This window comes from Cavia porcellus, unplaced genomic scaffold (assembly GCF_034190915.1).
Source record: "Cavia porcellus strain 051 isolate PalLab524CR breed Dunkin Hartley unplaced genomic scaffold, mCavPor4.1 scaffold_32, whole genome shotgun sequence".
Classification (NCBI taxonomy): Eukaryota; Metazoa; Chordata; class Mammalia; order Rodentia; family Caviidae; genus Cavia; species Cavia porcellus.
Genome location: NW_026947515.1, coordinates 39,003,749 through 39,074,416, shown reverse-complemented (window position 1 = coordinate 39,074,416; position 70,668 = coordinate 39,003,749). Strand labels below are relative to the sequence as shown.

The following is a 70,668-nucleotide window of genomic DNA, read 5'->3' as shown; positions in this document are numbered from 1 at the left end:
ACTGGTGTCTGTCTTCCTGGGAGCCCATGATTTGCCAAAATTAGTATTATTAATGCTTGGGTACTTGTGTACATCTTCTATATAACATAAGGGCATCATTGTGTTATTGTATTTTTATTTTTTATTTTTTTTGAGAAGGGTCTCACTCTGTAGTCCAGGCTGGACCTGAAGTCACTATGTAGCCCAGGCTGGCCTCAAACTCACGCAATCCTCTTGCCTCGGCCTCCCAATTGCTGGGATTACAGGTGTGTAACACTATACCCAGCTATTCTTGGCTTTCTAAAATCAAATTTTATTTTATTTTTGATGGGAATATAATAACTGTACATTTATGGGAAATAATGTGATACCTCAATGTATGTATATATACTATAGATTATATCTGCTGTTTCATCAAGTATTTGCTTTATATTTCATATATATACTGCCAATAATTTTGATCATAAAAATGAATTAAGCAGTTCTATTTCTAGGTATATGCTCAAGAAATAAAAAGATGTTTATACAAAACTTATACATGAATTTCATAGAAACATTATCCACTAAGTAAAAAGGTAGAAACATTTCAATGTTCATTATCTTTCAGGTGGATGAAGAAAATCTGGGCCATGTGCATAGCGGAACATAGTTACTGGGCCATAAGAGGGCATGGCGTGCTTCACTGATGGTACAATACAGGCGGATGTCAAAGATAAGCCAAGTGAGGAAGCTGTACACCAGGGTCTCTAGCTAATGTTTCTGCCTGTCTATCTCAAATAGGCAAATCCATGGAGACGGAAAGTAGGTTAGTGATTGCCAAGTGGTATGGAAAGAGGATCACGGAGACTGAATGCAGTGGGCACTGTTGGGTTTTAGGAGATTTAAGATGTTCTAGAAGCAGTCATCATAGTGCACATTGAATGCCAGCTGCTCAAAAGGCTGAGGCTGGAGGATCATGAGTTTGAGCCCAGCCTGGGCAATTTAGAGACCATGTCTCAAAAGTTAAGAAAAAAATTAAAGGGCTAGGTATGAAGCTCAGTGTACAGTGCCTGGCTTCAATCCCCAATACAAAAATATAATAATATGGAAAAAGTAATGATGGCTACCTAATTTGGTTAATCTACTGAAAATCACTGAATTGTATACCTTAAATGGTGAATTTTATGATAAATTAATTGTATTTTTAGCAGTGTTTTTCCAGCAGCTACTAGAATTGCTGTATCTTTCTCCTTTGTCTACTATTAATATAGTAAATATATTATAGATTTTTCTTACTTTTGCTATCCTGGTATTCATGAAATAAAATATACTAATTTATTGTTAATTCCATGTTGCTTTCAGGTTACTAAAATATCTGTTGGGATTTTTCTATGTCAGTTCTTGCATTAGTATGTCAAAATTTGTCTATGCTATCATTTTATGATTTTGATATAGTATCTTGTTAATTTCATAAAATAAATAAAGTTGCTTCTGATTTATTTGTTTTCTACAGAAATTTGAAATGTGAATTATTATGTCCCAGAAAATTTGGTAAAGTTCTTCCATGGAATTCTCTTTGCCTGTAGTCGTTTTGAATGATAAATCTTTTGTTTTAGAGTTTCTGCATGGCTTTTGACTCAGTTAAGAAATTTATGCTTCCCTAGAAAATTAATTTCATGTGAGTTTTAAAATTTTTAAGTTATGCATATGTTTATAATAAAAATTCCTAGTCATCTAGTCCTTTTTATTCTTTATATTAGTAAATTTCATTTTATTCCTTGTAGAGTTTAATTTTCTTCTTTTCATTTTAAATCATATTGGATAAAATTTTGTTTTCTTAATTTTACTGAAATAATTTTTATCCTATGATTTAGGTTTTCTGCTGTTCAATTATTTTATTTCACTGAATCACTTTTATTTATAATTAATTTAAAAGTTTGATTTTTATTTCAGCCACCAAATTATTTAAAACGTATTTAGTTTTTAAAGTTCCAGATATGAAAAACAAGTTCCAGATGTATAAATCTGAGTGTTGGGAGCATAGGTCTATTTTAACTGTTAAATCTTTTTTGCATTCTGTGTGTATATGTGTGTGCATATGTGGGTATGTATGTGTGTGTTATTCAGTCCTTACTCTAGCAAGCCAAGTAAAAATGAGGAATATGATCTCTGTGTCTCTATTTGTACATCTATTAAAGTAATGCAACCGTTTGGACAGTAGTGGATCAGCACAGTATCAGCAATGTACAAACCTCTCATGATTGTAGTTATTATAATTCTTGTTCCCTTCACTCTAAAGGTAACTGGAAATGATTATGATTTCTTGCTTTTCCATAGTTTTAATATTTGCATTTGCATCCCTAACCAATATAGTTAAGTTTTGCCTATTTCAGACCTTAATTTATCTGTAAGCATCTGACTTCTTTAACCTTAAATTGTTATGAGATTTTTCCCAAAATTTTGCACATAACTATATTTTATTTTCATTGCTATATAGAATTGTGTGATAATATGACAATTTTTAAATTCTGTAATAGAGATTATAGTGAGTATAAAGTGGTATTTTGCTATAGTTCTGATTTGTATTTCATTAATGAATAATAATCATGAATAGTTTTTCATGACCTTATTTCTCATTCATATATTTTGATACAGTATCTATCCATATCTTTGGTCTTTTTAGAGCAGTTGGATCATGGGTTTTTTTTTTTTTTTTGCAAAGAGTACTGTATATGTATTCTAGATACAAATCCTCTATCTGATGCATGATCACAAAACATTTTCTTCCAATCTGTGGCTTATCTTTTCATTTTCTTAATGAAGAACAAAACAGTTTTAATTTTGATGGAGCTCAGCTTATTGGTATATTTTTATGTGCCATATTTTAAGTGTTATATGCTTAAAATCATAAAAGTTTTTCTTTAAGATATTTTATGTTTACAGTTTTCAAATGTAGTTTTGTGTGTAATATGAGCAGGCTTGCTTTATTTTAACCCATAGGTATCTGTTTCAGTGTTGAATTATCTTGGTAACTGCTGGAATCTTTAGTAAATTTTCTCTTTTAAAATGGAAATTATCTGGTTTTTAAATACTTAATATATTTGCTTACTTCAAAATTTCTAAAGCACAAAAGAATATACCTTTTCTTACGTCTGCATGCTCAGCTATTCAGCTTTCTCCATGATCAACAACAGTTAACCAGATTTTGGGTCTTTTAAGGAGTATTTTATTCTTATATGAACAAATATGTATTTTCTTTTTCCTCATTGACCTGCCTCAATTTTTGTGAATATTTTAGATTGGTGATTTTAAACTGTTTTTCACTATTGCTTACTGAAGAGAAAAATATAAGTCAAATCAATTAGAAAACAAAATCAGTTGAAAGTAAGTTTAATTTCTCTACACAAAGAATTCGAATGCTAAGGACTGGGATTAAGTTAACTTGAGTTTGATTTATCTTTTAAGGAAGAAATTAAATGAACTGTAATAAGATTTTTCAGGAAAATTTGAACTTTGGGCATGAGCACACGGCATAAACTACAGCAATAACTGAATTTTTGCCACTCTAAGGCAATTTTTCACTTATTTAGGGACAGTGTGACTTCTACTGGGAAAATACACATTAGCTATATAAAAAATTATATTTCCTTATTGTTAGTCACAAAGTTTTATATTTCTCTTTACAGGTGAGCATGTTACTTGTGTTATTCAAAAAGTACATATTTTTATTTTTGTCTACTTGATTTTTCTGGTAGGTATAGGTTAAAATTTGTCCACTATGATTGTTTGCAGATATATTAGATTTTGATCTATATAGCTCAGAGATATTTGCTCACTCCATAGAAATGTATGACTGTTTTATCTTTCTGGTGGATTGTAGCTTTTTAAAAAAGATACGAACTATCCCTGATTATTTTAGTACTGTTGTGGCTTTAATTTTATTTCATCTGATGTCAATAATTGCTTTTCTTTTTTGGTAGCATATATATGAGTTATCTTTACTTTTATTTTACCCTCTCTGAGTGACTTTATTTTGCATCTAACTTTTTTTTTTTTTTTTTTTTTTTTTGCATCTAGCTTTTAAAAACTAAGTGGCTATTTGAAAAATCCTTAATGTCAACTACATTTACTGAATGGCTATGTTTTAGAGCAGCAAACTGTCTGGTGTTTTAAATATCAGTTTTGCCAACCAGATGCTATTTTGTATAATTTTTGGAAAGCTGCTTTGTTTGTTCAGGATTCAATTTGTTCATCAGCTAAAGGCAGAATCATCATCATTTTCCACCGTCTCACAGGATTGGTGAGTTAGTGAGTAATATGTGTAAAGCAGTTAGCATGGTACCTCGGAATGGGTAATATCACTGTGTTTGAAATAATAGAAAAACTTTATCCTGCTAGGGATAGGATATCGCTGGAGTGCTCAGCATAACAAGTTGACCTTAAGATCTGCTGTAAGTGTAATTGGGTTGGCAGCATGGAAGATAAATTGCGAGGGTGAAACAGAGATAAAGAACCTTCTTACACAGTTGTTGTGCTATTTTAAGAAGAATTGAGGACCTGAACTAAGCCAGTAGCTTTTGCAAGAAGAAAGAGAGGGATTAAATCAAGAGAGATTTAGGTTTTAGAACTGACTGCCCTTACTTTTCTAAAATAAAACTAATTTTAGACATTCAGGGACTACCTCATTTGGTTCCACAGCAAGATAATTGGAAATAAAGGGAATTTACTGAGGTTTGGAGTAAAATTTATCATGGAAAGAGAAACAGAATTGGGAAGACATAGACAAAACATAAAGATATTTCTTCTGAATGGAGAAGTGCAATAGAAGGGTACCTAGTAAAAGGAAGCAAATTTTCAGGAACAAAAGGAACAAAATTAAGGAAAACAAATAAATCACTAGAACAATATAAGGTCCAGAAATGGGCTTTTGTATATATGACAAGTTAGTGTGTGATAAAGGTTGCATCTCAAGCCGCTAAGGGAAAGGCAGACAATGCATTGGATGAGATTGGGCTTTACAATCTGAAAATAAAAATTACTTCCTCGCCTGACACCACTTGTAAAAGTAAGTTACAGATGAATTAAAGTCTTGGACAGGAAAACAAGCAAATCATAAAAGTAACTGATGAGAATGCAGGAGAATATATTTATCTCCTCGGGGTTGCAAAGATCTTTAATAAGGCCATATATTAATTGAATACATCACAATTTAAGACTTCTCCATAAGTTAGAAACAAGCTCCATAAACAATTTAAAGATAAATGGAAGACTAGGGAGAATTAGTAGCTACATATATCACAAAGAAAGTATATGCAGTTACATTCAGAAGTGAATTAAAAGAAAGGGAGATATATGCAAATAGTAAAAATAGCTAACAGATACATAACTCATGGAAGAGACGGTACAAATGGGCAGTAAATATATGAATATACACTCAACCCCAGAGGTGCAAGATCAAATAAGACAGAAAGGTAGTGTATTTTATCCATCAAGTTGGCAAAAGAAGTTGATAGGGAGAAATCAGTTGGTGGGAGAAAGTAGATACCGTCATATGCTATGTGCAAATGTCTAAATTTTCCAGGGCAATTCTTTGGGCTTCTTTTAGATTTAAAATTGCAATAATGTCACTTCTTACAGAAGCTCATGAAATAGGAAAATACATTGAAGATTGTGTGTTTAGTATTTCTTCTAATAGCACGATTTTGGAAACTGACTGTCCTTTCTGTTACCTTGTAGTTTAATTCGGTGACCACCTGTTAAACAGTGGCGATGTGGTCAATGGTTGGAACCTGACCCTTTAATCTGAGATTTGGATCAGCTTAATGCATTTTCCACTGATTCTCTTTGAGATACAATACTGAAAACTGAAAGCCTCGTTTTAAATAGCAATAAGCAATTGAAGTAAGCTTTCACTAGTAATATTAAGATAATTATTGTGAGATATTTGTTAATGCCTAATTATTGCTGTAGTTCTAACCTATGTCCCATCTGCAGATATTTCTTAGGTGAGTTGTGTAACAGCTCACTTTTTTCAAGTTAAAGCCTCCTCTGAGACCTGGCATACATCCCTTCTGGTTGCTCGTCTTGCTAATATCCACTTACTGCTAAGCCCAGAGCAAGAATCAAGTTTCTGTCTCTAATGATCCTTCTGCTCTAACAGTGGCTCTAACAGTGCTCTAAAGTGGCTTGTAATTCCTGAGATTCCCTCTGCCCTGAGTTCCTGTTTTCTTCCTCCAGTGAGTAAAGCAGATGAATTGAGTCACTTTAGACATCTCTACCTTTTCTAATGTGAAACCTTGTAATTGTCTTTAGCCAAAGGGAAAAACCTTCCTTTCATGCAATTTGTGTCAAAGAGAAGCGATGTTTAGATCCGTCTATGTTCTCACATGCATCAGTAATTGATTTCTTTTTACTGCTGAGAATTTCCATATTGAGACTATGCCGTATTTTGTTCATCTGTTGTACAGCAGATGAGTATTTTTCTTATCTTTTTATGGAAATATTTCATTTGCTTTGGTTAAATAACAAGTAGTGGAATCATTAGATAAAGAGGTAAGTATATATTTAACTTGTGAGAAGTGACCAATATTTTTAAAAATTAGTTGTACTATTTTACATTGACATCAGCAATATATCATTATCTTTTATGACATCTGTCTTGTGTAGTCTTTATAAATTTGGTCATTCTTGTGGATTTGTAGTAGAATTTCTTTGTGGTTTTAATCTGTATTTCCTTAGCTCAGTAATTTTGAACATCTTTTAATGTGATTATTAGACTTTCAAATATCTGCCATATGAATTGATTTTGCTCGTTTTTATTGAATTGTTTTCTGCTGTATGTGTTCTTTATATACAGTCATTCGTTGAATACCTCTGTTGCATATATTTTTCCAGCCCAAAGCTTACTATTTTGTGTTCTTAACAGTAACTTTAATTTTTAAAGTATTATTACTGTATTATTTATTATTTTATTATACTTCATTATTTATTATTATGCTTACTGTAGTATTTTTCTTCCATATTCAATGCTTGTTGTGTTCTGTTCACATTTTTGCCTGAGATCACAATAGTATTCTGTTTTGCTCTAGGATGCTTATAATTTTAGGATTTACATTTAAGTCTTTTATCCATCTTGCAGTAGCTATGGTATACTATCCAAGTCATTATTTTCCCCTATGTGAACTTTTCTCCTTTAGTTGCATTAGCAAATATATATATTTCAATTCCCAATTCTGTTCTATCGATGTATTTTTCCTTTACATTAATAACACATTATCATATACTTACTGTAACTTTAAAATAAGCTTTGAATTTCACTGAATCAATTCTTCAATTTTGTACTATTTTTAAAAAATTACTTTGGTTACTGTGGGTTCTTTGTATTCTGATCTGCATTTTAACATCAGCTTGCCAGTTTCTGTGCACCCTCACTGGGATTTTGATTGGAGTACATTAAATCTAAAGATCAGTTGTAGAGAATATTAAGTCCCCCAATCCAAGAACATGGTCTCTCTCTCTCTCCCTCATTATCTTTGTAATATGTTAGACCTACTAATAGACCTATTATCTTTCAGCAGTGATGTATAATTTTCAATGTAAAGATATCTTTTACTTTTTCAGTAGGTGTTTTAAATCATAATTAATTAATCAATTATTTTGATGAATCACTTGAAATTTTGCAGTTTCTGTGATGATATTGTGATTGTGCTTCAAATTTTTATTTTCTACTTGCTTGCCATTAGTATAAAATATAATTAAATTTTATTTATTGATCTTGTACATTGAGACATGCCATATTAGGTTTGTATTTCTTAGATAAATAATTCTTTATAGATTTAAGTGTTTCTCTCTTCAGATACATAGTTTACTTCTTTTCTCAATCTTTATGCCTTTTATTTCCTTTTCCTGGCTTATTGCGTTGGCTAGGACCTCCAGTGCAGGTACTACATGGTGAAAATAGATGTCTTGGCTTAGTTGCTTAGTCCTAATTTTAAGCAGGAAGTACTTCTTGTGTTGTCATTAAACAAGATATTTATTTTAGTTGTACTATTTTTTGGTAGCTGCCTCTTATTGGATTGGAAAAGTTCTCTTTTATCACTAGTGTGCTGAAAGTTTTATTTATTTTAATGAATGCTGGATATAGTTACATACTTTTTTGCATTCTATTGAGATAATCACATAACTTTATCTTGGGGTTTCTAAAATTAGTTTTTATTTGAATATTAATAATCATGTAACCTTATCTTAGGTTTTCTAAAATTACTTGTTATGTGAATATTAAACCTACTTTGCATTGGTGCAATAAATCCCACTTGGTCATACTTTATTATTTGTTGGAGAGCATTGAAGCTGAATACACTTGCAGGGCTGTGGCATGGCCTGGACATGACTGAGCTGAGAATGTGGAGACACCTCAGGGTGCAAGACAGGCCACAGCTAAGGCCACCTGGAGGCTTTCAGGAGAGTTTTCCTTAGTTAGCATCATTTGTTGCTCTGAGGGGTCCTGAACCCCTCCCCGTATCCTGCTCAGGTTTCCTCCATTGTCCACTCAACTCCTTGCTTGTTCTGATTAAATATGGGCTGCCCAGTTGGTCGGCTGCCTAGCAGAGTTACGAGATCTGCTGTAGATTTCAGTCCTCCCGCAGCCCTAAAGATCATGCCACTTGTCTCATTCTTTTGGGCCTTTGCTGTATACCCATTTGGGGGATTGAGGACCTAGCCACAGGCCCTAACAATTATTAGTATTTTCATTGTGGTTATTTTAATATATTGTTAGATATCATTAAATTTTATTGCCAAAATTTTATTAAGAATGTTTATGTCCCCAGAGACATCCTTTACTTTCTGCATTTTCCAAGGGTGCTGGGGTCAAATCTAAAGACTCATTCAAAGCAGACAAATGGTCCACCACTGAGATACATTTCTAGCTCAATCCTTTAACTTTCAACTTGTTTGTATATTTCGTTCCTCTAAACAGTGTAATTTGATCATGTTTTTTAAATGCAATCTGACATTCTGCCTTTTAATTGAATTGTTCAACTTAGTCATATTTAATATTATTATTTACTCAAAATTATTTTCTAAATGTCTTATACTCCTTTTTGTACCTCTATTCTTCCTTCAATACTTTGTCATTATTTTATGATACACTATTTTAATTTAGTAATTTTTTCACATTTTTGAGTTATTTTAATTGGTTGCTCTAGTTTATCATGTGTACCTTAACTTATAAGAATCAGTTTCAGGCCAGGGATATAGATCAGCAGCATAAGCAGCTGCCTGGCAGATGCAAGGTCCTGAGTTCTATTTCTGGTACCACAAAAAGAATCAATTTCAGCTATATAATAGTTTAATTCCAGTAATATATGAAAATATTATTTGCATGTGACTTTATTCTGTTTTTCCTATTTTATCACTTTATTTTTAAAAATAGTATATTTCTTACTGTTATAAACATAACACATTGTTAAAATTATTATTTTACTATCTGTGATCATTTCCTTAGCCCAATACAGTTTTGCTTTCAAATGCCTTTTGTGTTATAGTTATATTGCACATAGTATAAAGTACTTATGTTATAGGTCAAATACAGTAGAATATACAGGTATGTGTTATTTCATACTACTTTAAAAAGCAGATACAAAAGGTGAAATATATATTTATGTAGTATTTTACAATTACATAATCGTTTTTACTATGGTTTTCTCTCTTTCTTTGAGGAATATATGGATATGAATTATCTTTTCTCCATTTAGTGTGAGATTTTATTGGTATATGGAGAGATTCCAATTGAAACCAAGGCATTTTGCATTTGTCCTGGGGCTCTGGATCTTATGTAATCTCTTTAACTGGACTTTTTAAATACTTCTCTGGTGAGAAGAGGGTGTAGTGCCACCTTCTGCTTTTAAGTCCAAGTTTCCTTCTGTTGACACCTGTGGGTGGGCTTATGATTCCCAGATGGGAACTTTTTTCACCAGTGGGATTGTGCAAGCGATCACTTTCCTGTAGATGTCTTTTGACAGTGGTGAGGACAAGCGGTTACTGCTAGGTAAATGGAAGTCAAGGATTCCCTTGTTCTCATCACTAGCAACACTGTTAGAGGCACAGTATTGACCAGTACTGATGGACATTTCATGTCATACTCCCTTGACACCTGTTCACTGAGGTGTTGGGACAACTTCTTAAAACTTCAAGAAGGTGGAAGTATAGGCTTTTCATTAGGTTTTCTCTGCAGATAGTGTAGGGCCACGGTTTTGTTGTGTTTTCTGTGTTATTCGAATTGGGCAGTTATTGTCTGAATGTTTTCTTTCTTACTGGACTGCCCACTTTGTTTTCTCTCTGGAGAGAGAATTTTTCTTTCCTTTGGTCTGTACCATTCTGTTCCCAAATTGTTTACCTTTTCAACTCCAAATCTGGTGTATTTGTTGCAAAAGAAAAGCTCCAAAAACATACTACTGGGGCTGGGGATTTAGCTCAGCGGCATAAGCGCCTGCCTTGCAAGCAGGCAGTCTTGAGTTCGATCCCCGGTACCGATAAAAAGGAAAAAGACAAAAAAAAAAAAAAAAAAAACATACTACTGCCACATCGGTCCTGGCGTCCCGAAACCGGCAGCTAATCCCCTTCCTTCCCTCCATCTTTAAAAGGCTCTTATGCTGGGTTTTTGTATAAAAGCTTCGGTTTTCAGTTGTGCTTAGTGGGAGGAATAAGTAAAAATAAAACTGCTTCATCTTCCTAGAAGCGAAGGATTTGTTATTAAATTTTTGCAGTTGTATTAACTACTAAAAAAGGACTGTGTAAATATACTTTAAATTAGGACTTATTTGGCACTGGGCATGACACAGATTATGTTCTTATTAAACTTTTTGTTCATTCTGCAAATATTTCTTAAACATCCGTTTGTGCCAGGCAATGTCTACTCCTCAGATATTCGAAGTGAACAAAACAACTTCTGCAATTGTAGAATTTACCTGCCATGACAGATATTAGCAATTAGTTGATTAATAGCAAAGTAAAGATAAAGGCAATCATGAGAAATAAAACAAATGAAGAAGAATTGGCAAGGAAGGGTGGAAATGTTGCCTTTAGCTCCTGGGTAACCAGGGTGGTGTTCTCTGAGAAGATGTAATTTGCTAGATTTCTGCAGATGTTAAGGAGAAAACCATACGGGTACCAGGTGAAGAGAAACAATCTTTCTTCTGTTTTGGCAAAATGACCAATTATTGACCTTATTTCTTTGGAACCAGCGTCATAAGATGTTTTCATTGGTCAGAGTAAGGAGGAAATCTGAACAGTGGGTTACTTGCAGGATGAAGAATTAGAAGACCTTGCTCAAATTTGGCTTTGTTGTTTATTAGTCATGCAACTTTTGACACATCACTATTGTTTTTGTAAATTTCCAAAAGGATTCTATTTCACAGGATTGGGACACTCTAATGACTGATAAATTGCACGTGAAAGTGTTTTGCCAATAAAAGAAACTGTCTTATAGAGGTAAAACATTACTATTATGTTGCTATTATTGATAATACTTGGAATAAAAACCATATAAGTAAGAGTTTACACATTATTTAACCCAACTTCCTAATTTTTAACGATCACAAAATAGAGGCCTAGAGCAGTTGTGGTTTGATGTATGAGGGTAAATACACGACGATAGAATATAGCTTGTAATTTGTTTGTAAAAGATTTAGTGACTGGTATAAAGCCAAGGTTTTCAGAGTGTAGGCTATAAGATAGAGATCATTATCAGCTGGAGGCTTAAAAGAAGTGTAAATTTTTTGGCCCTGATCTAGATCCACTGGGTCAGAAATCTGTGTCTTAACTCTCCCTGATTTCTGATATATGTTAAATTTGAGAACCACAGATGTGGAAGTTCATATAGCCCTTGACCGTTGAGGAGTAACAATGGAAGGTTTAATAATCAGGTTCAACCTTCCAGAAAACTATGAGTAGTTGACCTATGTATGGGCATTTTGTTTGCTTTACTTTTTTCTGTAGGGGGTGCCTCGCCCTCAGGCACATCTCAAAGGACTTCTTTCTAGAGGCTTGCATAGTTGGAGATCCACTCTCTCCTGTTAGGGTGTTAATTAAAATTAGTGTCTTTCAACTCAGTAAGAGATTACATAGAGTGAACTCCCTCCAGGATCCCAGGAATTCAGCCTCTAATCACAGGAGATTTCAACATAAGGTAAAAAGGAGAAATTAGTAATGTTTTGGAGTTCTGAGATTTTTTTTTTCTGTCCTTACAAAGGTTTGGTTATTTGAATGTTTATGAATAGAGTCTGAAAAAAAAATTCGTATTTCCAAGTATCACTATGGCAATGGTCTCAGAATTTGGTGCCAGGAACTATGGTCTTTAATTCATCAGAACACAGAAAGCAAAGAAACTGATCTCATTATGAACTCAGGTGCTTGTTAGTGGCTTGACGTCTTACTGGTTACCAAAAAGACCAGGACGTAATCATCCCTGTCTAGTACCCTATATGCACGTTTTATTTTTTGTTTATTTGTTTTTGTCTTTTTGAGACAAGGTCTCGCTATGCAGGTCAGGCTGGCCTGGAGCTCACTTTGTAGCCCAGGCTGGTCTCAAACTCGCAATGATCCTCCTGCCTCAGCCTCCCAAGTGCTGAGCCACCACACCCAACCTCTATGTGCACATTTTAAATAAGTTAGAGAAAAGCCCCTTATTTTCTGTTTTGATTTGTCTTTTTGAGACAGGGTCTCACTATGCACTTCAAGTTGGCCACGAACTCTCTTTCCAGCCCAGGCTGGCTTTGAACTCACAGCAATCCTGCCTCAGCCTCCCCAGTTCTGGGATCCCACTGTGTACCACTAAGCCCAGGTTCTCTCCCTTTCCATTACATTTCACAATCTTCCTGTCTTCAATTACAGTTTTAGTGCTGTGATCAGGTAGGAATCAGACCTAAACTGTCTCTCGCGTTCCCAGTTCAAATGTGTTCATTCTTAGACACAGCTCCCAGCTTTCTCCTTGCGTGGATCCTGTTAGCATTCAAATATCCAGCATCAGTGCATCAGAAACATTTCCCAAAGCTCAGTGAGGCTTCACATCAGTTTTAAACAGGCAAAGAGTGTTAAAATCAGTCTGCAATTGTCCTGTGTGGCTTTGTTCTAGTAGATGAGGACATAATTGTATAAATCAACCAATCTGTGAAGAAGATAAGCAAGAATGTTAACCAGAACAAATGTGACAGAGTATTCTCACTGCTCCAATCAGGGTACCCAGAGTCACTGACCCCTACATAATGGAATTCACTCTCACCTCCCCACATAAGCAATGATTTAAATAGTTAAGAGACAGAATAATAAAGCAGTTGCTCATTGCTTTTGAGGTCATTAGGTTAGCTCTAGAGAGCTTAATTAGATTTGACAATAAATGCCTCCTCTAAGCAGGAGGTCTTCCTCATGGCTTAAGTGAAATATTCCTTATAATTATTTTCTATCCCCTTCAAATTCTTTTCTCTTGAAGCAAGCTTCTCATTACTAATCAGGATTCCACACTAGGGAAAGGAATCTCTCAAACAGCCTCATTAGACAAGAATATTCACAACTGTAAAAGAACAAATCAGTATTCATCTGTCATTCCCTGTCTGATGTTACTTTAAAATACATGAAGTAGTGAACAGAGTCAAATTCCTTAAAGTAGCAGGCAGGGAAAAAGTTCAGAGGAAAATATTTTTTCCCAAAAGGAAGTGAAATCTGTGGCCACACAGTAAAGCAGATATTTCAGTGCTATGAAACACTTTAACCCCTTCCGTGCTTTCCACGCCCCTTCCCTGCATGGTGTGAGAACCTGTATTCCTTCTGCATTTTTGTTCATTTTCATATTGGACCAGGCTTCTCTCTTGGATCGAGCTTCTAAGCTGTCTTCACAGCCCCTGTTCTTTTCCCTGCTGCTCTGAGAGCTGTGTCAGTTCTCATAAAATTTGATCAGCTTGTTTTAAGTCCTAATTCTTCAGCCCCGCATGGGAGGCCACAGCTTCCAGGTCCACCAATCAGGCCTTGGTTTCCATAGCCACCTTCGTCTTTGATGACATCTTTGGTGTCTTTGATTCTGAAGCCTCCACTTAAGCTACAACTGAGGCTGCATTTATCACCGATCCACCCCTCTGAGCACTTTGTATCACTGGTGTTCTATTAAATTTGGTTTATTGCCCTCATTCATTTTCATAGTCTGTGCACAGTAGGAGCCCAACAAATGGTGAACAAATGAATTAATTCTAATGGCACGATCGCGCTGATAATTAATAGACAAATACATTTTTGATTGCAAAACTCTGCAGATTTTATTTCCTTGATATACAGGACAGTGACAAAGAACGTCACATTTTGTGCATTTCTTTGGTCACGTTGCAGCAGTAGATGGAGTTACTCCTCGCTGACGACTTTCGTGTGAACCTCCCGGCTCTTCACCCGGAGTTTGTTGACCTGGGACTCAGCGATGTCGGCCCGCTCCTCGGCTTCCTCCAGCTCGTGCTGGATCTTGCGGAACTTGGCAAGGTTGACATTGGATTGTTCCTCCTGAGGACAGAAGCGCGTTTGTGCATTTATTTGAGAGACTAGGAAAATTTGACATAATCTGTTTTTGCCTTTGTTAGTAAAAGCAGCTATAGGATTTACTTCATGAATTCCAATGCGAAATGTTTTGTTACTTGGTGACATACTTATTTGAGGGCAGGGCATCCTACAGATGCACCTATGCAAGTAAAAATTCACAACCCCCCTCAGCCTTTTTCACTTGGCTCTTTTTCTTGGTAAAATAAAGATGCTACAGTGATAACAGAAATCAAAAGAACAAAGATCAGATTTAACCTTATTTCTGTAAAGCAAAATTTTAAAAAATAGAAGCTGTGGTGGTATTGGGTACAGAGAACCTTAAAGAAGATTGCAAAATTCACAATATGAGATAGATAGCTGAAAAGAAACAAAAAGTCTAGAGGTGGATTCATCATGAATATTAAAGAAGGCTTAGAATTTACACCTTCATTTTCATAAGTTCCTATGATTATAGTTTAGCGTGTTCTAGGGAGGGAAAGGCGTTGTAGTCGGTATTTGTATGTTAAAATGCACTTGTATATTAAAATATTTGGAAAATTCCGTAAAGGGGTCTCAGAAGGAATGAACCACAACCCCTAAAGCTCCAGTAATTTGTGGCAAGTTTTCTCATTCCAAACAAATATTTAATTTGCTACCTAAATTTTGTGTTTGCTGCTAAAGAGAACTCCTTACATTCTAGAAAACTCAGTGTCCCGCAAAACCTAGATGTGCTCCAAATCTTGTCTTTTTCACTGAAGGGATACTCACGGCCTCTTCAGCCTGTCTCTTGTAAGCTTTCACTTTGCTCTGTAATTTGTCCACCAAGTCCTGCAGCCTGAGAACATTCTTGCGGTCCTCCTCAGTCTGCAAGAGGCAGGGAATAGATGCACGATTGAAAATGTCTTCTTTGTTATATTTTGCTGAAAACTGACAGTCTGGGAAACGCAAAGGCCCGTCACCTGGTAAGTGAGTTCCTTCACTCTTCTCTCATGCTTACGAAGACCTTTGACGGCCTCCACATTGCGCTTCTGCTCATTTTCAACTTCGTTTTCAAGTTCCCTCACCTGGAAAAAAGCAAGTGTTTAACAGCTGGGCTTTAAATGGCCTCGTGAAGAGGATGCAAATCCAGGGAAAGCTGGGACACGCACCCTGGCCTCCAGCTTCTGGATCTGCTTCTTGCCGCCCTTCAGCGCCAGCTGCTCGGCCTCGTCCAGCCGGTGCTGCAGGTCCTTGACCGTCTGCTCCAGGTTCTTCTTCATGCGCTCCAGGTGGGCGCTGGTGTCCTGCTCCTTCTTCAGCTCCTCGGCCATCATGGCGGCCTGGGGAGCAGAAAACAGAGCCGGTCAGGGGCTGAGAGGGCCCCGCAGGGATCGGGCTTGCCCGGCACTGCGTCCCCTGCTCACATCAGTGATGGCCTTCTTGGCCTTCTCTTCCGCGTTGCGGGCTTCCTGGACGATGTCCTCCATCTCGCCCTGGATCTGGGAAATGTCTGTCTCCAGCTTCTTCTTGGTGTTGATCAGGCTGGTGTTCTGTTGGCAAATAACAAAAAAGAGGAAAGTCACATTTAATTATACCTGTTCACACTGTTATTTGAACTAGCATATATGGGCATTTAATTCGATTGTAAGAGATTGTTAGGATAAATCCATATCAAAAGTTAATTTTACATTTATGCCTTTTCTTCTTATTACTGTATCTGTTGATAAAAATTCTCCTAGATTACTGCAGATAAAATTTAATTTCTAATACTAAATGTATTCAACCATTATCTGTGGTTATTTGTGAACTCACAGCAAAACCACTGAAATTTAAAGGGATATAGTATAAGTACTACACAGTGGATGGAAAAATAGATTAACTTTTAGCTTTTTCTCATATTGTTTAAATCCATAACATAAATGGTAAGCAACGTCATTACTGGTATGAAAATGAACCAAGAATCCTGTTTTTGCAAGGCAGACAGTATCTGAAATACGTAGTCAATTTTACCTACTCAAATGAATAAGAAAAATGATGTATATTAATTTAATTTTAAAGTTATTTATAGTTTATCATTTGTAGTATATCATTTTCATAATGGCTGCTTCTATATATTGTAATGCTAATACAGATTGTTTGTAAAAAATGCAGGTTAGCAAAAAAGAGACTCTCACCAACCAGAGATAATCATTTATAACACTCTTAATTATCCTTTTGGATAATACCTGTACACTTCTAACAAAAATCATGCATCCTATGCTATTTTAAAGTTGTTTCTGAACTTATACATTGCAAACAGTTTTTCATGACAATAAATATATGCTACAATTCTACATATTAGCCATTGCAAGGATTTGCTTAACAAATCCACTTTAAACAACAATTGCTAACTAGCAGTAATGATGGTCTCCATGCATTTGACTCCAAGAGCTTCTATTTTTGTATTCTATTTGGTTAGCTTTATGTGGATCTGTAATACGTAAATATTATACGGTGGCTTATTGTAATTCTCTACTTTATTTCCCTGTTTACAATTTAGTGTTTCAAAGACAAGATGGCTACCAGTGTTACATGCATGTTATTCCTGGGTGGTCTTCTGTGCTTCACTGTATATGTTTAAAATTCCAGATTATTTCAAATAAACATGAATATACCAACCTATATAGCACTTGTAAACCAGCTATGTGTTAGGGCATATGTATGTTACTCCACATTTTCCAGAATGCCAGGAAAAAATATGTGTTGAGATCATTCCCTATTTTGTAATCATGCTTAGCCACTCACATTGTCTTCCACCTCAGAGAACGCTTGTGCCAAACCTGAGCCTCACCTGGGTGTGCAGGAGTTGCACACGCTCACTGGCATCCAGAAGCTCTTGTTCTGCCACTCGTCTGCTCCTCTCAGTCTGTTCGAGCGATGCCCTGAGCTCTTCAATCTCAGCCTGCATCAGGTTAGCTCTGCGCTCCACCATGGCCAGTTGCTCTTTAAGGTCATCTTGACCTCTGATGGCATCGTCCAAATGAAGCTGAGTGTCCTACATAGAAAGAGAAGCAGACTTGCTCATGTTCCAAAGTGGATACAAGTCGAGGGTCTTGGACACATTTTCACCTTGGTAACTTATAGCCTCGTTAGACAGGCACAATCTGCACGGACCTTTAATGATAAATTTTTGGAAATTTAGGGTAGCGCTTGTGCTCAGAAGAACACAATGTTTTATATTTTTACATCTTGCATTATAAAAAACAGTATGGCTAAATTTATAAAACTTGAAACCAGCAAATATCCTTAGAGATCAGCTGGACCAGTAGTGTTATTTTATGTATCAAATGAAGTTCAGGAGAATGCAGTTAAACTCTCTCTTCCCTCTGTGTCCCCATCTGTCATCACTTTGTCCTCTCTGGACATAACAAAGGAAGTTCTATTCTGGGTCTTCTAGACAGAAGTATGCTAATTTTCGGCAATGGACATAAAATTTGTCACTGTTATATTACATAACTTATGACCTATAATCATCGTGAATATGGAAACTTGAGTTCTGCAGTGGCATTCAGACTGACGCCATGTGTGTTGACCCCAGTGTACCTTGAGTACTCCTTGAGTGTTTCTGAGATTCTTTATCGCCTCAGCAGCCTGGCGGTTGGCGTGGTTCAGCTGGATTTCCATCTCATTGAGGTCCCCCTCCATCTTCTTCTTGATCCTAAGAGCATCGTTCCTGCTCCTGATCTCAGCGTCCAGCGTGCTCTGCATGGACTCCACCACTCTGAGATGATTTCTCTTTAGCTGGTCAATTTCTTCATCTTTCTCAGCAATTTTTCGGTCAATCTCAGATTTCACTTGATTCAACTCAAGCTGGATGCGAAGGATTTTACCTTCTTCGTGCTCAAGAGACGCCTTAATAAAAGGAACATGTAGGTTACTTAAAGAACCTTTTCCCTCCTGTGTTATGATGCTTTCTCTAAGAATGCATTTTTAAAACACAAAACTTTATAATCTTAATTTAGGGGTGTTAGTTTTGCATTCCCCAAGAATAACTGAACACTATTCATAGAATTTTATGCACCACTCAGCCCTTGAAAGCTAACAGATCTCAGGTGCTGTGATTTTTTCAGTCTATTTGTAATGTATAGGTGAACAAACAAAAATCTATACCTCGGCTTCCTCTAGGGCAGCCTGCAATTCACTCTTTTCCTGTTCAATTTGTTTCTTTACTTTCTCCAGTTCATGGATATGCTTTCCACCTTCTGCAATTTGCTCAGTCAGGTCAGAAATCTCCTCTGGAATTTAAAAATAAAATGCCAAAGTTCAGTGGAGGAGAATGAAGCATTGAAAAGATCTTTCCCTACAAGTTTTGAAGTGGAAGGATTCTAAGGACTCACGCTGCAAGTTCTTGTTTTCTCTCTTGAGTGTTTCAAGCTGATCCAGGGACTCCTCATAAGCGTTCTTCACCTTGAACAGCTCAGTGCTGAGAGAGCGGGACTCCTTCTGGGCGGCCTCAAGTTCGGCCTGGGTTTCCTCATATTTCTGCTTCCACTCTGCCAGAATCTGCAAGCCCACCAATAGTTAGCCTGGCAATGAAAATGCTGCTGGTTTCCCTTTGGGGTGCTGGTCCTGGGGAGTCACCTTGTCAAAGTTCCTCTGCTTCTTATCAAGAGCGGCACAGGCTGCGTTGGATCTCTCCACGTCAATCATGAGGTCCTCCACCTCGTTCTGCAGTCTCTGCTTCGTCTTCTCAAGAGAAGCACACTTGGAATTCACGGCTTCTACGTGCTCCTCTGCATCCTGCAGACGCTGCGCCAGTTTCTTCCTAAAAACATTGGTCAGCGTGAGTGGCCAAGAATAGAATCCAAGTTGCCACAATAAAATCCAAAATCTGCTTACGAGGAAACCATATTTTCCCCAAGAACGTTTACCCTTATATCTCAGATGCTGTTAAACGTAAGTATGGGGGAGCAGACAGGAGTAAGCATTTAAGCCGAGAGAGCAAATTGAAAATGCAAACCATGAACAGGAGGTTGTATAGCTAGTCAGTAACGCTCTGGATTAGATGTCCCCAGAAAATAATTATTATGCCAGTAATGCATTTTCCTAATAGCCTCTACCGTCTTATTTACTGTTTTCTTCCCCAGCCCACCAGCCTGAGCCCTTCTCCCAGCCCATACCCTTATTTAGAATGCTTCTTCTGCGACACTTGCCAAATCTTCTTGTTTGGTTTAAACCTAACCACTGAGATTAAAGGAAGACTTCCTTCACTAAAAGTATAGAGTTAGTTTCCCTATGTGTAACTCCGAAGAGTTTTATCCTGCAAACTTCCTGTGTAATGTGTATAACTGATACTCATGTATGATAGTTTTTTCAAACATTCAACACTGTAGCTAAGAAAGGATTGCTTATTGTTGATTATAATATTAATAATAATATATCAGATAATCTTAGGATCTCTATTTTTTCCTTCTGTTAAAGGGAATTGGTCTAAATTAATTTATGAAGGTAGCCTGAATACCACATTTGGATGGAAAGACATGCAAATGTTTCTGTATTAGAGGGGGAAAGTCCTGTTCTCTCGGGGACCCTCTCTGAGATATAGGGAGAATATGGTGGAATTCACCACCCGCAATAAAACAGACTGCAATTCCTCATCTATCCTCACGCCTGAAAAATCTCTGTCTCTACTTTTTCTTTACTGTTTTTACTCTGTTTCTTTCTGCTCTATCATGGAAACCCCATACTTGGCCTCCTCCAGCTCCTCCGTGCGCTGGATGGCGTCCGTCTCGTATTTGGTCCTCCACTGGGAAACCTCACTGTTGGCCTTGGACATGGCCCTCTGCAGCTCGGCCTTGGCTTCCTGCTCCTCCTCGTACTGTTCCCTCAAGAGGTCACAGTCGTGGCGGGCAGACTGCAGGGCGTGCGCCAGGGCATTCTTAGCCTAGATCATCAAAAAGCATGTCATGTAAGTTGATGTCCCGATCGTGCATGGTCTGTGTGAAATCCAGTACATGTCACGTCACCCGCGTCAAGTGATGGGAAGTGTCGAATGGCGATGTCTCACCTTTGACTCTTCCTCCAGCTGCCTCTTTAACTCCTCAATCTGTTGTGTAAAAGCTTGCTTGCCTCGGGATAACTGAGAAACCAGAGCCTCTTTCTCATCAAGCTGTCTTGAAAACTCACCTGTGGAACAAAAACACGAGTGATTCAGTTCTACTGTCTAGATGGAGAAAAATTTGAAGGACAGAATAATGAAAACACCCTTCTTTCACATAGTGGAAGGCAGATCCAGTGCATAGAGAGGCTTATTATTGCTACCCTAAAGTATATGATCTTCTTTCTTCCTTTTTTAAAAATTTTCTTCTTTGAGACAGGCTTTCACTATGTGGTTCAGGCTGGCCTGAATTCACCATGAGCCGGGGCTGGCCTGGAACTCACAGCAATCCTCCTGCCACAGCTTCCTATCTGCTAGGATGACCTACTGTGTGCGTGTGTGCGTGTGTGTGTGTGTGTGTGTGTGTGTGTGTGTGTGTGTGCGTGCGTGTGTGTGTGTGTGTGTGTTAGTAATGCCAAGCCAACAAAAATCTCCAGAGTTCAGAGAGCTTATTTTTTTCCTATGATTATAAATTTATAATCAATGCTTCTTACCATTTCATAGGAAAAAGAGTAACTAAGAAACAATAAACTGGTGTGTGATGCCTGTGCTTTGTGCATGGAGGCTCGACTTTCATTCCGATCTCTCCGAAGACTGCAGACGCCCAGCACTGACCTGACTCTGTGTGCAAACGCGCCTTCTGGGCTGACAACTCATTTATTAAGCGCTGATGCTCCTCTTCTTTGGTTTTAACTTCGCTAAGCTGGTCCTCCAGGGTGCGGCACATTTTCTCAAGGTTCCCCTGTGGGGGGAGGCGGAAAACAGGAAGAGATGATACATTTCTACATGGAAGGCTGCGATTTGGAGATCTGTAACTACACGTAGAAAGAAACTAAATTATACTTGCTTTTTTAAAAAAAAAATCAAAACCTTGGATAGTGCCTAGAAATAGTTTTAAGGCACAATTTTGGCTAACTAAATGAGGTCAAAATTAGATTATTTTCCTTTGGAAAGCATGACTATCATTTATATCCTTCACTATACAGAATATAGCTTTTAGATAAGTTTTGTAGTTGCATTCTTTTATGGAAGTAAGGACATTATTTAAAGTGATTTCTACAAACAAGATACACAATTTAGGTGATTCAGTTCAATACAGTGCTATTAGGAAAAATGTAACCAACATCTAATTCGGCCATGACTTTTATATCATAAAAAAATTTATTTTCAATTATTGCAAATAAAGTTTTAAAAAGGGACAAGTTAAGGAAGACCTTGGCTTTGGAGACAGTCTCCATGTTACTGGCAAGGTCGTCAATCTCCATCTTCAGCTCGCTCTTCTCCTTCTCCAGCTTCTGCTTGACCCGCTGCAGGTTGTCAATCTGCTCCCCCAGCTCGGCCACACTGTCCGCGTGCTTCTTCCGAAGAGCAGCAGCCGTGGCTTCGTGCTGCAGGGTGGCCTCCTCCAGGTCCCTGCGCATTTTCTGGAACTCGGCCTCCCGCTTCTTGTTCATCTCAATCTGGGCAGAGGTGGCCCCACCGGCTTCCTCCAGCCTCTCGCTGATCTCCTCCAGTTCCCGGGAGAGGTCAGAGCGCTGCTTCTCTGCTTTGGCCCGAGAGGCTCTCTCTGCCTCGATTTCCTCTTCCAGTTCCTCGATGCGGGCCTGGGAGTAAAATGTCAACATTCATGTGAATTCCTGGCAGTTTCCTTCCCTACGGTGCACAGAGAAGGTGGAGTTTGTGTCTCACCTGTAACTCCTTGATCTTCTTCTGTAGTTGCATTCCAAGAGCCTGCTCATCCTCTATCTTGCTTTGCAGATTGCTCATTTCGAATTCTTTCCTAATAGAGAGAAACACGTTAGCTCATGCTCAGTTCTCTTACAATCTTCCTCACTGTGTGTAACTGAACTTCCTTATCCTGGGGCTGTTGAGCAAATGAGAGGTGCATATTCCCAAATCAATACTGTTCCCTTTTCATTACACTAAAGTCAAAGATAATCATCACTCATTTTCCCCACATGCCATGAAGCAACCTTTGGAGACACTTCATTCCACCTGCACTGACACACAGCAAGCAGGTTAGAGCGGAATTAGCTCATACTTACTTTTTGAGTTTCTCATCGAGTTGCTGTTTGTCATTTTCTACATCCATTGTGGATTCTTGAGCCAATTTGAGGTCACCTTCCAGTTTCCTCTTGGCTCTTTCTAGGTCCATGCGAAGTTTCTTTTCTTGTTCCAGAGACCCTTCGAGCTAAATTTATAATGGATTTTATTTAGCTTCTTAAGCGCTGACCCCTTTGCCATTAGCCAGATACTCGGGGTAATTTTAAAAGACAGTATCTGAGAACTTTATTATTTTCAAGGTCTTATTGTCATCACTGAAAGATTTATGTCACAATTGTTTATTTCGCCCATCTGGGAGGAGGGTGACATTTTCTTTTCCACACTTACATCGTCCACTTGCTGTTCGAGCTTGGTTTTCGCTTTGGTCAGAGTGTTGACTTTGTCCTCCTCTGCCTGCAGGTCATCCAGGGTCTGCTGGTGGGCCTCCTGGAGGGCTTTCTTCTCCTTGGTCAGCTTAGCGATGTTTTCATCCAGGCCTGCCATCTCCTCCGTCAGGTTTTTCACCTTTAGATTTGAATAAATAACAAGCATGCTAATGTTGATGACAGTACGTTTTCTTGATGGAAAATAGTAATATCTTAGAACTATGTCAGCCTGAGATAGAAAAGATAAACCAGAAGTCCACTTAGCCCCGCGTGATTGAACAAATAAGAGCTGAAGGGAAGGACAAGTAGACGGAGCTGGTGATGACCACAGACATGGCATAAGTGTTTTTCTTTCGTGTTCAGTAAATTACGAGGAAGCTTTTGATTTAAATGCTTCAATGACATAATAATATTTCAAATACTCTAAACTGGAACATAATTTGCACCTTGTTCTCCGTGGCGTGCTTCTCCTTCTCCACCTTGGCCAGCGTCAGCTCCAGGTCGTCTATGTCTTTCTTCAGCTCTGAGCACTCGTCCTCCAGCTTCCTCTTCTTGGCCGTCAGCTCCGCGTTGATCTCCTCCTCGTCCTCCGCTCTCTCGGTCACCTCCTTGATCTTGGCCTCAAGCTGGATTTTGGTTTTGATCAACTGGTCACATCTTTCCTCTGCATCAGCCAAGCCATCTGCTTCCTAAAGGGAGAATTTAAACATTTTAATTCGTCTCTACTCTTCCTGCAAACGCACAATACTTTATTAAACAGTGGGAACTTAAACGGCTATCAGATTTGTCCACAGACATACCAAAGAGATTGCTAACTTTAAAAAGCAGAGTAGACAAAAAATGTCAATTATTTTGGTCTAGTGATTAACTATAGTAACATATAGTAAATAGCCATGTTTGGAAAGTCAAATCAGGAAAAGTAGGCTTTTGGCAACAATCTACAGTTTAATAGCCTTTGCTGCTTTTGGAAAAGTCACTCATTTTGGGACACTGTTCTCTGACATCCAAAGGTGAATTAACCCCTTTCTTGCCCTGGTAAAAAAAAAAATAATGTAACTTTTATTTCATGCACAAAATATTAACTATAGAGAGGATAACTTAAGAGACTATTCCATCAAGAAAGGGAAACATCAAGGGATATTTTATGACCACCCACTGGTGACCTAAACAGTGTGAGTGTACACACTGGAGGTGTGACCGCATGTGTTACTGTCCGTGTATTGCTTCTTTAGATCTGAATCTTAGCATTTTTGAAAGGTGACCAAATGCAAAAGTGTTTCACTAAAAAACCTTTCATGTTTAAGCCTTAAAGTATGAAGGTTTTATTTTGAAACCCGAAATTAAGAAAAAATCCTTATACTCGGTCAGTGATAAGGGGTAAACCAAGGCCGGACTGTGCCGCGTGGAACACTCACAGCTTGCACCTGCAGCTGCAGGTCATTTTTCTCCTGCATCAGAGCAACCATCTTCTCCTCTAGCTCTTTCCTTTTCGCCTCTGACTTAGCCAGTTCCTCCTTGGTCTTCTCAAAGTCCTCCTTCATGTTGGCCATCTCCTTCTCTGTCTCTGCGCTCTTCAGCAGGGGCTTGATCTTGAAATACAGCTTCATCCAGGGCCAGTGCTTCACGTTCATGAAGGCGCGGACATTGTACTGGATGCAGAAGATGGACTCTCTGTCGGGAAAGGGAAGCAGATGCAAATGGAGGAGAATGTGGAAAGCGACCATCACAACGGTAGCAGTGAACACACTGACTTCACGCCTCAAAGAACGCGGAGCAAGACTTGGCTTTGGCCCTCACCTCCTCTCCATCATCTTTCTGAACTCCACCCTCATCAGGTACCCTCTGCATATGGCTTGCGTGCGTGTGATGAGCTGAGCCAGCTTCTCGTCTCGCATTTCCTCTAGAGTCCCCAAGAGGCCGGCTTTAAAGAAGACCTGGCAAAGAACAAGGTAAATGGGTTATTTCCACTCATGAGAAGCTTCAACAGTGACCAAGTCATGATAGAAATTTGGCCCCGGTACCTTCGTGTGACCGAATTTGTACTGGGTGTGGTCAATATCAATAGATCCCAGAAGTTTCTCAGACGCCTTCTTGCTGTCAATAAATTGACCCTCTGGAATAGCACTAGCATTGAGAACTTTGTATCTGCCAAATTAAAAGGACAGTGAAACGATGATAAATGAAATTTTGGAGAGCGAATACCATCAAAAATCAAAGATCAAATACTGCTTAAGGTAAAACATGAGAGGACAGAAGACACAAACCTCTGTTTGAAGTCTGCGTAGAGGATTCTGCTGGGGAAGCCCTTCCTGCAGATGCGGATGCCTTCCAGCACACCGTTACACCGCAGCTGGTGCAGGACCAGTTCGTGCTCCATGGCGCCTGGAAGAAGGAATGCCAGTGCCATATTGCCTGGTCTATAACAAACACACTGTAGCCTGTCTAGGTGAACATCAGAAGCGTCTTACCAGGAGTTTTAGTTTCATTGGGGATGATACAGCGTACAAAGTGGGGGTGAGTGCTCCTCAGATTGGTCATCAGCTTATTTAAATTCTCCTATAAAACCATATAAAATGCTTTAAAGCAATCTGTAGGTACATCTACCTGAGCATTCTTGTCTTTTACCTATAATTAATTTTGCTCAATTTCACATTCTAGTGAGGTGTTTCTACGAAATCATGGTGTCCAAGAGGAACTATACATATAGCATACAGGTAGGAAATTACTAGTTACACAAAATCAAGTAGTTTTATTAATTTCAAGTACTTCTAGTCAGAAAAAGTTTGTATCAAGACTTTGAGAGTATGAAGTTGATGTAGTTAAAAATACAGTGGGTTCTTTTTACTTTTAAAATTTAAAATATTTTTAATTTTATCCTAAATATTTGCAGCATATTGGTGCACTCTTTAGAGGAACTGGTACACGTACAGGGCACATCTAATTTCTTTCTTCCCCTTCCATGTATGGGTATTTTTTTAGAAGGGGATTTGATTTTCTGTGAAATTTAATGTTAGATTAGTTAGATTACGGTGGGGCTCAGGGAAAAGGACTCTTTTATTATAGTGTTTGATGTGAAGAGATATACTGTACCTTTTTTTTGGTAAATTTTTATCCAAATATTTTTCAGATTTTTTTGATATGTCATTTTTCATATGTCACTTTTACCTTAGGGAGCTTTAAAAATTGTGATTTTTTTTTTTTTTACTAAAAGTGGAATTCAAGATTATACTGTACCCTGAAGAGAGCAGAGACGGTCTGGAAAGAGGACCCCTTCTTCTTGCCACCTTTCTTTCCACCACCACCACCCTCTGAAAATAAAAAAATAGAAAATTAAAATTATTTTCAATAACCTACTGCCCACTGACATAAAGATTTCCAAAAACCTTTTGGAATTTAAATTTGCATTCAGTCATTTTTTTCCTGGATCTTTCTTCCCTCATCTGTAGAATAAGGAAATATAAGCTTTGGTTCACAGAACAACAAAACACTGTGAGAGAAAGGGGAGAGCTGGGGAGGGGACGGATCCCCGACTCCAGATGAGCGACGCCTATTTCCTGGAGGACGGCCTGCATGGTGTGCCCATTCTGCAGAACAGGCAAAGCTGAGCGCTTGGTCCCGAGTAGGTGAGTCTCTCCCCTGAAGGGAGACCCTGCTTTGTATTTGCCAGCTTCCACTTCTCTTAGCATAGTTAATAAAATAAAGCCTCTGTTCTCCAGGTACACAGGCGCTGAGAGAGGGTTTTATCTCTGACTCAGCTGTGTCTCTGAAGGAAGCGGTACTATCAACGGTCCAAATGAGTCGTGTCATCCTGAGCAAGTCACTTAATCTCTGTTTTCTCACGGATAAAATCAGAGTGGACAGAATGACCCATAGTGCTAATTTCAGCTCTGAAAGTCCTCAGCCAGCGTGCTAGAGTTATTAGGAATACTCCCTTTCATTAGACTCACGTTGGTCAGTATTTTAATTTTAAACTTTGCAATAGCTGTTTTGGTGTCTGATGAATGTATATTTTTTTCTACATTGCCTTTGTCAGAACATATCGATGCTGTTAAAACTTACCTTCAGCAGCTTGTCCCCCCGCAAAGAGGAAAGCCAGAGTCTTCAACGCAGACTTCTGGTACAGCCCCACCACGGTCTCATTCAGGGGGTCCTTGTTCTTGTCCAGCCAGCCAATTATGTTGTAGTCCACGGTGCCAGCGTAGTGCACCAGGGAGAAGTGGGCCTCGGCCTTGCCTTTGGCGGGCTTGGGCTTCTGGAAGTTGTTGGACTTTCCAAGATGTTGCTCATACAGCTTGTTCTTGAAGGAGGTGTCCGTTGCCTTGGGAAACATGCACTCCTCTTCCAGGATGGAGAAGATGCCCATCGGCTAAGAATGGGAGAAAGAAATGCTAATGATGAATCACTCAGGCAACTGTGCTTCAGTAGTTTACGTATTTGGTACAAACCTGAGCATGCCACATTTTGATAGAAAACTTGGAATTATATATTAAATAAGCATGATCCTATTGTGTGGCCTGTTCTGTACTATAGCACTAGAATGTACAAGAATTGTGTATCAAGGACATACATGATATGTTTTTTAGGAAGACCCAGTTGAAAAAAGTCCACCCATGCCATTTGGCAAATTTCTTATTCAGTGTATAAAATTAAATTCTAAAAGTATCATCCCACAACTAAATTCTTATCCCATAAATGTATATGCATGAATACTTTCCTTTCTGCTGATAACATAACTTTTTTCACCCCAAATCTAGCTATGACACAATTACGAGAAGGAAAGATTATGTCAAAAGACTAAAATGAACAATTTCAAGAGAAAAATACATCTCATGTTATATCATTAAAGTTCTTGTGTCACTTAAGTGAAATCCCCCAACACTACAGAGTTAGTTAAATAATGGTAATTTGGTTTTGCTTTCTAAGCAGACTGATTTCTTTCAGTAGCAAATTTGATATAATTGTGCAAATTTCACAAATTATTTTCCAAAAACTATTTTGATGAGCCAGAAATTGAAATATTAGAGAAGAAAATTAGTATCTTTCTTGGGGCGCTACAATTTTCATGTATAGTAGGGATATCATATTGAGTTAATATTTAAAAATATGCTAATTTTCTCCATTTGTGTGTACCTTGTCTGATTTTAATATTCTTTCATATTTTTGTGAATTTTGACTTATTTGAAGTTTACTTAGATAGAAATGGCATTTATTTCTTTCTTCCCACTGCTTAGGGTAGAGTTCACACATGTGCTTTAATGATATAAGTAGGAACCCACTGAGATCTAGTAATTTTGAGTGTGGTTAATATTTACTGAAGGGCTATTGTCCAACCGATAAGACATCTTGATATCTTCTGCCTTGTTATACATGAGGATGATACACGCTCAGTATGGTTACTGCTCCTACGTTTCAATACTCAGAGAACTATCTGTAATTTCATTCATTTCTTCCATACTCACAAAATCATGTAGGAATAAAAGTAAGTTAAAAATGTGGATCCATCTGTATGTGCTATCATTTTCTACAAACTAGTGTACTTTATTCTTTAATAACATCACTTAGGATGTACTTCACAATTGATCTGAGTGCACAAATATGTCAACAGATACCACTGTATGTTCTTCAAGAACTGGGGCTGGTATCTGACACAGGACGGTGGGTGACTTGTCTTCCCTATCTTGAAGGATTACAAGGTCAAACAAACCTTCTCGATGAGCTCGATGCAGGCGGCCAGGTCCATGCCGAAGTCAATGAACTCCCACTCGATGCCCTCCTTCTTGTACTCCTCCTGCTCCAGCACGAACATGTGGTGGTTGAAAAACTGTTGCAGTTTCTCGTTGGTGAAGTTGATGCACAGCTGCTCCAGGGTGTTGAACTATGGGAAGGAACAGACAGGGAAAATCAATCATAACTGTTAAGTATTTGCGTTGTAGGGACTAATATTTAGTAGTTTCATTGCAAGTACTGATATTTTCTTACAAATTTAAAGCATTTTGGTTTATCATATCATGCACCTTTAGACTTTTTCTTAAGGTATAATTCTAAACAAAGTACTGACTCCTCCTCAGATTCTAAGTAATTTCATGAAATCATGTATTTTAGACAAAATGCTATTAAATGGAAACTGTTAGACATTCCTGTAGAGTAACTTAGGAAAGTGTTTCTATACTTATGTGATTGGATCCAGGATGATTGTGAATTACTTTAACCTTTCCCGGGCCATTCTTTGAGACTTCTAGTCTTAAACAATAAAATTCTCTGTTTTCTATTTATACGTATTTATTCATGTCTCTTCAAAGACATGTTTCAGAAGGAATTATAGTTTGTATTTTTTATAAAGTCTATTTTACGAAGATTAAGTGCTCTAGGCAGATTCATCAGATGATCAGTGATTTGAATTTGTCAGTTTCCTACTCACATCAAAGATCTCAAAGCCAGCGATGTCCAAGACCCCGATGAAGTACTGCCGGGGCTGCTTGGTGTCCAGCTGCTGGTTGATGCGGGTGACCATCCACAGGAACATCTTCTCGTAGACGGCCTTGGCCAGCGCGCCCACTGCGTTGTACACCTTCACAGATACAGTGTATTAAGGACCCCGATGTCACAAAGACTGGGATGCTCGTGTAACCCATCAAAGCCGCGTGCTCACCTGCTGCACAGTCTGGCCTTTGGTGACATACTCATTGCCGACCTTGACCCTGGGGTAGCAGAGGGCCTTGAGCAGGTCAGCAGAGTTCAGACTCTGGAGATACGCAGCCTTGTCCGCCACTGCATGAGCAAAGTGACAAAGATGAAACTAACTGTAGCTTATACGATTTTAGAGTGAACGATGACGATGAAGGAAAGGTTTTGCTCAAATAGCAATGTGTACAAATACTGTGAAATGTATTTATTTATTTGTTCTTCCTACTCAGTCAATGCCATTGTTCACCCTAAGTTTAACCTTCTCATAAGAGTACAAATCTCATATTAAACTGGAACTTGTAGAATCAGTGCTGGGTATTTTTTTTTTTTTTGAGACAGTGTCTTGCTTTGTAGTTCAGGCTGGCCCTGAACTCACTAAGTAGCCCAGGCTGGCCTTGGCAGGTGACCCACCTGCCTCAGTTTCCCAAGTGCTGAGATTAGAGGCTGTGTGCGATATTACACAAGTAGACGAAAGAGAATAGTAACTTTGGAAACCCTAACCTAGGAATCATAAGGAAATTTGATTTCTAGATTTTTTTTCTCTAAGGCAAGTGAATACCCAATCTATACTTATGTGATTAGACTAGACTAGAAGATCTTTTAATCAAGCAGTGACTACTGGCTTGCAAAAATTCAAGTAATTATAGAATGGACAACCATCACAGATCTCCACAAATCCTTGGTCCTCCATGAGATAGATCAAAGAAAGTAAACACAGGATCCTTGCCTCTGAAAAACTCAGGTGGTCTGTTCTGTCAAATGAGAGAGAGCAGTAAAGACAGATACCTTCCGTGCCGTCCGGCTCTGCCTGCTCCTCACGTTGCTTTTGCTTGAATTTCATGTTCCCGTAGTGCATCACAGCCCCGGTGAGCTTGTAAATGGCCACCTTTTCATCAGCAGTGAAACCCAGGATGTCCACAGCACTCTGTCAAAAGAGAAGCATTTACTCACCTCCCCATGGCTCAGGACGTGGGGGATCTGCCTCTCCACTTTTTATGGTTCCTCGCCTTCTGTTTGGCTAACACATTGCCAGCTGAAGGCCCTCATTGTGTTCGCTTCCCTGATCCATGTAGTAAACTGAGGCACACATTAGTTTTCCTAGCTGAGTCGTGTGGACGGTGAGAACCTCATGTGACTTGGCTACACTTCCTCAACCAAGACTGAGCAGCACCATAAGGCTTCCCCATCTCTCTATTTCAGCCTGCTGTCCTCAAAATGTGCTACTTCTGGTCTCTTGATTGCCTTTGTTTCTTGTCTTCACTCTGTCAAATTTTCCCTTTGCTTTTTCTTCTCCTGTTTTCCTAACTAAAACATAATCACAGTCTGTCTTCCCCCACTAATGGGCATGAATGATCCGGTCCGACGAAGAACACAACAGCAGTAGCTCCAAGTATTTTTTCCCTCTCTGATATCAACTCACAGCTCAGCTGACTGGGATGCCTGTGGGTCGGCATGGATCTGGTCATTCAGAGCTCATACAGGGGAGAGATGTTTGTGGAAAAAAACTTTCTCATGTCAGCATTTCAGTGGAATAGTTTTGGGTTTTCTCTTTATCAGATTTTTATTAACTTTTTGTTAACCATGCTAAGCTTTGCAAAGGCTTCTAAATAAGGCAGGCATCAGAGAAGACAGAAGATACGTGTACCTGCCACTCTGTCTCCTAAGACTCACTTCCCAGTTCACTAGCTACCTGTTCACAGAACCTACAGGTTACTGCAGAGACCCTGGAGGGAAGTTGCTCTTTTTTAAACCTCCTGGACCAGGGGTTATTTCTCATCTTCATATCATTTTTTTTTTTTTTTTGTCTTTTTCCTTTTTATTGGTACCAGGGATCGAACTCACGACTGGCTGCTTGCAAGGCAGGCACTTATGCCGCTGAGCTAAATCCTCAGCCCCCATATCATTTTTGACATGGATATTTTAATAAGTTATAGTAAATAAAAACTGAGACTTAAAAAAAATAAAGCGTGCAAATAGATTATAAACTTTTTGAAAGAAAAAAGATATTTTTGTGAGTAACTTTCCATCCTAGCTTGGGATATTGGGGTATTACAGTTAAAAATGTTAAAAATAATAAAAGATCACTCAGAAATTCTAAATCAGGTATGTAATATATATAAAGCTTATGTGAAAGAAAATAAACCAAAAAGTAATAATCTTTTTTAAAAAGGAAGCGGAGAAGGAAAGAACCTGTAGTTTCAAAAATAAAAATCAAGGCCTTGAGGTTCCCAGAAAGGTTTTTTGAGGTAGATGACCCAGTTCTTCTAATACTGCATAGGAGGAGAAAGCTATGCCATTAGCCTACATTCATTAAAACAAAGTTTGTGTTTACTTCTGAATATAGGGAACTGTGATTTATGAATTTATTTATTGAACTGCTATTTATGAATGCAAGTGTTTCCTAGATTCTTAGATGTAGGATGTGACATACAACAGAAAGGAAAGAAATAGTGGTATACAAATATTGACCAAAAATGACCAATAAAATAAGAAAAAAAAAGGATTGAATTAGGTAAAGAATGCCAAAGACCTAGCATTTACTAAATACTTTCAATGCTTTTAATATACGTATGTAGGAGAATGTTAAAATAGTCTGTAATTTTTTTCCAGGGTTTAGAAAACCTCAAAGATACTAGTGACTATTTTTATAGTCTTTCTGCAAATGCTTGTCGCTCCATTAGAAGCAAATGTTTTGCTTTCTGCATATTACTTACATCTGTGGCTATCAGCTCCTCCTGATCGTCAATGCTGGGCACAGTAATTTCCCCTTGACTGACATAGGCAAAGTCATATGGGTTGGTGGTGATCAGAAGCATTTCTGAACACATGGAAAAGAACAGGATACACAGTTATCTTAGTCAGAAGAACATTCCAGAGGGGCCTCATAGGCTGACACGGATAAAATCAAGATGCCTCTTACCAATGAGCTCTGGTTTTTTGTTGGACATGATCTGATAAAATATGTGATAGCTTCTTTCAGCCTTTAGCTGGAAAGTGACCCGAGACTTCTCCAGCAGATCTGAAAAGTCAGATTAAGCACATTTAAGCAAAAGAAAGAGCTACATTAAGCATTTGAAAATTTCACATGACACAGATGAAAATAAGAGAGTCCAATATGTACCCCACAGAGAAGGACTCCGAGTCTCCACCATTTGCTAACTTACATGTTTCAATATCTGCAGAAGCCAGTTTGCCTGTGGTGCCAAAGTGGATCCTGATGAATTTACCCTTGGAAAGGCAATAAAAGGCTGATTAAAAGCCAGTAACCGTGTTCTTAGCTATGATCCAAATGGATGCGAAAGATACTGCTGATTCTCGCATGAAAAGGGAGACCAGAGACTCACGAAGCGGGAGGAGTTGTCGTTCCTCACGGTCTTGGCGTTGCCAAAGGCCTCCAGCAGCGGGTTGGCGCTGATGATCTGATCTTCAAGGGTCCCCTTAAGAGAAATGATAAAATAGATAAAAATATGTCAGCAAAACTGAACTGAATGTATTAAAAGAACTTTTCACTGACTCGTTTCCCTTCACTCTGTGTGTTGGTAGCCTTCCGTAACTTTGGATAAGTCTTTATAAGATGAGCTCCCTCCCTGGGCAGTGGGACACGCAGGGAGGTGGCCTTGACTTTCCTGGACATAGGTCCAGTTTTTGTTTCTAATAAGTGATTGTGGAAACTCTTGCTTGTTAAACTTTACCCCATTCTCACAAGCTCTTCCAAGATTTTCTTTCTAAATTCTGCGGTCGTATGTAATTGATTGCCTTGGTTTTGGGGTACCGTGATCTCCTCTTTAAAAGCCTGCTATTTTTTCCTTTCTTTGACGACCATCAGACCCACCTGCATTTTGCCAGAAGGGGCTTCCTCCTTCTTCTTCTCCCCAGTAATTGCAATTGTTGCAAAGTATTGGATGACACGTTTCGTGTTCACAGTCTTCCCTGCCCCGGATTCTCCGCTGGCAAAATGAATCAGAGTTAAAAAACCAGACAGGAAGGCAGTAGGAGCCACTACAGGAATCAAAATTTAACAAAGAAAGTCACGACATCTACGTACGTAATCAGGATCGACTGGTTTTCACGATCTGTGAAAGAGAAACGAAAAATAATGTACAATAACATGCCAAACGCACTCAGCACATACATAAACTCAGTACTTGTAAACTTGAGATTGTCTTTTAAAATTCCCCACTCACAGAAAATAAGAATAATATAAATTGTGTTTTTGCTTTTGGCAAGAAACTTAAAAATAATCAGGAAGAGGTGTGCTGATTGATCTGTGCATTACACTCCCATAGAATATGGAATGCACTGTTTCACCATTTTATCTATGAGAATAAGAACCAAACACAGATAAATACAGTTTCATATCCTGTTCAGTCATTTGTTGCATAGTTCAAAATTTTATCAAATTATTAACGTCCAGTCCAGTTTCCTATCGTGCGTGATAACTTGTCACTGTGAAATTTTAAACTTAAACATCAGAATTAATGCCTAAATTTTACTATTTTTGAGCTGGACTTAGCATAATTAATATGAATTTTAACTTAGGAATCTAAGCAAAATTACAATTCCTTTGTAACTTTGAAAGTGAAGCCTGTTATTTCATGTCCATTACTGTTTACCATTACTGTTCTCAGGTTTGTGCAGAACGTTTTATTCTTGAGGTACACAAATATTTTACAGAGCTTGTAAGAATTCTAATTGTGGGTTCACTCACCAGTCAGCATGAACTGGTAGGCGTTGTCAGAGATGGAGAAGATGTGGGGCGGGGCCTCCTGACGCTTCTTGCCTCTGTAGGCAGCCACCACCTCGGGGTTGTACACCGGCAGCCACTTGTAGGGGTTGACGGTGACGCAGAAGAGGCCCGAGTAGGTCTGTGGAAAAGTCCCAGATTGCTCACTCAGAAACCACCTCATTATGCTACCTTGGAAGTCCTGTGCTGAGGGCGGGGTGAGAGGGACCTAAGAGCTGCATTAGCTTCCATGAAGCGTGGTGGTCTCATTGATCCGTGGTCTTCCTCTGTCATCTGATATGCACAAAATGTTGCACCTTTTCATCTATTGAGTTAAGCGGACAGCTTTCCACATACATATATTCCAGTATATCAGAATTTGCAACACTAACCAAATAAATGTTCTTAAGAGGGACTTATAATAGCAAAATCTGATAAGGAGATCCTTAATTTGTTTCCTCAAACACAAGAAGTTCGCAGAGTTTGGGAAACACCATGCCACAGGGGACACTCACGTAGATCATCCAGGCTGCGTAACGCTCTTTGAGGTTGTACAGCACGGCAGGCTCGTGCAGGTGGGTCATCATGGCCATGTCCTCGATCTTGTCATATTTGGGAGGGTTCATGGAAAAGACTTGGTCTTCCTTAACTGTGACAGTCTGTGGAAAAGGAAAAGAAGGAGCCAGTGGCTACCAAGTAAGTAGCAGACAAGGATCAACGACAGGGCCCTCTGGCCTCCTTTCTGTCACTTACAGCTCCGCCTTCTGTCTTGGCTGTCACCTTCCCCCCTTCCCTGCTCTGTACGGTCGCCTTCACGTAGGACTCTTTGGCGTCCACCACAAAGACAGAGGACTTGGCATCAAAAGGCTTGTTCTGAGCTTCGATTCGCTCCTTTTCAGACTTTCGGAGGTAAGGAGCAGCCTCCCCAAAAACGGCCATCTCAGAGTCGGAACTCATGGCTGCAGGTTAGGTGTACCTAGAGGAAGAAGCAGAGGCAGGTGACACTTGCGGGCTGGGTGGAGACTGTCCTGCTGGCTTCATCTACCTGCTCCCTCTCTGACTGTAGGGCTCACGTACCCGTGTCAAGATGCTGAAAGATAACTCACGGCCATGCACTGGTAGCGTAATTGTTGTGATATTTTAAACCTTCAGTGGCTTTGCAATCTAAATGAACCTATGTTTAAAACAAATACCTAGGAATAGTTTCCCAAATTATTAAAATTGGATGCAGAAAAATATTAAATTTGGCTATGGATTAAATTTGGATATTATATTTGGATATGAAATATTAAATTTTTTTACATGGATTCACTGGACAAAAGTTCATGCTGAAAACATCTAATAAATACAAATAAATTCCTAGTTACTGATGTATTTACCTGGTAAGTAAAGGGTAGAATCAGTACAATAAAAGATAAAAATCCAACAATGATCCTGTCTTGTGACAAAAATTAGTTTCTTTTATCATTTTTACATTGTTAAAAGTCAGCAATATTTTCTATGTAAAAATAACGTTAAATTTTCCTTGGAGAAAAGCAGCATCTGTATTTTTAATAAAGCTTCACAATTTTGGATTTTCAGTGCAAATTTCTCTGAGTGTCATTGAATTCCAGCATATCACTTGTTTTATTTTTATCTTATCCTTAATGTTTTTGATTCATAAAGTTGTGTTTTTTTCTGCTCTTTTTTTAAAAAAAATTAATCTTCTAAATAGGTCTTTTGAAATTGATAGTCAGTATAAAGTTTCAAGCTAAATTGAAGTTAGTCCCCCCCCCAACTGACAAGTTAATTGTGAGCAAATAAAAAATAAGCCTGTCAGCTCTGGTCCGAATAAAAGAAGCTGACTTATATGGAGTGAAAGACAAGATAGTTTGTAGAAAACTGTCTTGAGGCAGGTGTGGGGTGAATGCCCACAATTCCTGCATCCTGGGAGACTGGAGCAGGAGGTCACTAGTTCGAGCCCAGCCTGGGTAACTCAACAAGGTCTTAGCCCAAGAAATAAAAAGGGCTGGGGGTGGAGCTTGGTGTGAAGGGTCCATGATCAGTCCCCATTGCTGGAGGAAAAAAACCCCTCAGTGTCTTGGTTATCAACAGCCTTAACAATGACAATAACAGCTTTAGCTTTCTGTAGACTTTCTGGAAAGCATCTTGGTTTTTCATTGTATTAAACTGCCTCTCAATTTAACATGCTGGATATGAAATTTGCCATGTACTGTAGCTCAAAATCAGCTTCTAAAAAAAGTCTCTTGATGATACAGTGAAATTTAGATAGATTCTCAAGGGATAGATAATGGAACATGAACGTTAGGATTTGTTTCTGTGTGAAGCAGTGTTGAATTAACCACCTAGTGATGGTCATAACATGCAGTGTGTCGCCCAGTGTCTCTCTAATGTCTTAGGTCAGTTGTTCCCCACCTTGTGGGTCACAAGCCTCCAGTGAAGCTCAGATTTTTTGCAGAGGAGCTGAATCAGCCCACAAAGTTATAATTGCTTCAAGTTTGAATGAGCAACATTTCCAAGTAAATAATGTTTTCTTTTTTCTAAATGAATATAAGGATTGTATTAAATATAAACTCATTTAAAATAATCATAAATGCCTAGTGAGTCTCTCTGTCTCTGTCTCTCTCTCTCTCTCTCTCTCTCTCTCTCTTTCTCTCTCTCTCTCTCTCTGGGGGTAAGCTTTTAAGTGCTTTGATTCTATGGATGGGTGTGGAAAACCAGTAACTTAGATTACAGACAGAAAAAACTGGGAGGATCATAGCAGTCATCTAGAATCCCACCTCCTCATTTTACTGGTGAAGACTCAAAAGGTCCAAAAGGTGAGGAGTCATCACTGCCACAGAGGTGGTGAGAGGCAGCGATGAGACACAGTCCTGTACTCCTAAATCCAGGTTCAGTGTTCATTCCACTGTGCACAGTGTGTTTGAGGATACAAAACCATTGATGGCTCGACTCAGGGAAGCAGATTTGGGTAAAGCCTACACTGGCACCTACAAGGTTTGACTTCCAGTTCAAATACTATTGATTTACTACATGGTCTCTTTTACTGGTTTAACCTGACTATTAAGTCAGTTACAAACTGTGATGATTATATTCTTTTTGACGTTGGAACAGCATGTGAGAGACAAGTGTCATTAGATTTTTGTTTGATTAAATGGCCTGAAAAGTCAAATCTTAAGTCATGTTTAAAGAGCAACTGTTCTTCCTACCCTATACCCCGTGCTAACCAAGAAATTAAATGATAGGTACTTATTAAGACATAGCAGTATAGAGATGTCTCTGCTCTTTAGAGTGTAATAATAAGTTCCTCTTACCTCTTATGTGACCAGATGAAGCAGGTGGCAGGCTCAAAGCAGGCAATTACTGTTGAAAGAAAAAAAATACCAGAAAATGCAGGATTGTTTTTCTTCATTTAATCACAAAATACTATCAACAATGTTGTGTACAATGTCATCCTTAGGAATGTTAAAAAGGAAATTAAAGTTGGGGAGATAATCATCTCCCCTAAATGAACAATCACTGTCTTTGGGACTGTAGTCTTAACCAAGTGTTCCTCCACGGTACATACCTGTAAGAATTTTGAGGAAGGACGGGACAGAGGCATCTGGGCTCTACTTTTATAGAGACCATTCTGCAAACACAGCAGCCACCTCAGCTGTCCAGCTTGGGAACCTACTTGGCAAAATCTTTTCTGGCAATCTCTTTGCACAATATTCACTGACTGTGGCTGTGAATGGATATAATTAGAAATATTTCTTGCCACCTATAAATAATTTGACAGAGGATGATCTAGGGTTCTTTATAGGCATTTGATAGGGGAGGATTCAGGGCTTCTGAGGCTGTTTCTCCAGCTCGGCTGTAGTATCATTCATCACAGAACTCAAAGCCAGGTTCTTCTCCGATGAAGTTGGTCAGACAGAGTGAGCCTGATATGAGGAGTTCAGGACTAATGGATTTGTTAGTGCTTTGGGTCATTAGGAGTGTAGAATGAATTTTAGATCTAAAAGTAGAAATGGAAGCAATGAAGGATAGATACTAAGACAGAAAATTCCTGGCCAACGACTGCTGATAGACTCTTTTAAAGTTTAAAAGTCTGAAACACAAAGAAGAAAGTGAATTTTAAAATTAGGCACTATTGGTGGGGCAGTGAGGGATGGCTAAGAGTTTTAGAATAGATGCAAACACTTCTGGTCCTGTTCCTGAGGACTTACAGTGGCTCTCTTCAGCTTGCATGTCTTCACTGAGGGAACAACAGGCTGCCGGTGAAGTCCCATGTTTGTTTCATGGAGGGAGACCCAAACATGCATTCCGAGGCCCCGGGCAAACTCTCCTGACTACTTGTAACTATACTGGGGTGGATACCATATATTTTTATTTAAGCTGATTTTATGCTGCCCACAAAACTTCGCCTGTGAACTAGCAAGATGGGTGAGCTATCACAAACCCGTGATACTCATAAATTCCATCTGCCAGCTCTGTCATATACATAGCTGTTATAACAGGAAATAGCTGAATATAACAGGAAATAGACCTACCCTAAGTGGGCCCCTAAGATCTGGCATGATATTTTCAAATATCATCTGTTGGCTTAAACTTAATGAGGTCACTGTTTTTATAATCCTGCTGACTGATGCTGCAACTTGGGGGACCAACTAATGAATCAACTAGACAGCCTTCCTCGTAAGGAAGGCTGTGTGTGTGTTCCAGGGAGAGAAAAGTCAGATAGCACCCCATGTTAGCCTACTGGACCCCCTCCCTCCATAAGCAACGCACTGGTTTGGAGCACAGGCTGAGTTGATAGCAACTAAGACACATAAAGCATCTAAATGCCTGTATTGTTTGGTTGATGATGCTGATCTGGGGGCAGCAGTCTGAGCATCTCTTGGGAGGATGACAGTATGTGTTATAGCAACTATGGGGGCTTTCCTCGTATCTTCTCTTTGAAATCAAATATTGTTTTCATGGTTTTGCTTTGTTCTGGTTGTTCTGCTTTATTCAAATGTTCTGTTTTGATTGGTTTTATTGTGTTTTGCTTTCGGTTTGATTTTACTGTACCTGATGGAATGGACAACTACTGGGAAGATAATGAGATAAACCACGGTACTATTGTTATTTTCCTGGTGTCCTGCTTTGAAGTTCTGTACCAATTTTGCTGCATTGTTTTGATTGGCTTTGTTCTGTCTTGTTTTCTTGAATTTTACTATCTTTAAAATAAATAAATAAATAATATTTTTGACTTAGAATTTCTCTTTAACACAGTGACAGATGGAATATTTTATGTTTTTAAAAATTTCTTTTGATGTAATGCTATGAAATTAGTGTTAGCCCTTTGGTTATTTTTTTTTTTAATCTGCATGGAAATGATTCAGAGTCTAGCAGTTTACCCCAAGTGTTAGGTGCTAAATCAGAAAGCAACTTGCTCTGATTTTTTTTTCTTTTTAGAATTCATTTATTTATATATCTCTCTTGGAGCTTGGTATTTAAATGACAAATGTAATAACTGTTCAGGAGGCACATTCACTATGTTTGGAACTGAAAGCTAAATAAAAAGATGTGAATGAGACTAGGATATACAATGACTTACAGGGACGTAATTAATGAGGACTCTCCACCTAACATTAGAACCTGGATCACTCACAGGTGGACTGGTCATCTAGATCTTCAAAGCTCGGTGACAATAACATTCTAATGGCAACTATCACAGACCACAGGAATAGATGAGAGAACTTTGCACAGTGTTGCTAGGAAGAGAGAAGCCATGCTGAATGAGGGAGGGGTTATTTCCCTTAGACATACTTCCCTAAATATTGTCTAACTAGAAAAACACAGACAATGAACACTAAGCCTTCTTGTAGTTGTGTGATTATTTATGCTCAGGTATGGGTGGGAAGCATGACTTCAGTCTAAATTAGGAGGGTTTGTTTTGTTTTGTTTTGTTTTGTTTTTGTTTTACAAGGCAGCATTTAATCTTCACACCAGTGGCCTGCTGAATCTTCATGGCAGAGACTGTTGTGGGATAGTTCCTCAAAGGCACAGTGCTGAATTTAAGAAACGTTTAGTTTATATAGAATTTAGAAGTAGGAGGTGCAAAGCAAGTGACAAAACATTACATAATTGGTTACACAAATTGAGTCCTATATCTACAGGCAGGCTAGTTTAGAAACAAAGGAACTGTTTATTGTAATACAGAAACACTCAGGGAACAAGGGGAGGGCGCCCTTCCACGGTGAGCACAGTTAAGGGCATTACCATAGGAGAGGACACTGGGGATGGGCCCTTGAATTAGCAGGGTGCCTTAAGTTATAGACAAGTACTTTGACTTAGTGCTCCTCAGAGGGGTGCAGCTGGGCTACAGACACCGTCAAGGTTGAATTCAGCAGCAGCAGGAGACCAGAAACTTGGTCAGAGACTTCTAATTGATCATGAAGTATCTATAAGTTTGATATCTTATAAATGTGTTCCTACATTATAATTGTGCCTCAATATTCCCCCTATTTTGATTATAGAGGAGAATCTTCTCCCTCAGTTTCCCCAGTTTCTTCAGTAGCAAGGAGCTGATAAGAGAGAGTGGCTTGTAACAGAAGTTGGTGATGAATAGCTTAACAACTGAATTTCCGTATATTCCTGGAATTCTAATACATATATCATGTGGTGAAGCATGTTTTATAAAATGGATACATTCTGAAATGGCTGGTTAATATGTATAATATCTCACTTTGTTGTCATTTTTTGCCATAAGAGCACTCAAAATTTAGGATTTTTAAAGCATATAATAAGGTATTATTAATTTAACATATTCATTATGTATTACAATAGATATCTTGAATTTATTTTGTAAGGATATTTTTGTAGTCTGAGTAACTACTTTGAAGATAGCAATACACAGTGTAGTGGATACTGCTATTCTCTTATTTGATTATGAAATTTTGTTTTATTTTTTCATAAAATAAAAAGAAAAAAGTGGGTTATTGAAATTTCAGTTATTGTGTTGTTGCCTATATATCTCTTCAGTTATTATTCTTGGCTTTATATATTTAGGTACTTTCATGTTGGGTGCCTGTATTTGTACAATTCTTGAATTTTATTTTTAAGAGAATAAAACCAAGCAAAATAAAACAGAATAAAGCCATTCGAAACAAAGCAGTGAATGTGATAAAGAATTTCAAAACCAGATAATAGAAAATTAACAATGACTATTGTAATGCCTCTTGTTGTCTTCAAAATAGCTGCCCATATAACCAAACATAATAAAATCAAAAAAAGACAACAGAATGCAACCACTCAAAACAAAGCAATGAAAGCAATACAGGACTTCAAAACAAGATAATAGGAAATAAAAAATGGCTACCATAATGTATTTTGTTATCTTTGAAACAGCTGCCAATGTCATCACATATAATAAAATCAAACAAAACAAAACAGAATAAAACCAGACCAAACAAAACAATGAAAATGATATAGCACTTTAAGATAAGATATAGGATTACTGTTATCCTGGTATCCTGCTCTGAAGTTCTGTATAAATTTCACTGCTTTGTCTCGATTGGCTTTGTTCTGTCTTGTTTTGTTGTATTTTACTATCTTCAAAAAAAAAAAAAAAAGACATGATAATCGGAAATTAACAATGGTTGCCACTTGCAGAAGGAGATTCTCCATAGTTGTTCTGTTGCATATTGTTAGCTTCTAAATAGATGATCAGACTACCGGTTTTAAGCATGCAAAGTCAGTCAAAAACTAAGCACTTCAAGCATTAAGTTCTTTTCTTTTACTTCCAAACTATTATCCTAGTCTGTGTTCCTTCAAATTATCAGCTTTCTTTAGGGACGTTGGGGGGACTTTGTCTCCTCTTGTCTCCAAGCCCGCATACTGGCCAGCTCACAGGAAGGGGTTGGCTCCTTGTTCTCCTCCCCATGCCTGGTGGTAACTCACAGGAGGGGGTGGGCTTCTTATTCCAATTCTTGTATTTTCTTTATAAAGTGACCTTCTTGTCACTTGTAACCTTGGTAGCTTGCCTCAATTTTTCCAGAAAGTGGGACCACAAGTTTGTGTCACTGTGTCCAGACAGTCCATCTTCCAGACACCTTCAGTCTCACCTTCTGCAACCCTTCCTTGATGCAAAAGTGAGTCTCTTGCCAGCAACGAATTGTTAGCCTTTTTAAAACTCCATTTAACTTTCCTTTTCTTTTACTTGGAGAAGTTAGTCAACTTATGTTTGTAGCAGTTGTTAAGAAATAAGGGCTTATTTCCATTTTGTTGATTGTTTTCTGGTTGTTTTGTAACCCCTTTATTCCTTCATCCTTTGGTGCCTTCCTGTATTGGCATGCTTTGACTGCATTTAATATCTTCTGCTCATCTATTAAAGATTTCTTTGTTGTTACCATGGGCTTTATACAAAACATTTTATAATTACAAGTTTATACCTTTTTCCTTTTGGGGAGGTGCAGGGTGGTCAGGGTGTTACTGTGTAGGTCAGTCTAACCTTGAACTCTTTGTGTAGCCCAGCTAGCCTTGAACTTGCAGTGATGCACCCGCCTTACCTTATTGAGTGCTGGCATTACAACCATGCATTAATGTGGCTGGCTACCACTTTCTTCTTTCAATAGATAAGAACTTAATTTAAATCACTTAAAACTGTATTCTTAAATATCCCTGTCCTAATGTTATGCTATTGATTCAATACTACGTATTTCATATTATGTATTCATTAACAAATTGTTGTACTTATAGTTATTTTAGTACATTTGTAATCTAGCCAATGCCTGAATTAAAATAATTTATATGCCACAATCACAATATCTGAGCATTCAGACTCTGATTATACATTTAACTTTACCAGTGATTTTGTATTTCTGTATATTTTCTTGTTACTCAGAGTCCTTTCATTTCAACCTGCAGTATTCTCTTTAGCATTTCTTAAAGGCAGCTTTTGTTTGTTTGGAAATGTTTTCATCTTCTTTTCATTCCTGAAGGACAGCATTGCTTGCTATAGTATTTTTGCTTGGCAAGATGTTTCCTCAGCCCTCTGAATTGTCATTGTGCTCCTTTCTGGCTTGCAAGCTTTCTGCCGAGAAGTTCACTTTTAGCCTTATGTAAGTTCCCTTGTATGTGATGAGTCGCTTTTTTCTTTCTTCCAAGATTTTTGCTTTGTTTTAACCTTTTGAAAACCTGACTATAATGTGTTTTGGAAAATTGTTCTTTGGGCTTATCTTTCTTCAATCTTTATTAATTTTGATGTCCATATTCTTCCTAATATTTGGGAAATTTTCTGTTTGTAGTTCTTAAATATATTTTTCATACTCCTTTTCTTCGTCTGGCACTCCCATGATTCATACATTTGTATGTCTGATGATATGCCATAGCCCTCATCTGTACTTTGCTCTTTTGTCCTTTTAGTGTCTCTGTTAGGATACTTTTAAAAGGCATATCTTTGAATTCACTATTTTTTCTCTTTTGCATGATTGAATTTGCTATTGAAGTTCTCTATTGAATTTTTCATTTCTATCACTATAATCTTGTTTCAGTTTTTTTGTGGTTTCTATTTCTTTATTAAACATACTCATTTTGCTTATGCACTATTTGCCAAATGCATGAGCAGAGGTTTTCCTGTAACTCATTGAATTTCTTTATGATGATTATTTTAAGATAATTCATCGATCTTCATTTCTTTGGAGTTAATTACTAGAGCTTTATTCATTTCTTTTGATGAGGTGTTACACTTTCCTGATTCATTATCTGTGTAGCTTACATTGCTATCTGTGTATTTGTAGGAGCAAACATATCTTCCAATCTTTATAGATGAACTTCATCAAGTAAAGACCTCCTCCTGTTAGTCCCTAGGCACTTCAATAACAGAAGCTAGCATTAGGGATGTATTTCAATCATAAATTGGTTGCCTAGTGTATGTGATGCTTTAGGTACAATCTCCAGAACCAAAAACAGAAAAAGCTAGTTGATGTTCTACCCAGTGAAGACCTGTGTTCTACACGTCTGTGGCATATTGCTAGACTCCATCTACTTCCCACAGTGATGGTGTCTGGTGGGACTTACAGGGCTTGGCCTCGCTGTTCTCTATCATGTTTTAGTTCTAGTGATTAAGTACTTTTGCATAAAATGCAAGCAAAACATTTAATATTTTCTTAGTATGTAAAAAGATAAACTGATATGGAAGGAAAAAAAAGGCTCACAAATTCTTGGTAGATAAATTCTTTATCTCCAAAAGTCATAAATACAAAACAGTGACAAAGATTTTCACATTTTGTGTATGTCTTTGGTCACTTTCCTGCATTTGGATGAATTACTCTTCGCTGATGATTTTCGTGTGAACCTCCCGGCTCTTCACCCGGAGTTTGTTGACCTGGGACTCAGCGATGTCAGCCCGTTCCTCAGCTTCCTCCAGCTCGTGCTGGATCTTGCGGAACTTGGAGAGGTTGACATTGGATTGTTCCTCCTTTGAAATAGGAATGCATTGGTGAGAAAAACATGTTCAGATTCCCAGATTCCAGATTTTAGGTCAGTAGGTCTTGAGTTATTTTTTTTTCCACTTAACTATGATTCAGTCTATTAGAAGTATTTTTTTAAAAAGAAAAAAAAAATTTTGAATAGTTTATGTTGTATTAATTCCCATTTGTCTCTTTTTTTTTTTTTTGGTAGGACTGGACATTGAGCCTAAAGCTTCTATACTGACCTACATCACTCCCTATTTTTATTTTTCATTCTGAGACAGGATCTTGCCAAGTTGTTCAGGTAGAAATCAAACTTCTTCAGTGATGGAATTACAGTTACATCACATCAGTCCAGCTCCACTTACACTTCTTGAACTCACAGATATTAGGAAAGACAGGTAACATCTGTTTCTGAACTTTCAGAAGAGGCAGCATTTTAGTGCTACCACTGCATATATCAGGAACCCAGCCTTTCTGCTTTTCAGGCTCCTGAGTCTGGAATTGGATCTTTTAAAAATGCAGGTGGAAAATATTTCTTATACCAAACTCCTAGCCTTGAATCTAAATTATTGCCACTCGAATCTAAATTATTGCCACTTAATGAAGTTTAGAAATTTAGCACATTTTATCTTCCCTAAAATAGATTGAATGGTCTGTGATTATGCTGGAATATAGAGCTGTGAATTTGAGAAGGGTTTCATCTTCAGTAATCATTCTTTAAAAAAAAAAGTAGTGTTAAGAGCCCTTCCAAAATGTGGCATTCAAATTTAGAGCACTGATAAAGCTTAGAATCACTAACTGGTATAGCTTGGTTAAAAAGAAAGCAACTCCTTCTTCCAGATGAGGAAATTGGGAGCTACAGAAAGGTCTGGTGGCTTGTGAGTGTGCACACACGTACATTGTCTGTTCTCTCTTCCTTTCTTGCCCTCACCCCAGGTCTTTCTCTCGGACATTAGAGTTCAGGGGAAAAAGAATCATCAACGAATAGAGGAACTCCCTCCTCCCTAGAATATTGTGTTTGTTTTGTTTTTCCTCTATACTTAGGAAACTGGTATTATTTGATGATTATTTTAGATGAATCCCAGGATGGGAAAATGAGATAAGGTGAGGTGGAGTATTGGTTAGATCATAACTGAGAGCTGCTGAGTTCCATACTCATACGCAACTATTTACGTGACATTTCCACTTGGGTACATGCTGGTGTTTCACATTTAATGTGTATAAAACAATTCCTATTTCTTTCTTGCCCTAGTTCTACAGATTGGTAATCTTATACTGTTCTCCTGCTTACTCACATCATGAACTTGAGAAATTACTTCGATCTCCTCATTTTTACCATTCTGATGTATCGCCTCCTTTCCACCTCTGTAACACAGCTGGGATCTGTCTGCTTCTGTCCCTCTGATCCACCACTGCCTTATCTAAGGAACCCTGGAAAGTTCCTGACGCGCCTCCCTGCACCTCCCAGTGCTACCCAGCGATCTATTCTCCACACGATAGCCAGGATATTCTTTGGAAAATATACACCAGTCATATCTGAGCAAGATGCAAACTCTCTCATTGCAAAACTTCTCCACTGTACTCAGAAAAAGAAGTAACGATTTCTTATCGTGCCTTAGAGGACCGTACAATCGCCTTTCTGCCTCACTTTCTAGCTTTCTCTGTGCTGGTAACTTCCTCATTCTTTCTCTCCTGGAACCACTCTGGTTTACACTCCAAAACTGTGCCTTTGCCCTCCCTCCTTCCTGGGATATCGTGTTTTGTTTGGCTCTTCTCTCCTTATTTTACTCCACACCCCTTTCACCCTTTTAACTGGAGTGGCACACTCTCCCCTGAAAGCGCACCCTCCAGGGCATGCCAAGGGCTCCTTACCGCTTCCTCTGCTTGTCTCTTGTACGCCTTCACCTTGGCTTGCAGTTTGTCCACAAGGTCCTGGAGCCGGAGAACATTCTTGCGGTCCTCCTCGGTCTAGAGTAATGTTTTCAGAATGAGATCTTTGACAATGCAAGTATCATCACATTTTGTTACGGCTTTTGATTCCGTGAAGGCCGGGTAAGCACAGAGAAATCGTTTTCCTTACTTGGTAGGTGAGTTCTTTCACTCTTCTCTCGTGTTTCCGCAGGCCCTTGACGGCTTCAACATTGCGCTTCTGTTCGCTTTCCACTTCCCCTTCAAGTTCACGTACCTGTAAAAAGGTGGGCGTTTCAACAACATTTACGGTCACTCATTCACTCAACAAATTACTGCTTCCTGTAAAGCACAAGCTTCTTTACCATCTTCCTAGGTCTAATTGCCCTATTCTAACCTCTCAGGCAGCAGGGAATACTTTTCCTTCATCTCAGGATGCCCCATATCATCCACCAGGTATCTAAGGCTGCATGCTCGGTTCAAATGAGAAAGGGATAAATGTTGATCAGAAGACCCACCCTGGCCTCCAGCTTCTGGATCTGCTTCTTGCCGCCCTTCAGCGCCAGCTGCTCGGCCTCGTCCAGCCGGTGCTGCAGGTCCTTGACCGTCTGCTCCAGGTTCTTCTTCATGCGCTCCAGGTGGGCGCTGGTGTCCTGCTCCTTCTTCAGCTCCTCGGCCATCATGGCGGCCTGGGGAGCAGAAAACAGAGCCGGTCAGGGGCTGAGAGGGCCCCGCAGGGATCGGGCTGCCCGGCACTGCGTCCCCTGCTCACATCAGTGATGGCCTTCTTGGCCTTCTCCTCTGCGTTGCGGGCTTCCTGGATGATGTCCTCCATCTCGCCCTGGATCTGGGAAATGTCTGTCTCCAGCTTCTTCTTGGTGTTGATCAGGCTGGTGTTCTGGTTAAAAAATTTAGAAATATTAAGTACACAGAGCAAAAGTAGGATACTTTATGTTCTACTGAAGTTAATATATTAAACTATTTTATTAAAATAATTCATTAAATTAACTGGTATCTGTCTTTGTTTCAGTGATCTGAGTTGACAATTTATTTCCAAACGATAGCTAACTGTGTATGCAGTAGTTCAGATAAACAGAATATTGTTCATCCAAAAACAAATGCTTTAAAATTAATTTTCACAGACCACATGAGTAAATTTCCAAATGACATTGATTTGAGCAAGAATTTCATCATTACTCTCTTTTCTTTGTTTCTTTCTCTTTTCTTCTCTCTCTCTTTTTTAAGGCAGTGCAGGGGATTGAACCAGGTCTTACCCTTAGCAGGCAAGTATCATTCTATAGATTCTACAAGTCTTTCCTTCAAATTTTTATGAATCCTTTAACATACAGTCAGTACCTGGGTGTGGAGGAGCTGCACGCGCTCACTGGCATCCAGCAGCTCCTGCTCCGCGATTTTCCTGCTCCTCTCCGTCTGCTCCAGGGTGGCCCGCAGCTCCTCGATCTCAGCCTGCAGCAGGTTTGACCTGCGCTCCACCATGGCCAGCTGCTCCTTCAGGTCCTCCTGGCCCCGGAGAGCGTCATCCAGGTGCAGCTGGGTTTCCTGCGGAATGGACAGTCATTGAGACACTGCACTGCCTGGGCTGCTCTCAGACAGTCATCCTGCAGCCTCTCTGGGGTCACCTACCTTGAGGATGCCTTGGGTGTTCCTGTAGTTCCTCAGGGCCTCGGCGGCCATGCGGTTGGCGTGGTTCAGCTGGATTTCCATCTCGTTCAGGTCCCCCTCCATCTTCTTCTTGAGCCGGATGGCGTCGTTCCTGCTCCTGATCTCAGCGTCCAGGGTGCTCTGCATGGACTCCACCACTCTAATGTGGTTTCTCTTCAGCTGGTCGATTTCCTCATCCTTCTCGGCGATTTTCCTGTCGATTTCAGACTTGACTTGGTTCAGCTCCAGCTGGATGCGCAGGATCTTGCCCTCTTCGTGTTCAAGGGATGCCTTAATGACACAGAAGGTGACGTTAACAAAGGAACTGAAGTGTACGGTATTCTCATAATAGAAATGACTTTAATGTTTGTGCTACCACAATATATTGCTATTTCATTGTTACAGAGTGGCTACCATGTGTTATTACTGGTTTCATATGCTTCAATCTCCATAGCTAGAGAGCAGAAACTTTAACTTGTTTATCTTTGTTTTTTTCATTTTCTAGCACAGCTGTTAAGAGTTCTTAACTGTTAGCTGTGTGCATGTTCAATTATTCATCTTAATCTTTAGTAAGTTGAATAAACATTTTTCGTTTCTCTTGATTTAACAACCTTTACACCTTTAATGCCTAGTACCTCTCAGCTGTCTTACAGTGTACGTTAATAATGTTTACCTCCGCCTCCTCTAAGGCAGCCTGCAGCTCGGTCTTTTCTTGTTCAACCTGCTTCTTAATCTTCTCCAGTTCATGGATACGTTTCCCTCCTTCTGCAATCTGCTCGGTGAGATCGGAAATCTCCTCTAGCAGTGACAAAGAGATAGAAATTTTTTCAGAGAGAGAAAAGCTTCTTCCCAACCTGTTGTTAAAAGAGGGGTAAAATGTACTCACGCTGCAAATTCTTATTTTCCCGCTTCAAGGTTTCCAGTTGGTCTAAGGATTCCTCATACGCGTTTTTAACCTTGAACAGCTCTGTGCTAAGTGAGCGGGACTCCTTTTGGGAAGCTTCGAGTTCAGCGTGTGCTTCTTCGTATTTCTGTTTCCATTCTGCCAGAATCTGTAGGGGAAGGGATGGTCAGGAAGTCTGGCAGAGAAAGTTTGATGAGATGAAAGTTATCTATTCTGCCTAGTCTCGGTTTAGTTGCTCTGGGATTGAAAAATAATTAGGGACAAGAACAGAAAGACCCTCACGCACCTACCAGTGGAACAGAGCTGCTGGAAGCAGCCCTCACATGGTTTGAACAGGACCCACTCAAGGTACTGAGCTATGCTTCGACAATCACTTGTCGAAGTGCACGTCGAATATTGAAACAGAAACCAGACAAATACCTTGTCAAAGTTCCTCTGCTTTTTGTCCAGGGCTGCGCAGGCCGCGTTGGTTCTCTCCACGTCGATCATGAGGTCCTCCACCTCATTCTGCAGCCTCTGCTTCGTCTTCTCCAGGGAGGCGCATTTGGCGTTCACGGCTTCCACGTGCTCCTCTGCATCCTGCAGACGCTGCGCCAGCTTCTTCCTGGAGAGTGAAAGATGGTAACAGAAGTAAGTGGCCAGCTGTAGAGCCAGGTGTTTCAAAGTAAGCACAAGGCAGGGATGTCCACAGTTAGGTTTCTTCAGTGTGTAGCTTCTTGGGCTTATTCGTACATCCAGCTCTGTGTTAACCCATTGCTGCCCTTCTCACCAAATACTAAAGGTGATGAAATCTCAGGATTACCACAGTTCACAGTCTGGCTTTAAGGCCACTGATGATAAGGCTGAGCCAGCACTTACTCTTCAAGGTAACTGGTTTACTCTTTCTTTAGGAAATGTTACTATCTTCCTTGAATTACTGCTGTTTAGGTCGCTGCCTCCACTTATTTTTAAGCCCCAGAGAGTAGAGTCTGTATTTTACTAATCTTTACTCCCATATAAGAAGGTTGTCATAGATACTGAGGACTCAAGTTTTGGATATATCGAATTGGAAATTATATTTTGTCTGTTTTAATTGTATCCTTATTTCTGGCTATTTTTTCACTAGCCCACTAACTAAAATATTTCCTAAATCAATATGATCTTTGCCTTAAGAGTATATCTCAGAATCTCTTCTAAGGCTTCACTAAAACATTAACTGGGTTGTATATTATTTGCAGAGTAAACAGCTAGATGTTGTCTTAAGCTTTCTATTGAATAAGTAGGTCTATTGCTATCCATACTCTTAGTGCAATTCATTCTCAAACTTTTAAATTATAATGAATATTCAGTTCATTATAAAGCAATGTTGTTTGCTTGTTACATATTTTTATGTCTTTAAAGATTTCTGTTTTTCCAAGACAGTCATATTTTTGTATCTAAATAGGTAGAGTTTTACTTTAAAGACTGATTGTTTTACTCTTAGGTATCCATCATCCTGAATCAATAATTCCACTAGTATCTGGGAGGAAGGAAAGGCACAGGAAACTAGAATTAATTCTGATTCTATCAGCACTGTGTAAATGGAAGGAGGTCAAAAGTGCACCCCTTAAAAAATAATTATTAAGTTTTCTATTACCTTATATTCTTTTCCTTTCCACCCTCCAATGCATTTTTTTCTCTCAGCTATGTAATGTATTTGCTCAGATTTATGTTCACGCATGTTGTTTCTCACTAATAAATTCTGCTAATCTAGGGCTCAGCTATCTCTAACATGACATCCGCACAACTGGGCCCAGAGAAGGAACTTATCTCCCCAAGAGTAACTTCTACGTTCTTCTGGTTCTCCTGTTCCCTTTTTGTGTGTGCACCAAGCCCTCTCCAAGCCCAAGACTCCATAAAGGACTCTATCCTCAGCCCCTAGTAAATCTCCCTGTTTCCTGTTTTGTGCACACAGATGCTCCTTCAAATCACCTGCTATGTGTCATTTCATCCATCTCCCGGACTTCTCCCTCAGCCAGACCAGATAAAAGAACTTGCACTGTGTTCTCATCCAAAAGTACCTGCGTCTCTTCCGCAGCGCTCCCGTGCCTGTGATAAAGGCCTCTTTTCTCCTTTCTTTGTCTCTCTATCACTCCAAAATCTTATCATCCACCCTTTAGGTCTCTTTTTTGGCAGTCAGGACCCTTTCCTCACATAGAATTATTACTAATGTACTTTTCTACACAAATATTCCTGTTTTAATAAGTCTGGAGCATACTTGGCCTCCTCCAGCTCCTCCGTGCGCTGGATGGCGTCCGTCTCGTACTTGGTCCTCCACTGAGCGACCTCACTGTTGGCCTTGGACATGGCCCTCTGCAGCTCGGCCTTGGCTTCCTGCTCCTCCTCGTACTGCTCCCGTAGCAGGTCGCAGTCGTGGCGGGAGGACTGCAGGGCGTGCGCAAGGGCACTCTTGGCCTAAAAATGCAGATTGATAATTAAATTATATTTATCTTAAGAGTGATGGTTATGTCCTAAACTCCAGTAGACTGCCAGCAGGAAATCCATAAAAGTAAACAAAAACAACAATAATGGTAACAAAAAGTAGTGCTTGCCTTTACTTCCTCTTCAAGCTGTCTTTTCAGTTCTTCTATCTGTTGTGTGAAAGCCTGTTTGCCCCTGGAGAGCTGAGAAACTAACGAGTCCTTTTCATCCAACTGGCGTGAGTATTCACCTGTGAACACCAAGACCCAGAAAAGTTAACCTGACTTTGGAAATTAAAGCTCTGACACAAGAGTTGGAGCAGAAAAAGTGGGGCCAAGTATGAAATGTGATGGGGAGCATGGGTGACAACTAACCACCGACACCCACGTCACCTCCAGTGAGAAAAACCTACGTAAAAAATGTGACACGTGGGGAAGCGTGGAGGAAGGTTGTGTGCATATACACCACCCCAAAGATTCCAACAAATAGCTAAGATGATCTGATCATAATGTAAAGTGATGAAAGACATGTCTACAAAGAAATATAAATCAAAGCAGCAAAATATCCCCAATACTTTTTAGGTGAGGCAGTCATGTTGTGATTTCCATTTTCACAGAAAGTTAACTAAGACAAAGAATTTATTATACGGGAAACAGGAAGCTTTGAATAATTGACTGTGTACACAGAAGTGATGTTCAAAAAGAAATCCTAGAAGTCTTTTCATATTAATAAATTTTACATTAGAATGAATTTGTTCTGGATAACTAGTGAATTCCCAAACTAAATGCCATTTAAGTTAAATGTCTTTAGTTCTTCAAGTATCATAATTCAGAAAATGCACTAGATTATGTTAGGAGAAAAAAAACTTCAACACTAGTTTTAACCTAGTCATTAAGAAAAGTATCTGTTTTGACAGTTAATAAGAATAAGAATTGTTATTTTTCATATTACTGACCTACTAGTAGTAAACATGGATTAGGATGAGAAACTACAAGGGACATTTTGACTCTGAGAAATAACTTTCTTTTTCATCCTTTATAACAATAATGAAAATTTTATATCTGTAGGAAGAGGAGCAAATTCTGAGATTTTCCAATGTGACTAATCAAAAACATAAACACCTCACTTCCACTGTGCTCAGTTGAGTTGTAGTCCTAAATATTTTCTTACGTAACAGGTCCAGTTACCAACAATTGGCAAGACTTCAGGGAAAGACTAGAGCAAGTTTTCTTGGACAGATTACTTCATTACTCCCGTCCCTGTCACCTTTAAAATGCAACGAATAATACATGGGCAACGTAGGAAAACAAAATAACATTGGGAAAACATTTCAAAAAGTGAAAAGACCTACATTGTATTTGATGACTTTCTGATTAATGATACATTTCCTTTAAATAAATTTTCAAAACCAAATAAGCCCCCTGCCAGGTATTAGTTAGTGCCTCTCAGGGAGATAATATATGATTTCAGGTAATTCAGGGCTAGGTTTTTCAGCAAATTGAACACCCAGGGTGAATTCGTCATTGCAGACGAGCACCCGGAAGGGGCCCACCTGATTCGGTCTGCAGGCGCGCCCGCTGGGCCGTCAGCTCATTGATCATCCGCTGCTGCTCCTCCTCCTTGGTCTTCAGCTCACTCAGTTGATCTTCTAGTGTGCGGCACATCTTCTCAAGGTTTCCCTGCGTTCAAAAAGCGGGAGGAGATATCTCAAGCAAGTACTTGCACCAAAGAAATTGTGCATACATTTCGTAGCTGCAGGACTCACTTATTTTGAAAATAAATTACTTTCCAAACAAACAAAAACAAGGAAAGGGGCCTTAGATTGTGATGGAAATAAGAGCTATACTTAAAATATTGCGACTAAGTTGCTTTGTGAGTGGAACATCTTTATTAAATCATGTTAGATGTGACTGCAAATAATGATACCTGATTAAGCTCGAAATGTTTGTCAGAAGTACAGTATATTTGTGTTTAAGGGGAAAATAAAAAGTCCATAACTGATGCGAAGTGTTTAAAATGTCACGAGTGGATAACTGGATTGCGATTTTTAATTTGGAAACTCTTAAACTTAACACTCTGCATATTACAGGGGTTTGGCTGTTCTCCAAGAGTGAGCAAACAGGTTATCCTTCATCTTGTGTGTTGCCTTGTCTGCCTCCTCTTTCCAATCACTGCTGATTCTTGAAAGGTTCACAGCAGTTCTGCAGAAATATCTCTGAGATTTAAATCATGGTTGTACCTTGGCTTTGGAGACAGTCTCCATGTTACTGGCAAGGTCGTCAATCTCCATCTTCATCTCGCTCTTCTCCTTCTCCAGCTTCTGCTTGACCCGCTGCAGGTTGTCAATCTGCTCCCCCAGCTCGGCCACACTGTCCGCGTGCTTCTTCCTCAGGGTGGCAGCCGTGGCTTCGTGCTGCAGGGTCGCCTCCTCCAGGTCCCTGCGCATTTTCTGGAACTCGGCCTCCCGCTTCTTGTTCAGTTCTATCTGGGCAGAAGTGGCCCCACCGGCTTCCTCCAGCCTCTCGCTGATCTCCTCCAGTTCCCGGGAGAGGTCAGAGCGCTGCTTCTCTGCTTTGGCCCGAGAGGCTCTCTCTGCCTCGATTTCCTCTTCTAGCTCCTCAATGCGGGCCTGGAAAGGGTGAACAGTGTGATCTCAGCTTCCAGTGTTGGGCATGTTTCCTGTTGATTAGGCTGATGGAAATCACGTACTTACCTGTAACTCCTTGATCTTCTTCTGTAGTTGCATACCAAGGGCCTGTTCATCTTCAATCTTGCTTTGCAGATTGCTCATTTCGAATTCTTTTCTGTTGGACAAATACTTTGTATCAGTTGCAGAAATATTAGTAGTAATTTCCCTCTGAAACTTTTGTCCTTACTGCTGCTTTAATCTGCTTTTTTTTTTTGTACTGGGGATCGAACTCATGACCTCACACATGCCAAGCAGGTGCTTGTGCCACTGAGTTAAGTCCCCAGCCCTGTCCTTACAGCTGCTTACTTTTTAAGTTTTTCATCAAGTTGTTGCTTGTCATTTTCTACATCCATCGTGGATTCTTGGGCCAGTTTTAGGTCTCCCTCTAGCTTCCTCTTTGCTCTTTCTAGGTCCATCCGGATTTTCTTTTCTTGTTCCAAAGAGCCTTCAAGCTAAATAGTAACAAGCTATTAGCACAGTTTCAAAATGGCACCATTGCTTATGTTCTGTATTTCTCACTCGTAGAAAGCACTTGGTAAGTCCTCATGGCCCTCATAGGAATACAAACTTTACTTTTGCTTAGTTATAAAATAAAAATTATTTCAACATGATGTTAATCTTACATCATCCACTTGCTGTTCGAGCTTGGTTTTCGCTTTGGTCAGGGTGTTGACTTTGTCCTCCTCTGCCTGCAGGTCATCCAGGGTCTGCTGGTGGGCCTCCTGGAGGGCTTTCTTCTCCTTGGTCAGCTTAGCGATGGTTTCATCCAGGCCTGCCATCTCCTCCGTGAGGTTTTTCACCTGCCCAGGTGAAGGAGATCACGTCCGGTGTGAAGCAGCTGTGCTGGGCGGCAGACCCCTCCGTGGTGTGTCAGAACACGCTCCCTACCTTGTTCTCCGTGGCGTGCTTCTCCTTCTCCACCTTGGCCAGCGTCAGCTCCAGGTCGTCTATGTCTTTCTTCAGCTCTGAGCACTCGTCCTCCAGCTTCCTCTTCTTGGCCGTCAGCTCCGCGTTGATCTCCTCCTCGTCCTCCGCTCTCTCGGTCACCTCCTTGATCTTGGCCTCAAGCTGGATTTTGGTTTTGATCAGCTGGTCACATCTTTCCTCAGCATCCGCCAAGCTATCTGCTTCCTTGAAGAAACAATAGATACATTTAGATTTTAGCTCCTTGGATATTTTCAAATATTATTAATATTTTGAAACTAAGTAATTAAAATGTTTTGAGGCATCAGATTAATTTTTATCTGCTTTCCACCTTGGAGCAAATGTTAGCTGGACACTTATTACAAAACTGGACATTTTTTAAAAAAGAAATTTGAATTGTGGCTCATGGTAAAATTATGATACTGTTATATTTGCTGAGACCTATATTTAACATGCAGTGTATAATTGCAGACCAGTTTGGTGTATTTTTTAAAGTTTAGTATGTATGTAGCCAGTAAACAAAAGAACTTGATGTGTAGAAATTTGGTGGGAGGATACAGCAATATCAGAAAAACATTTTAAAAGCAAGGCGTGTTCTCCAGGGAGGTAACAGTTTGGAATTAAAGGGAACATCTGGAATGACATGTGTTAAAATGTGTTGATTGGAAAAGTCACAAGTGTGTTTCTCATGAAAAATAAAAGGATTTGAGATATAAACTTGTAACAGCACAGGCCATGTTTCCAGGTCAAGTTTGTGTGAAGGGCCTGGAATCTGTCAAATGTTTTTACCACATGGGCTGTTGATGGAATATTATCACAGAGCATCATCCTGTGCCAAAAGAAGGGTATATTTGGTTCAAGTTTAAATACTTCCTTGGGTTATCGCTTCTTTTTTTAACAAAAATTGCTTGTTTCGTGAAAGTATAATGAACCTCTCCTCAATTTACAAACTCTTACTCTGTGCAAGGTACAGTAAAGTCAAAGAAATAACCTAAGTATTTGCAGTTCGTCTTTTCGAAAAATTTTAAACTATATATCCAAAATCTATAGGCCCAATAGAACCAATCAATTACCTTTTTCAATTCAAAGAAATAGAGGATAATTTAATGTCTTGGTAACAGTTTTGGGTCATAAAAAAATGGATTACACAGCAGATTTTGATCAAATATTTTACCCCAATTCTCTGTATATTTATTGGGTCCTCGGAATAGGATTATCAACATAGGCCAATCAAAGGAAATGGGAATTAGAAAAAAGTATATAACGAGCTACTGAACTTCACAGAACTGAGAGCTTCTCTTAGTGATCCCCGAGCTGAAATTTTAGCATCAGATTACAAAAATGGGTTCCGACACTCACAGCTTGCACCTGGAGCTGCAGGTCATTTTTCTCCTGCATGAGAGCTACCATCTTTTCCTCCAGCTCTTTTCTTTTGGCCTCAGCTTTTGCAAGACTTTCTTTAGTTTTTTCAAATTCTTCCTTCATGTTGGCCATCTCCTTCTCTGTCTCTGCGCTCTTCAGCAGGGGCTTGATCTTGAAATACAGCTTCATCCAGGGCCAGTGCTTCACGTTCATGAAGGCGCGGACATTGTACTGGATGCAGAAGATGGACTCTCTGTGATAGGAACAGACATGCGTGAAATCAGATTATACAGATAAAAAACCTAGGGTGGTGGGGCAGAGTACATTATCTTTATTAATACCTCCTCTCCACCATCTTCTGGTACTCCACTCTTGCCAAGAAGCCTCTGCACATGGCCTGGGTTCGAGTAATCAGCTGAGCCAGCTTGTCATCTCTCATCTCCTCTAGGAGCCCCAGAAGGCCAGCTTTGAAAAAGACCTGGACACAGACAATGGTGCGGATGAGAAACCACGCATAGATTTTAAAGGGTCAGGAAAGACATCGAGTTGGATTTAGAGAGCGTTACCTTGGTGTGACCAAATTTATACTGGGTGTGGTCGATGTCGATGGACCCAAGCAGCTTCTCAGAAGCCTTCTTGCTGTCAATGAACTGGCCTTCGGGGATGGCGCTGGCATTCAATACCTTGTATCTGGGTAAGCCAAACAAACAATATGTTCTTGCTCACCAACAAGAAACCTTCCCACCTTAGGAACAACACAGCCATCGGATAGTCAAACACAAAGAATTTATCATATTCTTTCTTTTTGTTCTGTGTATTTAAAAGATTTCATATTTCTAATATGCCCATAAATAGTCTTAATTTGTCTTCAATTGAATTTTAATAGAAGGTATAAAGGATTAATAGAAAGATTCTTCCACTCAATAATTAAATAGCAAGAACCTCTTCAAGTCAGAATGAAAATATCTGACCTCTGTTTGAAGTCTGCATAGAGGATTCTGCTGGGGAAGCCTTTCCTGCAGATGCGGATGCCTTCAAGCACACCGTTACACCGCAGCTGGTGCAGGACCAGTTCGTGCTCCATGGCGCCTGGAAGAAGGAATGCCAGTGCCATATTGCCTGGTCTATAACAAACACACTGTAGCCTGTCTAGGTGAACATCAAAAGCGTCTTACCAGGAGTTTTAGTTTCATTGGGGATGATACAGCGTACAAAGTGGGGGTGAGTGCTCCTCAGATTGGTCATCAGCTTGTTCAGATTCTCCTGGGGATTTATATAAATACTTGATTTTAAAATGCACTGTTAGATGTGCAGATATAGTGATCATGATCCACGACACTGATTCACTTCTGTTGCGTTATATCCATGTTGGAATTTTCAAAGCATTAGCGCTAGAATTTTCACATTCCCAACATGCTCTCCTGCTTTACTTTTTTATGTCTTTTAAACATATATTTCTATAAGCTGTGAAGCGGTTGTTCACTGATACTGAATTACTAACTGTATGTTTTAAATTCAGTATGATATTCTAATCGTGTAGAGTGAATTTGCCTACCCTCTTTTGCCTATAGATGTGGTCTGGATTTACTGTGAATTCAGTATCTTCTCCAAATCTCTCCTTTCTTTCTTGATACAACTTTCAGTTATCTCTAGCTCTTTTTATTACATGTTTATTCCTTTGAGATGCTGAGCTGTGTCTTCCTGCTGGCATCATAGAAAGTGACCTTTTAATCCTCATTCTGTGAGTCAGCATAAAATCGCCAGCCATGTTACCAAGCACAAGTTTCCTGTCCTATGAAACTGTTTTCCCAGAATAATTAGAGCTTCAGTGTTTAGAGGTGTAATCGGTGATTGCCCACAGAAGAGTAAATTTTCCATCAAGAGATTTTTGTTATCACAGCAAACTGTTTTCTCATATTTTCTTTTTTTGCCTCTCTAATACCCACCACTATCCATCTGTCTCTAACCGTTACAGTATGCTCCCTTGAGTTCTATACTAATTCATGTTTAAGCACCTTAATCTCTTGCAGACTCCTCAAGGCTCAAGAAAAAATCTCAGGCTATTCTTAATCTTACGCCAGTGGAATTTAAGTGGCGAAAGACCTCACTCTCAAGGTCTAAAATTGAAAGTTGCCTTCTGATCCTTCTAGAGTTCACTCTTATCCCTATTGGCTTCTGAGTCTTATTGATTGAGGTATGTATTCCAAACTATCCTGCAGCTCTTTAAAACTCATTTCCATCACTATTATCTGATCTATCTTCTCATCACACACAGTTGTGCAATCCCTGCAAGGTTACTTCCTCTTTTCCACACAAAAGAATAGAATCTAATAGCCTAAAGCCAGATGGAGGGCAAACGGAGCTGGTACCCGGAAGAGAGCAGACACGGTCTGGAAAGAGGACCCCTTCTTCTTGCCACCTTTCTTTCCACCACCACCAGCCTCTGAAGGGGAAAAAAAACATAACCAGTTATAAGATACGCTCCCTCAGTTTGCTTTATGCATTACGTAAAATATTAATTTGTTGCAAAGTACCTGCTTCTGCAGCCGCTGCTGCTCCAGAGAAGAGGTAAGCCAGAGTTTTCATGGCTGACTTCTGGTACAGCCCCACCACGGTCTCATTCAGGGGGTCCTTGTTCTTGTCCAGCCAGCCAATTATGTTGTAGTCCACGGTGCCAGCGTAGTGCACCAGGGAGAAGTGGGCCTCGGGCTTGCCTTTGGCGGGCTTGGGCTTTTGGAAGTTGTTGGACTTTCCAAGATGTTGCTCATACAGCTTGTTCTTGAAGGAGGTGTCCGTTGCCTTGGGGAACATGCACTCCTCCTCCAGGATGGAGAAGATGCCCATCGGCTGGAAGGAGGAAAAATAGCTAATGCCATATGAATTATGGAATGCCTATCACGGAGGTGGTACGGATTCAAACTCTGAGATATGGAAGAGTGAGGCAGAGGAGGGTTGGGCTTTTGTGGAGTTTATGTTAAGGACTCTTGGGAGTGTTTGACAGGACTGGAATGTGAAAGCCTCTATCTTAAAGTACTGGGAGTTTATACCTCAAACACAGTAAGAGTGAAGATACAGTTAACCAAGATGCAAGTAAAAATATTCAAATTGGTGCTGTTTTTAACAACGAAAGATAGCTTTAAGCATAAAACTTTGCATTGCAGACTCCGGGTAGTTATAGACTTCTAGACTTAATAGAAACTATTCAGTCTCCCTTTACCAGAAGAGATGCCTCCGAGGTAGCTAAAGAAGGAATTTTCATTTTTGTATACAAGTAGACATTTTTCCTAAGGCATGCACCAAGATTTTCTTTCCTATAAGTAGTATAATCTGTGGTCTGAAAAAGCAAGAGAACCTTCTCGATGAGCTCGATGCAGGCGGCCAGGTCCATGCCAAAGTCAATGAACTCCCACTCGATGCCCTCCTTCTTGTACTCCTCCTGCTCCAGCACAAACATGTGGTGGTTGAAAAACTGTTGCAGCTTCTCGTTGGTGAAGTTGATGCACAGCTGCTCCAGGCTGTTGAACTAATATATGGGAAATACAAATTAATGCTCAGTTTATGGAAGATTCTCTTTGAAAGGTAAATTTCTCCAGCGGCTAGCCTAACTGCCTTCTTAGGAAGCTACAGTTTTGTTCTCTCTGCAGCAAGTCCCTTACTCAAATTGTGCCCAGTTTCTATCAGCTCACACAGATCAGAATGTTTAGAAATGGGACCTCTGTGTGAGGCACACCAGAAGTACTGCTGTGGGGTGGAAGGCCTCAGCAGCTTTATCAATAGTGAAGTTAGCTGTTTAGCATTCTTCCTCAGGCAGACAAATATGACTCTCTCTATAATGCCATGTCTAGCCTCTATACCTGGGTATTGGAGAGATTATTCTATCATTAAAACACTTAACTTCTCTTTGTTAGGTAGATAGGAATCTTACACTCTTTCACGTCCCTTACCATCTTCTTTGTGTCATCTGCCGAGTGCTGACTGTGTGCTCGAGACTGTACTAAAGACTTTAAACTAAGAATATTTTATCAGTAAAAAGACTCAGAAATGAGTAGACTGTGAAGAACCAGGTGTTTCTCAATAGGTCCTCACTGAAATTGCTCACTGGTCGCTTGCCTAGCATACCATTTCCACAAAGCTAGGAGCTGGAAGAGCTGGAGTTTAAATCCGGGTCTTCCTCATTCTAAGCTTCATGCTTTTTCATGAACAAATTCTGGTTCCCTTTCATGTGTCAGTCTAGGTGATGATGCACTCATGTTTCATACAGCCGTTCAACGCAGGACCAAAATATTTGTCAACGTTGCTGCTACAAGTTTCTGCAAACTCACATCAAAGATCTCAAAGCCAGCGATGTCCAAGACCCCGATGAAGTACTGCCGGGGCTGCTTGGTGTCCAGCTGCTGGTTGATGCGGGTGACCATCCACAGGAACATCTTCTCGTAGACGGCCTTGGCCAGCGCGCCCACTGCGTTGTACACCTTCACAGATACAGTGTAATAAGGACCCCGATGTCACAAAGACTGGGATGCTCATGTAACCCATCAAAGCCGCTTGCTCACCTGCTGCACAGTCTGGCCTTTGGTGACATACTCATTGCCGACCTTGACCCTGGGGTAGCAGAGGGCCTTGAGCAGGTCAGCAGAGTTCAGACTCTGGAGATAAGCTGCCTTGTCCGCAACTGTAAAAACATAGTTCGTTTACCCAACATGACTTGCAGAGTGCATGAGTTTGGATGGGCTTTTTGGCCCTATGTGCTCTTACTAAAGCCCAGTGAAGGTCCATTTAGTACCTTCAGTGCCGTCTGGCTCTGCCTGCTCCTCACGTTGCTTTTGCTTGAACTTCATGTTCCCATAATGCATCACAGCCCCTGTGAGCTTATAGATGGACACTCGTTCATCAGACGTAAAGCCCAGAATGTCAATGGCACTCTGGTGGAAGAGAGAAGACCAACGTTATGGAAGAAGACTTCTAACTTACGTAGGAGAATGTGTACTTTGTTCTAAACCACACCCATGGTCAGCTATTATGAACCACAACTTACATCTGTGGCCATCAGCTCTTCCTGGTCATCGATACTGGGGACCGTGATTTCCCCTTGGCTGACAAAGGCATAGTCATAGGGGTTGGTGGTGATCAGGAGCATTTCTGTGTGCAGAGAATCCAGAGGATACGTTTTACATTAGAAGATGCTAGTAGAACAGTTCACTTTTAACCTGTGAATTTAAGTATTTCTTACCAATTAGATCTGGCTTCTTATTAGACATGATCTGATAAAATATATGGTAGCTTCTTTCAGCCTTTAGCTGGAAAGTAACTCTAGACTTCTCCAGAAGATCTGTAGTAAAGGGTAGACATAGGATTGCAGGAAAATTATAAAGTGAGCTACTGTGATTTTAGAACTTGAGCCAATAGTTAAATCTTACTGGTCTCTAGAGATTTCACTGAATATTTCCATGAAATATCACATATCGTGACTCTAGAGAGTGAAATATGTTGGTCAAACACATGTTCACTTCTCATACAGAAAAACACTGATATCTAAAAAGCCTAGCATTAAGATTTCTCTATTTGGGGTCTCTATCTGGCATTAAGATTTCCCTATTTGGGGTCTCTATCTGGCATTAAGATCTCTCTGATTTGGGGTCTCTTGTGTTATTCTATGAGAGGCGTTACTAAGAGCAACAGTTATAAATGCTCAGATGAGGAAGAAATCACATATTCTCAACCCACCAGGCACTCATTTATCTAACCTTACTGATATTTTTTTCTTTGAAAAATTTAAAATTATTCTGAGGCCACCAGCAGTTACTGGTGGTTTGTAGAGAATCATTAGCTCATGCTTGAAGTGCGTGGGGTGCACTGTGAGCTCTGGCTAAGGCTGGCACTAACCACAAGCATGTCTGGCAGCAGCCTGGAGTTTTATGGGCTCTACATTCAGCAGGAGCTGCAGAGTGTTCTTCCAAACCATCATTTGTCATTCTTGGATTCTGCTTAGGAGGTCCCGTTACTCACATGTTTCAATATCAGCAGAAGCCAATTTTCCTGTGGTACCAAAGTGGATCCTGATGAATTTACCCTGTCAAAAAGGACACTGTCATCCGCAAATCTTGAGACACATAAGAGTGATACAATTGAAACTGTGTTTTCAGGTGTGCTTTCTCGGGCATCTGAAGGGCGAGAGGACCTATCTGAGGCCAAGAGACTTACAAAGCGGGAGGAGTTGTCATTCCTCACGGTCTTGGCGTTGCCAAAGGCCTCCAGGAGGGGGTTGGCACTGATGATCTGATCTTCCAGGGTCCCCTGCAGAGGAAAGAGCAGAGCTCGCATGGGACCCAGACTTCTGAGACCCCAGCAGAGTCCTGGGTCTCGCTCCAGCCGCAGACCCACCTGCATTTTGCCACCTTCCTCCTTCTTCTTCTCCCCAGTAACTGCAATTGTTGCAAAGTACTGGATGACACGTTTCGTGTTCACAGTCTTCCCTGCCCCGGATTCTCCGCTGACCAACAAAACCATAGACATATGTGAGAAATTAAGCGCTGTGACAAATGAAACTATTTCTACCATAGCTCTTCTACCTCATGCCTCTGTATTTATGTATCTCCGAGAGCTTTCTAGATCTTTCTCTCCAGCCTACAAATGGTTCCTATCGTTTCTCTCCTTTGCTCTGATAAGTAGAGAAATTAATTCATTTTCATATCACCCTTTAAAATGTTTCAGGCTTTTTTCTAGTTTTTAAGGCCTGTGACTCAGAGGGTCCACAAGGCAGCCACTTGACAACTGTGTGATAAATGAAACAATTATCAAGAAAAATCTACAAAATATGCAGGTTTCTTCAGCTGTCTTTGACTAGAGATGAAGCTCATGTTAGGTCTTTGAAGGTATAGGATAGACATTTTCTGAGAAGGTCCACTGACTGTGTTCACAGACTTCTCTATCTTCTGAAGGCTGTAGGCTACTCTCTGCACTGAGCTGGGCTCTGGCCAAGCTCGGAGAAGTATTTTACGCTTCCTCCTTCTAGGAGAGTCCTTTGAAACTTTCAGGACTAGGTCAGCAAATGCCTATGTAGTTGGGAGCATTTTTATTTTATAGTCTTAATCTTTACCCCACCGTAAAATTAAAACATTACAATGTCTTATTCCTAAATGAGTATGCCATTGCATTAGTATAGGGATATTAACTAATTTTCTCTCTTGGTTTATTATTTTCCCAGTGAGATTAAAATACTAATACGTATCAGAATAAGAATACGTACGTGATTAAGATAGACTGATTCTCCCGATCTAGAAGAAAACATGAGCGGTCAGTATACAATCTGAATATGAGTATCATATTTTCCGTAGAGCTTTTCAGCATATTATTATGAAGTTGTACACATTATTACTCTTTGCCTTTTGTAAAAAAAAAAAAAAAAAAAAAAAAAAAAAACTGGCTGGAAGAGAATTTTTATTATTAGGAAGAGGAACATAAACTATGGTTATATCTTAAGCTCCTTAAGTCACCACAGGAAGTTATCTTGCTGTTTTAATTTAAAGAGAAGTCTGAGGTGTGTCTTCTAGCTTCCATCTATAGATCTCACTGCAGTTGTCTGTTGCTTGACGCATGGAACTGTAAAATGCATACGATGCTAAGGGTTTGGACTGTGGTTAGACAGGTTAAAATAATGTGAACCCAAGGTTGAGATTGCATTTCTAAATAGGTCAACTGGCGTCATGTAGAGAAAAAAAGCTGTTGTCTCAGTGATCACAGAGTACAAATTTAACTATGATCAGGCCTCACAAAAGTGTGACACTGTGTTAAAGAAAGACAATAAAAGAAGGGGGCTGAATCAAAATGAAATTCTTTCAGGAAAAAAAGAAGAACTTCTGTTTATAGGTATGTGGCTCCAAACCATTGTCTTGATTCAAGGCTATTATTTTTGGGATGTACTCTGATGATTTTTAAGTTATAATAATGCTTTTAAAAGTATATAAATTATGAGCAATAGGAAATGGAAGCACTAAAAAAATCAAAAACATATTTTTCATTTCTAGTCACAAAATTTACGATTGTTACTTAGCCTTCCTTCTAGTATTCAGATGAATAAATTTTATTTAAAGCATGTGTTTGCATGTTAAAAGACTTAATAGGGCTGACGCATCAGAAGGTTCTAGAGAGATAATGGGGAGTGGAGCTGGAAAAGCTGGGTTTCACTCTCAGCAGTGATGGTATATAGCTTCCTGTGCTTTGGTCATCTCTTCTGAGCAACCAGAGGGTTGGCCTAAGTTATCTTTGAAGGTCTTTTGCTCTAGGACTTTGTGATTATGGATGATGAAATTATTTATAGGAAAATCAATTCACCCACTCACCGGTCAGCATGAACTGGTAGGCGTTGTCCGAGATGGAGAAGATGTGGGGCGGGGCCTCCTGGCGCTTCTTGCCTCTGTAGGCTGTCACCACCTCGGGGTTGTACACCGGCAGCCACTTGTAGGGGTTGACGGTGACGCAGAAGAGGCCCGAGTAGGTCTGGACCAATAAATAAATAAATAAGTACATGCACGCATACCTACATATTTTACAAGAAATACAATGATTCAATGGGTATGTCAACCATCTACTGTTTTTAAAATAATATTAGCCACCTTCATGACCACAGGGTCATGGGAAGGACACTCACGTAGATCATCCAGGCTGCGTAACGCTCTTTGAGGTTGTACAGCACCGCAGGCTCGTGCAGGTGGGTCATCATGGCCATGTCCTCGATCTTGTCGTATTTGGGAGGGTTCATGGGGAACACCTGGTCATCCTTCACTGTTACAGTCTGTTCAGTAAAACAAGGGAGATCAATCAGAATGTGCCAGCTACATCACCTCAAAGTGTGGGGCCTCATCAGCTCCAGATGCTTCACTTACAGCTCCGCCTTCTGTCTTGGCTGTCACCTTCCCCCCTTCCCTGCTCTGTACGGTCGCCTTCACAAAGGACTCTTTGGCGTCCACCACAAAGACAGAGGACTTGGCATCAAAAGGCTTGTTCTGAGCTTCGATTCGCTCCTTTTCAGACTTTCGGAGGTAAGGAGCAGCCTCCCCAAAAATGGCCATCTCAGAGTCGGAACTCATGGCTGCAGGTTATTGATGGCAGCCCGGCTAAGGACCTTGCCTGGCAAAATAAGAAAAGAAATAATAGATGTTTTAAAACTGGAGCATTGAATTCATATTTTAAGAGGTTTTTGAAGATGCACTGACCAGTTGGATGCTTGGCATTGCACTGGCTAGCACCTCCTCCCTAGCTTGGCTGTTGAAATATCAGTCTGCTTGCGCTGTGCCAGTGTTGACAGGTACTTAATCATGCATTTGGAAAGAGACAGTTGTTTCTGTATCTCCAACTGTGGTACTGGAGCTACTTTCTGTGCTTTACTTGAGAATATATATTACATATATGCATATACATGTATATTTTTATAAGCTTGCTATCATTGTTTGTAAAGAACAAAAGCTAAGATAGTGATGATCTCTGACTCTGCCTCATCTCCCCACTGGATTACAAGCACCTTGTAGTCAGAGAGCAACAATTCCCTCTTAAGCATCCTCGGATATCTGAGAATACATGCTGGATACAGAGAAAGGCTCGGAGCTGGTTTTGTAATGTAAAACAATCAGAGTATGCAGCTCAAATTTTTGGAACTGTTTTGTACATGATAAAAATTTTTTCATTATAAACCTGGGGGTTACAAAGACTTGGCTAATGCTAAAGAAATGAAAATATAAGGAGCTTTGCATTGTTTTGTTAAAAATGGTCTAGTATACATCAATTTTTCTTGTTCCATTATCATAATTTTGACAATCTTAGCTTTTGCATTAGTTTTTGGTATTTTTGAAAGATGTATTACACCTGTTATGACCTGTATTTTTTCTGTTACAAATGTACTCATTAAAGCATCACAAAACTTTATCCTTGCAAATCCATCTCTTACATTCATGAATCCACTAACAATCCCATATATAGTTTACAAAAACAAAGGAAAGTTTACTGTTCATGAAAATTCACTTGAGTAAACTTTTAACATTTTTCCATTCAAACTTCAGTGACTCCAATAATAATTAAAGTGATTTGTCTCACTGAAACCATTTTTTCATGCCAGGTTTCAAAATTTCCCATTTTATAGATTATGAAACATCATGAGAATTTAGAATTTGGATCATACTATATACCCAATTAGATTCACCTCCAAATCCTTCCATCAGTGCTGAGAGATGTGCAAAGGAAAATTTACATTTTCCCTCTTAATGAATAAACTCTGAGCAGGCACATCACATGCTGTAATTATTTAAAAGACAAAGTACAGTGCTAGAAATAGAAAAAATGTACGTAGAAAAGGCTCTGAGAAAAACATTTTCATACATTGCAAAGGATGTGAATTAATGAGACCCAGTTTCTAAAATCTTAGAGTTGTTCAAGAGAAGCCTGATCAGCTGTGAAACTGAAATGTTTTTATTTTTTAACCTCTTAAGTCTCTTCCCAAATCATTGCCTGAAGATTTCTGGTTCTCTGGGAGCCATTATAAAAATAATCAGGATCTTACCTGTAGGGATGAAACCTTGAAGTGGGTCAGAACTGTAAGAAAAAGAACAAATTTCCTCTGGTTAAATTCTAGTTAATTCCCAACAATAGCCCATTCTTTAGCTGAGAACCAGGACATGCCTGGGAAGACCACAACATCGAATTAAAATCGCTATGGGTTAGTGTGGTGCTTCGGTGGCAGGGCTGCCAACAGTGGGAGCCAGGATGTGTGGCATGCATGCAGGGAGCCTGGCATCTCTGTGTCCTCCAGACCAGGGCGTCCTCACACACTCTTACCTTGAAGCTTTATGAGGAAAGACAAGTCACTGTCATTCCAAGGGTCCTTTTATAGGATCAAATATGGAAAACACGTAACCTCCTCCTCTTTCTTAAAACATATTTGGCAAAACATGTTTTTGGCAAAGAAGATCTCCAAGCCTAATTCCCCTCATATTAAAGATGTTTGGATATAATTAGAAATATTCCCTCTCACATTGGGTTAAGTATATGAATCAATCTCCTATAAATAATTTGAGTCGTTGGCAATCTAGAAGAGATCTGCCCTTGGAATAATGTAAGGTGTTGTTTCAAAGACAGCTAAGTTGTGGAATGCCTGGACTTTGTTGACTGTTGCTTCTGTTTCATCCAGTTGCCTGTGTGAAGTCTTCAAGTGTCTGCACAATTGCAATATTATACTAGGGAGAAAGCCTCTGCTCCTCGGCTGTGGATTATAAAAAGAATACTGGTTCCTCTCAAGACGACATGATTTTTTTTCTTGCACTTTACTGTACTTTGCAAGGATGCTCCAAAACTTAATTTTAAAACTTGCTTCACGAAGAAGTGCCAAAGATAGTATCTTTTGTCTCTTCCTCCGGTCCCCTCTGATTCATTCTCACTTCAGACTTGTTCCAAAGTTGCACTGCCTTGCGGAGCAGAGATGTTCTCTTTCTCTCACTTAAAAAACTCAAGTTGCTTGAGAAGTGCTGTGTCTTCTACAAAACCGAACATCGGAAAATATTAAAAACAGAACATGTCTCTATGTCAATATTAACATGTATAACTTTTCTACCATTTTCTGTCCCTAATGTTCATTTAATGTTTTGCCTGAAACAATATGTGAGCATCGTTTTCTATTCTGACTTTTAATTTTAAAATGCGTTTGTTTTATTGTCCGTCACCTTGCATCTCTCTCTCTCTCTCTGTCAGCATTCTGTTGCCAGGACTAAAGCCAGTTTGCCCTGTGTTGTTCTATTTCTGTATCATTTTATATAAATTTTAATCAGTGTCTGCCTTGTCAAAGCAGTACCTGGCAGTACTAGTTTTAATGGTCATATGATTTTGTCACTGAGAGAGACATATTTTTCTTTCTACAAATAAAGCAAAACTCAGATCCAAAGGACAGAAGGCTCTCCCCAGACCACAGGGCAGTCTAGGTCCCAGTTACCTGACTCACCGTCCAACATGCTTGCTGGTGACATTCTTCTTACTTGGAGGTGATTAAAGCCACTAAGAGGGGTCTCCCAGGGGATGTGCATCCAAGAGGGGCTTTCCTGGCCAGCTACCAGCCCACCGTGTCATCACAGGTACATCGTTCTGCTTTCTTACATGTGTGTTTATTAGGCACCTGTAAAATGTTGAGTGGTGATTCTCAGGAAGAAAGAACATTTTAATAACACTCTCATTAGAATTTGATGAGAATTTGGGAACAGCCTTTGTCGTTTTCTGGCAAGCTTTTCAACAGGCAGAAACTAATATTTCATTTTTGGTCTCAGTACTGCCAAGATATGAGACACTTGGGCACTGCTGGGTGAGGCAGGAACAAAATAAAAGAGGAACCAGGACAATGAGCCAAGTTCTACCTCTTTTTAAGGCTGGTGTGATACTGTGAATCTCATTTACCTCTTCACCTGCCTCCACTGTCTTATTCAAATCCTTCTCACCTGGTGTTATTTAAGTCAGGCTAGTCTAGCTTCCTATGCAGATGCTGGGTGAGTATTTAGGTCTTCTTCAGTGCTGGCAAGGAAGATGATATTCTTGGCTGTATATCTTAGATGCATCCAGTACTAAAAATCTGAACACGCTAGGAAATTTACTGAGTAATCTGGAGAGCTGGCATTTCAAATTTTTGTACCACACTTGTACTTATGATGATGTGTGTATACATTTGAATAATCTAGTTTGAGACTCATATTTTATTGGGATTCTTAGTATTATTTTGACCACTTATATGACTATCTAGGTCACATAAGTCTTCCTGTAAAGTCTGCGAACATAACTCATACCTTATTGATACTACATTAGCATATATAAAATAACATTTCTGTGTCTCCAGACTTGATAGTAATGTGCAGCTTTCACGGGAGAAGGGCCACTTCTCTTTCAAACCCATTACCCCATGTACATACTCTGGGTTTATGCACACTGGTTTTAATGTTGAAAGTATTCATGGGCAATCAAGACTGCTTTGCATTTGTATTTTTTGGGTATCAGGAATTGAACTCAGGACTTTGCACTTGCTAACCAGGCACTGTGCCACCGAGCTATAGCCCCAGCCCTGCATTTGTGTCCTTGATAACAGTTATTAAGCATGAAGAAATAGTAATGCAGTTCAGTCTGAATCACTTATGTGAATATACAGCTGATGCCACTCTCTGCAAGGACCTAGAAAATTAGGTTCATGTTAGGAGAAGCAGGAGCTTTCTAGGGTTTTACTATCCACAGTAATCAGGAAAGGTTAGAAAGAAAAATGGCTCCCAGATTTCTATCTATCACAATAGGCTTTCCAGGTAAGTGACACGTTCATAGTCAAAGCATTGCTGTAGACCTAAAACAATCATGGATACATAAATATTTTTTTTTAACGGTAGGTTGAATGTGATTGTTGGATTGCTTTCAGATAATTCACACGTGACATCACATGAGAAAGAAAAGCCAGACGAGCCTAAGGATCTTATTTGCAAAGAACCCTCTGCTCTTTATTTCCTTTGCAATAGGGTAGGACAGACAAAACACAAAGAGAAATGACCAGAGACTTCACATTGTGTGTCTTGCTCTGGTCATTCCACAGCCTCAGGGCTTGATCACTCTTCGCTGATGATTTTTGTGTGAACCTCACGGCTCTTCACCCGGAGTTTGTTGACCTGGGACTCAGCGATGTCAGCCCGTTCCTCGGCTTCCTCCAGCTCGTGCTGGAGCTTGCGGAACTTGGATAGATTCGTGTTGGATTGTTCCTCCTGAGAACAAAAAGGGAATTGTAAGAAACCTACGCTGTGTCTCGTCCTAGTCTTTGTAGACCTAAGGAAAGACAGGACTTGGCTACAAATAAACACAATCTTACCATCTCTTGGAT

General features: G+C 39.5%; 3 protein-coding genes across 3 annotated transcripts in view; all 3 read right to left on the bottom strand.

Annotated features, from left to right (window-relative positions):
• Positions 1 to 14,235: 14,235 nt before the first annotated feature.
• Positions 14,236 to 37,933, bottom strand: Myh4 (myosin heavy chain 4). Its single transcript, XM_063242492.1, has 39 exons — positions 37,777 to 37,933; positions 35,216 to 35,438; positions 34,978 to 35,121; positions 34,448 to 34,604; positions 33,785 to 33,812; positions 33,572 to 33,686; positions 33,084 to 33,176; positions 32,904 to 32,967; positions 32,660 to 32,758; positions 32,454 to 32,557; positions 30,526 to 30,664; positions 29,705 to 29,823; positions 29,474 to 29,623; positions 28,760 to 28,930; positions 27,115 to 27,421; positions 26,290 to 26,363; positions 25,524 to 25,611; positions 25,320 to 25,437; positions 25,077 to 25,200; positions 24,853 to 24,989; positions 24,471 to 24,726; positions 23,502 to 23,744; positions 23,018 to 23,194; positions 22,672 to 22,817; positions 22,316 to 22,406; positions 21,841 to 22,230; positions 21,242 to 21,368; positions 20,537 to 20,655; positions 20,217 to 20,413; positions 19,111 to 19,294; positions 18,867 to 19,032; positions 18,640 to 18,764; positions 18,073 to 18,381; positions 17,321 to 17,524; positions 15,915 to 16,040; positions 15,660 to 15,830; positions 15,471 to 15,575; positions 15,280 to 15,375; positions 14,236 to 14,496 (listed from the first exon to the last, which is right to left on the bottom strand). The coding sequence occupies exons 2-39, from the start codon at positions 35,417 to 35,419 to the stop codon at positions 14,344 to 14,346; spliced, it is 5,820 nt and encodes a 1,939-aa protein (XP_063098562.1). The 5' UTR covers positions 35,420 to 35,438; positions 37,777 to 37,933; the 3' UTR covers positions 14,236 to 14,343.
• A 6,716-nt stretch (positions 37,934 to 44,649) lies between these two features.
• Positions 44,650 to 67,636, bottom strand: Myh1 (myosin heavy chain 1). The gene is made up of 40 exons (XM_003466219.3): positions 67,617 to 67,636; positions 67,342 to 67,373; positions 65,675 to 65,918; positions 65,440 to 65,583; positions 65,132 to 65,288; positions 64,039 to 64,066; positions 63,174 to 63,282; positions 62,994 to 63,086; positions 62,799 to 62,862; positions 62,023 to 62,121; positions 61,828 to 61,931; positions 61,576 to 61,714; positions 61,346 to 61,464; positions 61,115 to 61,264; positions 60,145 to 60,315; positions 59,327 to 59,639; positions 59,162 to 59,235; positions 57,968 to 58,055; positions 57,764 to 57,881; positions 57,359 to 57,482; positions 57,134 to 57,270; positions 56,790 to 57,045; positions 55,395 to 55,637; positions 55,130 to 55,306; positions 54,813 to 54,958; positions 54,531 to 54,621; positions 54,057 to 54,446; positions 53,370 to 53,496; positions 51,949 to 52,067; positions 51,615 to 51,811; positions 49,799 to 49,982; positions 49,361 to 49,526; positions 49,148 to 49,272; positions 48,457 to 48,765; positions 48,169 to 48,372; positions 47,585 to 47,710; positions 47,331 to 47,501; positions 46,985 to 47,089; positions 46,777 to 46,872; positions 44,650 to 44,909 (listed from the first exon to the last, which is right to left on the bottom strand). Exons 3-40 carry the CDS (start codon positions 65,876 to 65,878, stop codon positions 44,757 to 44,759), a joined length of 5,820 nt encoding a protein of 1,939 aa, XP_003466267.2. The 5' UTR covers positions 65,879 to 65,918; positions 67,342 to 67,373; positions 67,617 to 67,636; the 3' UTR covers positions 44,650 to 44,756.
• A 2,633-nt stretch (positions 67,637 to 70,269) lies between these two features.
• Myh2 (myosin heavy chain 2) overlaps positions 70,270 to 70,668 on the bottom strand; it is a 25,076-nt gene continuing 24,677 nt past the window's right edge. The window contains exon 39 of the mRNA XM_003466220.4: positions 70,270 to 70,552. Coding sequence (XP_003466268.1) covers positions 70,400 to 70,552 — 153 coding nt within the window. The 3' untranslated portion in view covers positions 70,270 to 70,399. The remainder of the gene's footprint in view (positions 70,553 to 70,668) is intronic.

Excerpts from the sequence above, each read along its gene's own strand:
- Myh4 (XM_063242492.1), bottom strand. The coding sequence starts at position 35,419 with ATGAGTTCCGACTCTGAGATGGCCGTTTTTGGGGAGGCTGCTCCTTAC. Across the intron at positions 27,422-28,759 it reads GCATCGAGCTCATCGAGAAG|CCGATGGGCATCTTCTCCAT; the intron begins GTTTGTTTGACC and ends TCCCATTCTTAG. Across the intron at positions 26,364-27,114 it reads GGGGGGACAAGCTGCTGAAG|AGGGTGGTGGTGGTGGAAAG; the intron begins GTAAGTTTTAAC and ends TTTTATTTTCAG.
- Myh1 (XM_003466219.3), bottom strand. The coding sequence starts at position 65,878 with ATGAGTTCCGACTCTGAGATGGCCATTTTTGGGGAGGCTGCTCCTTAC. Across the intron at positions 65,584-65,674 it reads CCAAGACAGAAGGCGGAGCT|ACTGTAACAGTGAAGGATGA; the intron begins GTAAGTGAAGCA and ends TTTACTGAACAG. Across the intron at positions 47,711-48,168 it reads TGCAGCTCCTCCACACCCAG|AACACCAGCCTGATCAACAC; the intron begins GTACTGACTGTA and ends TTTTTTAACCAG.